Consider the following 72,089-nt stretch of genomic DNA (forward strand, 5'->3'; position numbering starts at 1 on the left):
CTGGGGAATTGAGCCTTGCACTGGGGTCCTTAGGCTTCACAGGCAAGCGCTTAACTGCTAAGCCATCTCTGCAGCCCTTAGAGCTCATGCTTTTGACCAATTGTCAGGAGTCTTGAAGACTGACTTCCTGGTTTTACCAGCTGTTAATATGAGGTAGAGGACCATCCGTAGTGACCCTTCAGTTCTGCTCATATGCAGCTACCCAGCAGTAAGAAAAGAAACAGGTCTCTTCCCAATGTGCCTCCAAACACTGGTGGCTGGATGTACATGCAGAGGCTGAAACCCAGAAGTGGAGGCCATGAGAGAAGCCCTGGAAACAAGCTCTGGTGAGCCCCATGCCCAACATAGTAGCAGAGCCCAAGGGCCTGAGCTTAAAGAAGAGACCTAGAAAGCTAAGTTTCGGGCTGGAGAGATGGCTTAGTGGTTAAGCCTCTTGCCTGTGAAGCCTAAGGACCCAGGTTCAATTCTCCAGGTACCACATAAGCCAGATGCACTAGGTGGTACATGCATCTGGAGTTGGTTTGCAGTTGCTAGAGGTCCTGGCGTGCCCATTCTCTCTCTCTCTCTCTCTCTCTCTCTCTCTCTCTCTACCTCTGTCTCTAATAAATAAAAGAAAAAAGAAAATTATGTTTCTTGCAGAGTACCCTGGGGGGTTACAGCTGCTGAGCAGCGGTTCTGGAAAGCATCCCTGAGACCTCCCTCCGCCTGACAGGCCTAACGTGGTGGGCAAGCCAGGTGGGGCCAGGAGGGCGTGGTGAGCGGGAACGTGGCCTGCATGGCCTGTGCCACCTGTTTGCTATGGCAGACGTCTACCTGGCACTCAGCAATGCATGCGTGCTTTCCTTTCTGTTTGTGGCAGGCATTGATGGTGACAAGTTTGGAGTCATCCAAAACGGACATGGTTTCTTTCTTTTGTTCATCTGTTTTTCAAGACAGTGTCTCACTCTAGTCTAAGCTGTAGTCCCAGGCTGGCCTCGAACTCATATAATCCCCTGACCCTTGCCTCCTGAGGGCTAGGATTAAAGGTGTGTGCCGCCACACCCAGCCTGGACGTGACTTCCTGCTGGCCCTGGAGTGACAGGGCTGCTGTGACTTTCACATTACCACTCTCCATGACCTGATGCCCCAAGTCACAAGTCACTCTCAAGCGAGACAGCTGTGTGCTGTGGCTTTGTGGACAAGTATCTAGAAGAGACTTCAATTTGCTATCCGACCTTCAGAGCCCTGAGTGATAAGGAATTGTAGCTTCCCACATCCCCTGTGCCATCCCACGTTGGGTCTTCAGATGTGTAAGAAGTAGCCAGGCCAAGGGAGAGCCATACTTGGGAGCCAGTGAAAGTGACACCAGATCCCAGGAAAAGCAGACAGGTGACGTCACACTTCAAGTTCAGGCTGCATGCTGCAGCACCAGAATGCTCTGCAAGGCAATGCTTGCTCCAGTAGGCAAGACCCACTTGAGCACCAGTTTGGGGGCTTTCACCAGACTAATACAGTCCTCACATCCTGGGACCTGGGCTCCATCATGTGTGAAGTCAAGGTCTCTTAGCTCACTTTCCTTCATGCATTGTGACATGGCTCATCTGTTGTTCATTATGAGTGTGGTGGTTTGATTCAGGTGTCCCCCATAAACTTAGGTGTTCTGAATGCTAGGTTCCCAGCTGATGGATATTTGGGAATTAATGCCTCCTGGAGGGAGTGTATTGTTGGGGGCGGGCTTATGGGTATTAAAGCCAGTTTCCCCTTGCCAGTGTTTGGCACACCCTCCTGTTGCTGTTGTCCACCTTCTGTTGGCCAGGGGGTGATGTCCACCCTCTGCTCTTGCCATCGTTTTCCCTGCCATCGTGAAGCTTCCCCTCGAGCCTGTAAGCCAAAATAAACCTCTTTTTCCCAGAGGCTACTCTTGGTTGGGTGATTTCTACCAGCAATGCGAACCGGACTGCAACAATGAGAATCACTTACAGGTGGCTTCATCCCAGACTCCGTCATGCATGTGGGGGACCCTGAAGCCATCAAGCTGCTGGTGAATGTGGACAAGGAGGACCATGAATGGGACCTCAAAATGGCCTGGATATCCAAGACCTCACAGTGCCTGACACTACTAACTACACAAGATCATCATAAGAGGAGGAAAAGATCATGACATCAAAATAAAAGTGAGACTGATTGAGATGGGGAGGGGATATGATGGAGGGTATTACCATGGGATATTTTTTATAATCATGGAAGTTGTTAATGAAAATTTGAAAAAAAAATAAAAGTGGGGAATGTCCTTGGGAAAAAAAGGGCATGGTGGGCTGGAGGGATGGCTTAGCATTTAAGGCATTTGCCTGCAAAGCCAAAGGACCCAGGTTCGATTCCCCAGGACCCACGTTAGCCAGATGCACAAGGGGGCACACGCGTCTGGAGTTTATTTGCAGTAGCTGGAAGCCCTGGCGCGTCCATTCTCTCTTTCCCTCTCCCTCTTTCTTTGTCAAATAAATAAATAATTTTTTTTAAAGTCCATGTTTAGGGTTGGAGAGATGGCTCAGTTGTTAAGGTATTTGCTGATAAAGTCTGACCCAAGTTCCATTCTCTAGAACCCAAGTAGATGCAAAAGTTGGCACATGCATCTGGAGTTACTTGTAGCAGCTGGATGCCCTGGTGTACCCATTCTCTCTATCTGCCGGAGGTGGCACAAACCTTTACTCCCAGCACTAGGGAGGCCAAAGTAAAAGGATCACTGTGAGTTTGAGGCCAGCCTGAGACTAAATAGTGAAGTCCAGGTCAGCCTGGGTTGGAGCAAGACCCTACTTCACAAAAAAAGGAGGGAGGAAACTATTCAAAAAGTTTATCTGAGTCTGACATCTGAAAACTGGAGTCTGTGAGGACTCTTCTGGTCCCACGACTGGGAGGCACAGTGCACTGAGTCTGTGAATACTCCTGGTACTGATGCTATGTTGTGTAATTAGAGCTGACTGATGATATTTTATCATGCTCTATACATATTGTATGGAACAAATTATAAAACGGATTATTTGAAAGGAGGGTAGAGTTAGGGTGACTGGATCTCCGAAGGTGAAAATCACAGGTAACTTTGCACTTGCTAGAAATCAAAGATGGTCTGTCTTCTTACCTCTTGCCTAGTTCCCAAAGAACTGTTTTCCACAAACAGTCAGCACCTCTGCAGGGAGGGAGGCCTTACATAGGATTTATACATTATGGTTGGTCAAGTTCAGCTCCTGGAACTTGGTTCCAGAGCTAATCTCTTCTTGAGTCACCCCCCAGCCCTAACCAACCAGCTGGCTCTCTGGTTCACCTGAGGCGGAAGACAGCCCACCTCCCTAAGGTTATAAACACCTTTACATGGGGAGGGCAGGCGCTCTCTCTCTCTTTCTCTCATCACTTGGGAACTTCCAGCTGTGGGTGAGCTTTTCCCAGGCTGGGCCTGGGCTGGCTTGGGAGGGGCCCCTAGCTCTCAATAAATATAATAATTTAATAATTATCCTTCTCAGTTTTCTTTTTTATTCAATTCTTTGATGAAAAGTAGAAACAAACCTAGGATTTGGGGTACATGGATTTTCCTGGACCCTTAGCACCCCATTACATATTGTTTACATTTACTATGACATTCATGAAAAGACCAATGTTGTATCATTTGTAAATATTTCTAGTTCATCCATGATGCGTATCTGCTTCTTAAACTTGCAACAAATCACTCAAAAATAAAAACCCACACCATGGGGGACTTTACGACAAGACCAGCGTTGACTTTCACGTGGCTTCTTTTGCAGAAAGACTTGTCACGTTTCAGTCATGTTCTCGCGTGCACAATGTGGAGACCCTTGGGGCCTGACTGCCTCCTGCACAGCGTAGCTGGGGACAGGGTGGATCAAAGGAGGGAGATTTTACTCCAGACACACCACACACAAGGCGTTTGCAGAAACTCCCAAAACTGTGCTCTACATTTTGGATGCTCATAAGATGTTACCCCAGGATCAACCAAAAATACTGTTACCTACTTGATGTTCGGTGAATGTGTTTTACCGTCATGGTTTTCTCAAAATTAATAGCTTGACTTTTGATGGAATCATGCTGAGAGCACACTTCTGATGGGCTGTCATCCGCAAGAAGGTCAGTGGAGAGTGGCTCACCCATTTGTGATACATTAGGTGCTCGGGTCTTGTCTATGTCTAACCTGGTTAGACCTCCAAAGAATATGAAGTACATCTGTGCTTATGACTTTGTGACCCACCTAGCATAGTACATCATCTGTGTCTGAATTTACTTTAAGTCTATGTCCCTATATAAGATTTTTAGGGCATCCTTAAAACTGTGTCAACAATTGAAAAATCTTTAACTTTAGGCATGGTGTTCTAGGTTTAGCCTGAAATTAGCTTTCTGTTCCTTCTAAAAGGAAGTTAATTTTAGGCAAAATTTGGCCTTTTTAGATCTCTTACATCCTTTCTACATATGCACATCTTCATCCATATACTTTAACATTCTGATCTAAGTTCCATTCCAAAAGGATTTTTTTGTCTTCATTCATTCTTTATTTTTTTTCTCAATTTTTATTAACATTTTCCATGATTATAAAAAATATCCCATGGTAATACCCTCCCCCCCACTTTCCCCTCCAAAAGCATTTTTTTATGTCCAAAATTGAAAAATACCTTCCCAGTTCCTTCAGTCATCTCATCTCAACCCATAATTAACCATCTTTCTTCTAAAACTATTAAGAACAAATACACCAAATTGATAAATATTTTTACCTACTGACAAAGAAGCAAGTAGTCTGGCTTCAACGAGTTATCCATTTTACTATTGGAAATTTGTAGAGAAAAAGCCTTCTTTAGTATTTAGGTCACCAAAAAAAATCTCTGACAACCAGACTTGCTTTATAATACCAGTATATATGCCTTCAGGTTTTATATAACCCATTGATTTGAGATAGCTCCTATTAATAACCTCCATGAATACCCTTTCTGTGAACACAGGCAAAACATGACAGCCATTTGGGGGATCATCTTTATCAGTACCTCTAAGATATTTGGAAATGCTTTTATTAGGAGTAACCAAGGCAAATTTTTGTTTCTATCTTGAGGCAGGTTGGCCTAGAACTCAGGCCAGTTGCCTCCTGTTTTTAAGTAACAGGACATTACAATCTTTTAAAATATCTGGCAAATTATGAGTTACCACCTCAGAGAGAATTTTGATGTTTTTAATAATCCTCTACATAAACTGAAGTTGACCTAGAACATAAATTCAGTAATTATATTTATGAGATCATGTAACAAAAATATGGTTGTGTTCACATAAAATTTTAGTTCACCATAGGCTTTAGTTAAATCTGACTTTTATTTATTTATGTATTTATTTGTGAAGCAAAGTTTTATTGGGCAAAAATAAAGAAAAGGAAGAAAGCTGGTACATCAGGTCTACATCCCAGAGTTTGGGATCTCAAATTCAGCTCTTATGTGTTCAGAGAGTCAGCTTTTATTGGAAATAACCACATGATGTTTATAGTAAAAACAGGATTGGGCATTAAACCACAAAATTACATACTGTTAAACAAGAGGGGGTATTACAAGAAGTCACAAGGTTACATAGGTCACATCAGTGGGACTGAGGCAAAGAATATTCTATGCTATGTAATCACAAAGATATTTAGAAACAAAGAGATACAGGGAGGTCATGGCACAGAGGGATCACCCCATTCCTTTCATATTCCATTTTCTAACATAAAGCATGGTACTTCTGAAGTTCTCCATGCTGTTAGTTAAATGCCAGAGGAAGGAGCTAGATGTGAGAAGCTGAGTCCACAGGGTGTGTTTGGATGTCTCCACACAGGAGAAGGGTTGTGTGTTTCATTATTTAGCTAGCTGTGATATTGCTCAGTGATGGAGAATGCCTGGGGTCACTGTCAGCGAGGGACACAGGGAGGAGGCCGTCTATTCCTAAGACTTTACTCACGGGTACTCTGTCAGTCACCTTGTAACTGTGATGAAATTATTTGGCAGGAGGCTGGAGAGATGGCTTAGGAGTTGAGACACTTGCCTGCAGAGCCAAAAGACATAGGTTTGATTCTCCAGGACATATGTAAGCCATATGCACAAAGCAGTATATGCATTCAGAGTTCGTTTGCAGTGGCTGGAGGACCTGATGCACCCATTCTCTCTCTCTCTCAAATAAATAAATAAAGATAAAAAATTTTTTAAGGAGGGAAAGGATGTCACCAACATGTGTTATTTACATACAAAATTTGTCCATATCTAATAAATAAAAAACTCAAAATTATTTGGTAGGAAAAACTAAACAAGCTCACCCTTTAATTCCTGACTGGAAAAAAGAGTTTCCCACCAAAAGTCAGCTGAAGGGATGTTGGTTCGTAGCAATGTGTGACTTTTTCCACCCATGTTTTCACACTGTCAGCTGACTCTCAGCTTTCGCTTCTGATTAGTGTGCCCAGTGACTCAGGGTCTCATTGTGTAAACTCTTTGTCACATGATAGTGGGAATAAACAAGAAAAACTTTAGTCCCCCATAAGCCCTCAATATGAACTGAAAAAACTGAATATGAACTGAAAAGAGCTGGAACTTCAGTGAGTCAATGAACAGCATCTGTGACACCAATAGCTGTCTCTATGTCCTGGCCTAAGCTTGTCTCAGCGCAGGGCAGTGGCTGCTGTAGCATTTAGCACGTGCTTGCTCACACATTCCTCATCAATGCCCACTTTCTTTTCTACTTGACCAGCTCCTCTTCCATCCACAGACCCTGAGAGGTAAGGGTGCCTTATTCTCCTAGCGCCTCCTCATATATGTGCACGCATACACTTGAACAGAGTCCCTAACTCGGGCTGACATCTGCGAACCATGTAAACCAATACTGACCTGGAACTTCTGCTTCCCCACATCCTGAGGCCTGGGCGTACAGTCCTGAGCTAACTTGGCCAGTTTTAGGAAACGTTAGCACTGTCTCTGTGCCTGATAGGCAAGCACTCTACCAAACAAACAACCTACCAGCCTGTCCTCGCGCCTCTGAACCAAACACTGCTTAACCGAACACAGTCGTACAGACACACTGTGATGCGCAGCACATTTCAGAAATCGTGATCCTCAGCCAAGCTTTTCTAAGTGCAATATGTGCATCCACTGAGCACATTGTCTGCTTTTACTGCATCAATCAGCCCTCCTGAAACAACCCGTGTCCAGAAGGAACTCAGTTATGACACTCATCTCCCACATGTTCCAGTGTAGCCCCCACCCCCTCTTCAGAACCTTTGATAACCAGACACATGTAGGCTTTTTCTACCCTTCGTGCTTCTGAATGTCTAGTGGCGGATTCACAGGTGCTACCTCCGGTACCTGTGAGAGTGTCTTGATCACTGAAGACTTGGTTTACTCCAGGGGTACACGGGGAAACCAGAACTCTACATAGTGTCTTGTGAGCTCTTGGTGGGGTGACAAGTAGAGGCTGCAAATTAGAGCATCAACTATGGACCATTTGTTGGAATATACAAGACGGGTCATTTATTCCTTAGCCTCAGAGCTTGGTCACGTAAACCAACGTGCCTTCATTTATTCAAGTGTGGAGGTGCATCCAAATACAGAAATTCCCTGTACATGGCTGTGACTAGTTTGGAGCTAATCAGTATAAGTAAAGAAGGTATTGAGATTCTTTTCAATAGAGTAATTTCCTTTTGAATTGCATGTTGAGCAATTGGGACATCTGTCTGGTGGAGACATAGTTACAGACACTCCCTCCTTCAGAAAATCCCAAACGAGCTAACAGGATCACAGCTGGATGTAGGGACTACAGGCACTGGGTCAGGATTTGTTACTTAGAAAATCTTTATTTTTAACTGAATTCCTTATCCTTACACTCAGCAGGTGGCTCAGATCAGGTGCACCTGACAAAAGACAACCATTATTTACACAATTCTTATAGAAAATACTCTTTAGAAAATAATAGCAAGATACATAAACAAATGTTGCCTTTCAGGAACCACCTGAAATTCAGAGAAAAGAAAACACTGTGAGGCAGTGATCAGGTTGAATTCTGTCTGCTTGAGTCTCTTGTTCTCTCAGAGATGTGGCGTAATGGTACCACAATGAAAAGAGGGCAAAGGTCATAGATTGCATTAGTCTAGTCTCACAAGACACTCAAGACTATGTAGTTTGTGAACAAAAGAATTATTTTTTGCACCTTTGCCAATTTCAGGTCTATCTAGCAACGCCGGCTGTCTGGCTTCCACTGAGGGTTCTGTAAGGTCCATGGCAACACGGCAAAGAACCTTTACACTCTGCTCTTTTTTAAAAAGTATTTTAAGGCTGGAGAGATGGCTTAGCGGTTAAGCGCTTGCCTGTGAAGCCTAAGGACCCGGGTTCGAGGCTCAGTTCCCCAGGTCCCACGTTAGCCAGATGCACAAGGGGGTGCACGCGTCTGGAGTTCGTTTGCAGAGGCTGGAAGCCCTGGCGCGCCCATTCTCTCCCTCTCCCTCTATCTGTCTTTCTCTCTGTGTCTGTCGCTCTCAAATAAATAAATTAATAAAAAAAAAAAGTATTTTAAACCGGGCATGGTGGCACACGCCTTTAATCCCAGCACTCGGGAGGCAGAGGTAGGAGGATCGTTGTGAGTTCAAGGCCACCCTGAGACTGCATAGTGAATTTCAGGTCAGCCTGAGCTAGAGTGAGACCTTACTTTGGAAAAAAAATCAAAAAAACAAAAAAACAAAATCCTTTACGGCTAATGTCTCACTGCTGACTAATAACAGACTTATTGACAACATAAATACATAGTAAAACAAAACAATTAGAATGTCACACACGTTATATGCATTGAGATTAGGGGAGCTACTTGAGATCAATTTTTACGGTAAATCGTAGCTTACTGGAGAGATCATCAGTTCATGGGAGTGATTAGTATTGCAAAGGAATAATAAGGAGATAGTTTGGGATATTTGCCTTTAGTGTAACAGTGCCTGGAGGAGCTGTTGCGATTACTACAGTAGTTCACCATCAACTGCAGTTACTCTCCGTTACTGAAGAATCCACTTTGTGCATGCTTGCAATGCTTGGTAAGTAGTTTGTAAATTGGTATACATTATGATAGCTTTTTAAAAATGTTTTTATTTATTTAGTTGAGAGAGAGAGAAAGAGGGAGGAAGAGGGAGAGGCAGGGAGGGAGGGAGGGATGGAGGGAGAGAATGGGCATGCCAGGGCATCTAGCCATTGCAAATAAACTCCAGATGTATGCACCACCTTGTACATCTGGCTTATATGGGTCCTGGGGAATCAAACCTGGGTCCTTTGGCTTTGCAGGCAAATGCCTTAACTGCTAAGCCATCTCTCTAGGCCCATTGTGACATCTTATCATACTTTCTACATATTTTGTGGAGGAAACTACCAAACAGGTCATTATGTGCAGTATGAGCCATGAAAACACCAATATTGTCTTAAATTATTAAAAAAATATTTCTAGTCCTTGATACACACTTGTGTTCCTTAAACTTTTCATGTGTCTTTGAATAGTAAAAACCCATATCAAAGGAGTGACTTTATTGTTTTATTTATTTTTACTTTTTTAGTTTTCCAAGGTAGGGTCTTGCTGTGGTTCAGGCTGACCTGGAATTTACTATGTAGTCTCAGGGTGGCCTCAAACTCATAGCAATCCTCCTTCCTCTGCCTCCTAAGTGCTGGGATTAAAGGTATGCGCCACCATGCCCAACTGTTTTTCTTTTTCTTTTTGACAGTTTCCATAATTACAGACAGTAAACTCTTGCAATTCCCCCTTGCCACTTTCCTTTTGCAATTCCACTCTCCATCATCTTCCCTGCCCCTCATTCTCTCTTTTATTTTGATGTCATTTCTTTTCCTCCTATTATGATGGTTGTGGGGGTTTGATTCAGGTGTCCCCCATAAACTTAGGTATACTGAATGCTAGGTTCCCAGCTGCTAGAAATTTGGGAATTAACACCTTCTGGAGGCAGTGTATTGTTGGGGGTGGGCTTATGGGTGTCATAGCCAGCTCCCCCTTGCCAGTGTTTGGCACACTCTCCTGTTGCTATTGTCTACCTTATGTTGGCCAGGGGTTGATGTCCACCCTCTGCTCATGCCATCATTTCCCCCTACCATTATGGAGCTTCCCCTTGAGTCTGAAAGCTAAAAGAAACCTTTCTTTCCCAAAAATCTGCTCTTGGTTGAGTGATTTCTGCCGGCAATGCTAACTGACTGCAACAATGGTCTTGTGTAGGTAGTGTCAGGCACTGCGAGGTCATGGATATCCAGGCCATTTTGTGTCTGGAGGAGCACGCTGTAAGCAGTCCTACCCTTCCTTTGGCTCTTACATTCTTTCCACCACCTCTTCCACAATGGACTGTGAGCCTTGGAAGGTGAAAGAGATGTTTCAGTGCTGAGCACTCCCCCATGACTTCATCTCAGCACCATGGTGCCTTCTGAGTCATCCCAAGGTCACCACTATCTGAAAACAGAAGCTTCTCTAACCAAAAGTAAGAGTAGTATTGATACATGGGTATGAACATTAAGAGAAGTGCTTACTGGGCAGTTTGGTGAGCACAGTATATACATTTAGCCAGACACCAGCAGGCATTACATCTCTAGGGCTCATGACTTCCCCTGTCACAGGTTTTCAGTATTCGCCATGCATTGCCTCCCATGGAGCAGGCCTCCGTCCAATTACAGAGCGGATGGTTTCCCCCACAACAGACATGCCATGGTTGCACTTGTTGGCTCATTTGGCCTGGCTGGATAAAATTAAGACTTGTACAAAGGACTGACTTTATGACAAGTTCAGTGTTGTGGTCACGTGGCTTCTTTTGTGGAAGGCACAGACCCCGTCACTTTCAGGGAGGTCACTTCCTCTCATGCACAATGTGGGGGCCATCAGGCTGCCTCCAGCACAGCCGTAGCTTGGGACAGTGGAGGCGGCATCAAGCTAGGCAGGCATTTTGCTCCTGTTTCTGTCACATTGGGCTTTGCCCGGAGGCATCCTATAGAAGCAGTCTGGGGAAATTCCCCAGACCATCCTCGACATTTTGGATGCTCAACAAGAGCAGCCATCGGCTCGACCAGGAACGGTGTTACTACCAGATACATCCCCAATGGTTTTGAAGGTCACAGTGCTTGCAAGGACTGTGTGCTCAGTGTCAGGATCTACGTCATCAGTCTGGGGGAGCTCCCAGCACCAAGATGCGCTCATTGGCTTGACTAGGAGTGGTGTGTTACCTACTTGCTACTGTCTCCCTGAAGGTCACGTGGGGCGGAGTCGATGTCTTACTAAGTGTCAAATGAGAGCCCGCATGTATCGGGAGACAAACATGTTCTCTGGAGAAAAGACAGTAGAGAGACATTTAAGTATTTAAATAACAAGCTCACCAATTCCTGCCTGCACCCGGCAAAGCCACACTAGCTCATGCGGGCTCAACCTCAGCTTTCCTCTGGGTCATGTCAAAGAGAACCAACCTTGACTTCAAATATGTTTTCAAATTCTGTGTATGTAACTCTACTGATGGGTTAGGTAGCACATTCAATGTGTTGCAGTCAGGTTCACATTGCTGGTAGAAATCACCCAACCAAAAGCAGCTTCTGGGAAAAAGAGGTTTATTTTGGCTTACAGGCTCGAGGGGAAGCTCCACGATGGCAGGGGAAAATGATGGCATGAGCAGAGGGTGGACATCACCCCCTGGCCAACAGAAGGTGGACCACAGCAACAGGAGGGTGTGCCAAACACTGGCGAGGGGAAACTGGCTTTAATACCCATAAGCCCGCCCCCAACAATACACTCCCTCCAGGAGGCATTAATTCCCAAATCTCCATCAGCTGGGAACCTAGCATTCAGAACACCTAAGTTTATGGGGGACACCTGAATCAAACCCCCACACAATGTACAAAGATATACCTAGAATGCTGGGCGTGGTGGCACACTCCTTTAATCCCAGCACTTGGGAGGCAGAGGTAGGAGGATCACCATGAGTTTGAGGCCACCCTGAGATGACATAGCAAATTCCAGGTCAGCCTGGGCCAGAGTGAAACCCTACCTCAAAAAACCAATGTGAGGCAGGGTCTCACTCTAGACCACTGTGTTCACTGTGTAGTCTCAAGCTGGCCTTGAACTCACAGTCATCTCCTACCTCAGCCTCCTGAACGATGGGATTCAAGACTTGTGCCACAAAGTCCAGTTTAGTCCTGCCTAGTTCTGTATGCTGGACACAATGCAATCCACATCTGCTGTCCGCTGACTCAGTGGGTTTCTGACAGCAGATAGCTGTCCCGAGAGGAGATGAGCGCCTGCTTGTCTTCCCCAGTGACCCAGACTCCCATCGTCCAAGCCTTTGTCACAAGATGGGGGATAAACAAGAAACTCCCCTTGAATTGTCAGGCCCGCATAAGCCCTCCTCTTGCCTCCCCACATGTACACTTGGCAAGGTCACCTGAATAGATGCATGCATACCCCACTTCTATAACACACACATGCATGCACGCACGCACGCATGCACACACACACACACACACACACACACACCACAAAAGAGTGAAGTGTGTCTTCAGAAAATGATCACAGAATACATACTGGAATCCATCCAGGTTTTTGGAGGATTCTGCAATTTAAAGAAAAGAAAATACTTGAGGCCAAGATCTGGGGAAGTTCTGTGCACTTGGTTTTGGTTTTCGCCGTAAAATGGGTTAATGATAATCAGAATGGGAAAAAATAGCCAAGTCCCAGACACAGCATTAATCTGTTATGTAATGCTCTCATAAAACACTCAAGGCTATGTTGCTTATAAGAAAAATAAGTATTTTTCTACACTTGGCAATTCAAAGCCCAAAGCTGGCAACCTTATCTGTTTGGCCTCTGCTGAAGGCTCCCTAAGCTACATAGCAACATGGCAGAGAAACTTTATAACAATCTGTTCTTGTGAGATAAACCCCGTCCAAGGGGCTTTCTCCGTGATGCAGTTATCTACACTGAGCCTCATGGCTCACTACCTCAAAACCACCACACTGGGCATATAAAGCTTCTCTCACACTAAGCTCTGGGGGACACACTCAAATTCTGTCTGAAACATAGCACCCTTCACAAGAAAGGGAGCAGAAAAGTCAGAAAAATACAAGGTTTCCACAGATGATATACCTGCCAACATTTCAATTAAAACTATACTTTTTTTTTTTTTTTTTGGTTTTTCAAGGTAGGGTCTCGCTGTAGCCCAGGCTGACCTGGAATTCACTACTTAGTCTCAGGGTGGCCTTGAACTCACGGCTGACCCTCCTACCTCTGCCTCCCAAGTGCTGGAGTTAAAGGTGTGTGCCACCACGCTCAGCTCTAAAACTATACTTTTAATCTAATGAGGAACAGGAGTTGAAGAAGAAAAGGCCCATAGAATGTGCTGCGCACTCTGACACTGACATTTTAATCTCTTGAGTCAGCGTTCAGTTGCTGGAATTCCATTTCCTTCTCTTTCTAAGTAAATCCTCTAAAATCAATAGTGTACACAACTTTTTATTCAAGTATGATACCCACTAAAATATACAGAAACCATGAAAGTAACCTTTGTGGCTTAGAAGGAATGCCTATTTTACCTGAGTAAAATGTACTTTTCTCAGGGGATCCCCTGGCAGTGGCATCACTGGGACAAACTAGAAAGACAAAAAACTGTCAGCTCAGGGGACTGCTAATGAGTTGTCCAGGGCCCTTTGCTTGAGAGGGACAAAGATCTATGGACTTAGTCTACACGCTATGGCTGCACCGCTGATAGAAAACAGGAAAAACAAAGAAAAAGGGAAGCATAACGAGATATGAAAAACAGAATTTTGGGGCTTCTAGGTAATGGGAACCAAAAGCCATGTTTAACAATACATCTTTGCTTGAGTAAGCACTAAAAGACAATGTACAATTGAATGACAGAGTTTTTTGTTTCTAGCCCAGGCTGACCTGGACTTGAATTCTTGGTGATCCTCCTACCTCTGCCTCCCAAGTGTTGAGATTAAAGGCATGCACCACTACGCTTGGCTGAATGACAGAGTTTTATCACTATTCAGACTTGAGAGGCCTGTAAAAATTAGAGCATTTTTAATTTTTTAAAATATTTTTATTTATTTATTTGACAGAGAAAGAGGGAGAGAAAGAGAGTGGGCGTGCCAGGGCCTCCAGCCACTGCAAACAAATTTCAGATGTGTTTGCCCCCTTGTGCATCTGGCTAACGTGGGTGCTGGGGAATCGAACCTGGGTCTTTTGGCTTTGCAGGCAAATGCCTTAACCACTAAGCAATCCCTCCAGCCCTTTTTTTAAAAGGTTTATTTATTTAATTTTGTTTTTGTTTTTATTTACTTGAGAGCGACAGACAGAGAGACAAAGGGGCAGAGAGAAAAAGAGAGAGAGAGAATGGGTGCAACAGGGCCTCCAGCAACTGCAAAGGAAGTCCAGATGCATGTGCCACCTTGTGCATCTGGTTTATGTGTGTATTGGGTAATCGAGCCTCGAACCAGGGTCCTTAGGCTTCACAGGCAAGTGTTTAACTGATAAGCCATCTCTCCAGCCCTAAAGGTTAATTTTTATTTATTTATTAGAGACAGAGGAAGGGAGGGAGGGGAAGATAGAGACAGAGAGAGAATGAATGGGCATGCCAGGACCTTTTTAACCACTGCAAACAAACTCCAGATGCATGTGCCACCATGTGCATCTGGCATATGTGGGATCTGGAGAATCTAACCTGGGTCCTTAGCCTTCCCAGGCAAGCGCCTTAACCGCTCTCTCTCCAGCCTGGCACTCCCTCTGTCATTCCAGGCTGGCCTTAAAATCATGTCAGTCCTTCTAACTCTGCCTCTCAAGTACTGGGATTAAAGTGTGTGTCACCACACCCAACTGAGAACATTCTCCTTACAATTTTTATTTATTTGAGATAGATGATAGAAAGCAGATAGATAAAGAGATAGAGAGAGAAAGAGAAACAGAGACAGAAGGAGAGAGGGGGGAGAAGAGTATGAGCATGTCAAGCCTTTCACTACTACAAATGAACTCCAGCTACACTTGACTCTGTGCAACTGGCTTTTACATGGGTACTGAGGAACTGAACCAAAATAAAAAACACCTTTAACCACAGAGCCATCTTCCCAACCTGAGAGCACTTCTTAGCCATCTCTCAAACTAAGAGAACCTGCACAGGGCCACATGAGCAAATTCTACATTTATCATGGAATCTACAGGATCTTTTAACGCTTGGATTTTTTTAAATGAGCACTGGGGATCAAATTCAAGTCCTATCAGCTTCTCCTGAATGTGTGGCAAGTGTTCTGTCTGCTGGGCCACTTCCCAGACCCCAGATCTCGTTCTGGGAGTATACTGGATCCAGGGGAATAGACAGAACCTACCTCTGTTGCCCTATTTGGGGGACATAGCCGATTATTTATAGGAGACTAACCTCTGGAACTTTCCTACCAGAAGTGAACAAACTGCTTATAACAGAGTCTGATAGGTGAGAGAGCTACCCCTGGTATGCCCATGCCAGGAGTGGGCTAGCTGTCTCTAGCAGCAGCCTGAAGAAGGAAATGGAAAACAAGGTTAGTTTGGGTCGTTAATAAACCTGCTGCTTCTGCTGTCACCACTGTTCCCATGTTGCTATGGTTCTGGCTGCTTCTCTTGCATACAGGTACTCAGTGGCAGCTTTATTTAACAGCAAAAAAGCAGTGATATGTGAACAAGTCCTACATTGTGTGAGCAAAGGGTAAGGAACTTAACTTTGGATAATACTTAAACATTTGTTAAAGGAAGGTACTTAGGAGTATGACCTGCTGGATTTTGCTGATCCTAAACACACATACACTCTGATCATAAGAGCCATTATATTAAGGCCACATCTTGCTTTTGGCAGGTCCATGGGCCTCACTGTCTTTAATACTATGATCAGCACTTTTTTAAAAAATATTTTTTTGTTCATTTTTTATTTATTTATTTGAAAGTGACAGAGAGAGAGGGAGAGAAAGAGACAGATAGAGAGGGAATGGGTGTGCCAGGGCTTCCAGCCACTGCAAATAAACTCCAAACACGTGCGCCCCCTTGTGCATCTGGCTAATGTGGGTCCTGGGGAACCGAGCCTCGAACCGGGGTCCTTAGGCTTCACAGGCAAGCGCTTAACCGCTAAGCCATCTCTCCAGCCCATGATCAGCACTTTTTATGTAAGTAAATTTGTTCTGAGTCAAGAACCCAGCTGTCCCTTAGGAAGTTAGGCAAAGAGCCTATCTTGAGAACAGTCGGCATCTCTCCACATTGCTTGTCAGTACAATAAGGGAGAGGAAACGTGGTCACATTATTTAAGCAGGTGGATTACATAGTTGTAAGACTAACTTTAGGGCAAGTTACAAGTAAAAAGTTTAACATCTAGCCAGGTGTGGTGGTACATGCCTTTAATCCCAGTACTCAGGAGGCAGAGGTAGGAGGATTGCCGTGAGTTCAAGGCCACCCTGAGACTTGGGCTACAGTGAGACCCTACCTTGATGGAAAACAAAACAAAAAGTTTAACAACTATAAAAACTCAGGGTGGATGATGCAGTTTTCCAGGACTGTGGGTAGCCTAGCTGGAGGGGCGGAATTGGAACTTTCGAGACTTGTTGCTGGTTAGAATGATCAGATTTGGGGATTGTCACTGGCTAGAGTTGTTGGACTTGGAGCTAGAGTGTTTGATGTTTGCCCTGGTTGTATTGGTTGAAAAATTCTTTGCTATGCCCAATGCCATCTTTTTGCAGTGTGTTTATTCTGTGCCATTATGGGTTTTGAGGGGAATTTTTGGTATTATGGTTCAGCTAAAAAGATCTTGGACTATGGGGATGTATGAACATCATCGGAATTGATAAAAAACTATGGGGACTTTTAAAGTTGGACTGAATGCATTGTATTTTATATCATGTATGGACATCAGTTTATGGGGGTCAGGGGTGGAATGTGGTGGTTTGATTGAGGTGTCTACCATAAACTTAGGTATTCTGAATGCTAGTCTCCCCAGCTGACGGCAACTGGGAATTAACACTTCCTAGGGGCAGGGTATTGTTGGGGGTGGGCTTATGGGTATAATGGCCAGCTTTTCCTTGCCAGTGTTTAGCACACTCTCCTGTTCCTGTTGTCCACCTTATATGGGCCAGGGGGTGATGTCCATTCTCTGCTCATGCCATCGTTTTCCTCTGCCATCATGGAGCTTTCCCTTGAGCCTGTAAGCCAAAATAAACCTCTTTTCCCCACCAAAAACCAAAAAAACAAAACAAAAAAAAAAACTCAGGGTGGAGCTGGAGAAACGGGTCAGTAGTTAAAGGCGCTTGCTTACAACGTCTTGATGGGCTGGGTTCCCATTATGGTCCCCAGTACCCGTGTAAGCCAGATGCACAAAGTGGCACATGCATCTATCTGCAGTTCCTTTGCAGTGGCAGGAGGCCCTGGTGGTCCATTCTCTCACTCTCCACATTAATCTCGGCTTGGAAATAAACAAACAAAACAAGCTCATGGTGTTTCCCGGCCCACCATGTAAATGCTTCCATAGCTACCCGCGCTGGCAGCGCAGTGAACAAGGAGGCTGTAACAGAGGGACGGCCGACAGCATGACAGCATGATCTCCACCTGTGCCCAGATGTGCGAGGCAGTGTCCGCTTGGCTCCACCGTGCAGACGCCCACCCTGAGAATGGTCAGGACGTCAACCCAGCCCGCACGTGTCCATCGCGGTTGTCTCAAGCACCCTCCGTAACCCGACAGCATAAACGAAAACCGCTGAGGTGACTTTCTCATGGTTCCCGTGCCACCTCGGGTCCCCTTCCAAGCGAGGGGGCAGTTGCCTGGGGTCTTCTTCCGGTTACGCCGGTCACGTGTCAGCATTTGGGGGCCAGCGGACGAGGCTGGACTCACATCTCAACCCCCGACCTTGCGCGCCTGGCGCTGCGGGGATCCGGGCTCGTCTTCCTGGGGTTCCTGAGTAAGGCCGGGGTGCAGCGCTGAGCACCGGAACCTCACTGCCGGGTCTCATCTTCCACACAGTCCCGCCTCCCGCCGCCGTGACGTCACGACGGCCGCTCCACTGCGCTGACAAGTGTCTTCCCGGAACCTCCCGAGAACCGTTTCCTCCAACCGGCCTGGGTCACGCGCACGTAGCAGGACTCGCAGCCCGAAGAGTTTCTGTCATTTTCCCACAGGCCCTTGCGCCACCCCGCCCCTTCACGCGCTGAGATCTCGCGAGATTTGCTCCGGGCCTCCCCGCGCCTGCGCAGATCTCTTCAAAGCCGACGGCGGCTGTTGGAGGAAGGGCGGCTGAGGGTCCTGGACCGAAGCGGCCTTAGTTCTTCCCGAAGCTCCTCGCGGCCTTTTCCCCCAACACTCCACCGCCAAGATGTCTCGGATCATGATCAAGGGGGGCGTGTGGAGGAACACCGAGGTGGGTCTCGGTTCCCCGCCGTCCGCTCGGGGAGCTTGTGCGCACGCGCGGGGAGGCCGCGGCGGCCTTTCGGGGTGTGCGGGGGGACCCCCGCGGGGCCCGGGCCGGCTCCTCCCCGGGTCCTCCGAGCGCCTGCGGGGCCGGGCTCGCGGTGGAAGCCCCCGGCTCGGTGCTGGGTCAGGAGCCGCGTCTCACCGCGCTGCTGTCTCTGCGCCGGTGCTGGACAGAAGCCGGCAGGACGGGCGCCCGTGGGTGTCCAGTGCACCAGGCCGGGCGCGCGCCGAGCCCCGGAGGAAGCACCGACAGAAAGCGCGCGTGCAGACGGACGGACGGACGGACGCCGGCTTTGCCCGCTGCGCCTTCTCCCAGGAGCTTCCCGTTGCCTGACGCCCTTCCCGCCCACCCAGCCCAGAAACACTTCTCGGGATCCTTGTGCAGTCACCCCAAGAATGTGTGCCACCCCCAGTGGCTTTCTGTTTCCAGTTTTACAGTTCGCTCCGCGCTTTTGCAAGCACCTGTCATTGCGTGAAGTTTCTTAATCTCTCAGCGTCAGTTTCCCTATTTGCACCTCCTTTGAGAATGCAGTGAGTTAATACGCCTCTTACTCTCCCAAAGCGTCAGTTTCCCTGTTTTTCTGGAGGAGGTACTAGTTGGACCTCCGTTGAGGATGCGGGGAGGTGATACGTTTGGCACACGGAGAACGAGTCAGGCACTTGGGCTTCAGTAAACACCAGCTGCTATTTGCCTTACCAGCCAGCACTGCAGGGGCGCAGGCTTTGGAAGCCCTCGCACCCAGGACAGTCGCCAGCATGACAAGCAGGTTGCCTGGTGACGTTCTGGAGCGAATCTAGTAGAGCCGATGCCTGGCGTCAGTACTTGAAGATGCGGTGAAGTGCAGCAGAACCTGAATAAAGTTACAAGTGAAGCACTGAACATGGCCCCGGCTGGTGAGGGAAGCAGGTGTTTCAGCTGGAAGAGAGAAGACTGCTGAAGGAGAGAGAGCTGCATACACAGGATCTGGAAACAGCAGGGTTCCTGTGTAGGGATCAAAACCTTGAAGTCTTTTCTGCCTGTGTGTGTGGGGAGTAAAACAGTAGCAAGTATGTGAAGATGTGTGTGGAGGCCCGAGGTCAGACGAATGCACCACCTTGTGCAGCTGGCTTACGTGGTTTACTGGGGCATTGAACCTGGACCCTTAGGCTTCACAGGCAAGCACCTTAACCGCTAAGCCATCTCTCTAGCCCTGGTGTCTTTTTTTTTTTTTTTTACTTTAGTTTTACTTTATTTATTTGAGAGGGAGGGGGGAGAGAGAATGGGCACGCCAGGGCCTCCAGCCACTGCAAACAAACTCCAGATGCATGCACCCCCTTGTGCATCTGGCTTATGTGGGACCTGGAGAGTGGAACCAGGATCGTTTGGCTTTGCAGGCAAATGTCTTAATGGCTAAGCCATCTCTCCAGCCCTGTTGTCTTTCTTGATTGCTTTCCACCTTCTTTACTGAGGACTGTTGTCTCACTTGAAACCGAGCTTGCATACTGAGCTGGTCTAGGTAGTCAGCTTGTCCTGGGAATGCCCTCTGTCTGCCTCCTGAGCCCTGGGGTCAAAGGCTGGTGGCCACACCCACACTTCATTCATATGAGGGCTGCGGATCCTAACTTGGGTCCTCAGACTGTGTGGTGAGTGGTTTACCCACTGGGCAGACTCTGCAGCCCCTTTTAAAGAACAATGTTTTACTGACAATTTTAAATACCTGTGTACATAAACTTAATGTATTTTGATCATTATCGCCTCCCATTTCTATAGTCTGCCTTTGCCCAGGTGTCTTACACTGAATCCCTTCCTCTTTTCCCACTAGTAGTTCCTCTTGTGTTTCCACGTGTGGTGTTTTTGTTTTTGCTTTGTTTTGTTTTTCTTTTTGCCTTCCTGTAACATTCATGATGTCATGTTGATGGACCCAATGCTGTGCAGGTAATGACTGTCACTGTGAGATCTCTCTCTTTGTAAACTTGTTTTAATCTCAATTGTCATAGAGAAGATGGAGTGGAGAGGCTCTGTCCTCCCTGGCTTGCCTGGCTGCTCTAGGTTTGCTGCATTCCATAATGGTTTGGGTTCTCTGGTGCTACATCATTTAGACTGGCTGAAGCAACTGATGTGTCTAGAGGAGACGTGAATCTTAAGGCCACCTTTTTGGTTAGGGGGTTGGACTGGAAATGTGCCGAATTAGACTTCCAAGTTGTTTTCTGAGTCCTGGGGGTGCCTCTTTAAATCTCTTTCTCTAAGTACACAAGGACTGGAAGCTCAGTATTCAGGAAATGTCTTGGATGACTGTATAAGTGAATGAGCTTTACCTCTGACGAAAATAACAGGTACACAGTGGAATAGGATTTGTTAAATTCTATTGTGAAGCAGTGTTTAGGACTGTATTGTTCTTGTTTCCGTTTAAAACATATTTTTATTTATTTATTTGAAAGACAGAGACAAATAGAGGCAGCTATAGAGAGAGAGAGAGAGAGTGTGATATCTATTTGAGAGAGACATAGAAAGAAAGAGAAAGGGCACGCCAGGGCCTCTAGCCACATGCAAACGCAAGCACCACCATGTGCATTTGGCTTATGTGGGTACTGGGGAATTGAACCTGGGTCCTTAGGTTTCACAGGCAAGCGCCTTAACTGCTAAGCCATCTCTCCATCCTAATATTTGTTTTTCTTATTCTTGAATACTATTTATCATTGACAGTGCATGAGGTCTTCATTTTTTTTTAAACTTTTTTTTGGTTTATTTTTATTTATTTATTTGAGAGTGACAGACAAAGAGGCAGAGAGAGAGAGAATGGGTGCACCAGAGCTTCCAGCCAGTGCAGAGGATTTCCAGATGCGTGCACCCCCTTGTGCATCTGGCTAACGTGGGTCCTGGGGAATCGAGCCTGGAACCGGGGTCCTTAGGCTTCACAGGCAAGCGCTTAACCGCTAAGCCATCTCTCCAGCCCTTCATACTTCTTTTTTAAGTTAAGAAACATTTATATCAGGGAAATAAAGCAGAAAATAGTAGTAAAGCTAAAAAGCTCTCAAGTTGTGAGGGCTCCTAAGCAGGTAGTCTCTGCTTTTAAAAAATATATTATTTATTTATTTACTTATTTGAGGAGAGGAGACACACCAGGGCCTCCAGCCACTGCAAATGAACTCCAGATGCATGTGCCCCCTTTGCATCTGGCTTACGTGGGTCCTGGAGAATTGGACCGGGATCCTTTGGGTTTGCAGGCAAACGCCTTAACTACTAAGCCATCTCTCCAGCCCCCCCACCCTGTTTTGAATGTGTGTGTGTTGTTGTGCATGCGTATCTACAACATTGTAGAAGGCTAATACACATTTTGTCTTTTTTTCATTTGGAGTTTTGTGATTGAATGTAATTTTTTTTGACAATTTTTCTAGGATGAAATTCTGAAAGCAGCAGTAATGGAAATATGGGTAAAACCAGTGGTGTAGGATTGCCTCACTGCTGCCTAGAAAATCAGCAAAGCACTTCCAATGGGATGTGGTATGTACCAGACATTAAGTGGGAAACAGAATGTGGCTTTGAGGAGTGAAATGTCAGCCCTGTGTGTCTTCTCTGCAAAAGCACAGGCCTTGTGACACACCAGCGGTGGAGCAGGGCTGGGCTTTTAGACTCAGCTGCCACTTGTTTCCTGTGTGGCCTTAAGCAACCTATCTTAATTTTTTTGTTATTGTTTTTATTTATTTATTTATTTGACAGAGACGAGGGACGGAGGGAGAGAGGGAGAGAATGGGCACACCAGGGCCTCCAGCCACTGAAAACGAACTCCAGATGTGTGCACCCCATTGTGCATCTGGCTAACGTGGGTGCTGGGGAATCAAACCTGGGTCCTTTGGCTTTGCAGGCAGACACCTTAACCACTAAGCCACCCTCCCCAGCCCTGGTTTTTTTTTTTGGGGGGGGTAGGGTTTCACCTTAGCATAGGCTGACCTAGAATTCACTGTGTAGTCTCAGGGTGGCCTTGAACTCATGGAAATCCTCCTACCTCTTCCTCCCAAGTGCTGGGATTAAAGGCATCTGCTACCATGCCTGGCTTAAATTTTTTTTAAAAAAAATTATTTGTTTATTTGAGACAAAGAGAAATAGGTAGTCAGAGAGAGAGAGAGTATGGACGTACCAGGGCCTCTTGCCACTATAAACAGTCTCCAGATGTATGCGCCACGTTGTTCATCTGGCTTTACATGGGTACTGGAGAGTGGAACCCAGACTGTCAAGCTTTGCTGGTTAAATGCCTTTAACCACCTTCTATCTCTCCAGTCCCAATCCATCTTTCTGTCCCCTTTGTCTTGCTCCAGTTTTTCCCAGTGTACATGATAATACTTGGTACTAAATGAAGGAGGTATGAAGCATCATGTGAATGTGTTTTTTAGAAATATTTTATTTGAGAGAAAGAGGCAGGGTGTCCAGCCACTGCAGATGAACTCCAGACACCTTGTGCTCTGGCTGACGTGGGTACTGGGGAATTAAACCAGGGTACTTAGGCTTCACAGACATGCCCTTTAACTGCAAAGCCATTTCTCCAGCCCAGTTAATGCATTTTTTGAGAGCATTTAATGAAAGAAAATCCTGTAGAGATAGAAGGTTCTCAGCATAAAAATAGATTGTGTTGTACAGTTTATAAATTGTTTTAGTACTTCTCCTAAGAAGTGAATGGTGGATGGTTGATATTCTAGGCAAGCTTGCAGTTGTTGATTTTGCTTCTACTAAAGATGAAATACCGCATATATGCTACACTAAACACAGCATAAGACAGCTTTATACCTGTGGTGTCGCTGGGTAGAGGACACCGTAAGCCGCTTATGTGTGTTTGTGGCATGAATGAACTGGCCCCAGCACCAGCCCATCTGCTGCTAGGTACCATGTTTGGATTGTCACAGTGACCCAGTTTTCTGGGCATCTGGACAGGGGAAGGGTCAGAATGCAGAGGTTAGATTCCACAGAGAAGGTGGTTCTCAGCTGGAGCAGTTCTCATGTCTGCTTCTCTCGGGGCATTAAGCTTCTGCTCCAGTGGTAGTGAGGACTTGGATCCTTTTGGGCAGCCTCTCACCCACCTAAGTAGTGGATGAGAGGGTGGGTTGGGAAAAACAGAGGAGGCCATGGTAGCTTGACTTAAATTCACAAACATAGCAAGGTAAGCATTCGGTGTTGAAAAGTGTTTTGTGGGTTTAAGTCAAATGCTCAGAGAAGTAAGTGAAGGTGCTGTGAGAATGAAAGCACTAGAAGGTACTATGAAACCTGCAACCCTGAACACTACCAGGTGGGGGCTGGAGAGATGGCTTAACAGTTAAGGCACTTGCCTGCAAAGCCGAACAACCTGGGTTCCATTCCCCAGTACCTGTGTCAAGCCAGATGCACAAAGTGACACACGTATCTGGAGTTCATTTGCAACAGATGGAGGTCCTGGCATATCTATTCTCTCTTTCTGGCTCTCGCTCACTCTCTTTGCTTGCAAATATATGAAAATAGTTTAAAAAAAAATACCACATGGTAGTCTTTTCCCAGATAGTTTTAAAACACCTGGCTAAATGAAACAAAATTAAGTGGTATTTGAAAAATGTGGTAGGTTGAATAGATGGCCCCCAATATATTCAGTGTTTTAATAGTTTGTAGTTTGGATCTACAGCCGTCTGGCTGGAGGAGGTATCATCACTGGGCTGAACTGAAGGGGTGGGGGTGGGTTTGAAATTCCAAAGTGCTGGTTCCACCTGGAGTTCCTGCAGTGAGCTGAGTGGCTTTTGGTTTGTAGCTCTCTCGCTCACATGCTCCTCGCTTGCTCTGGTTGGACCTGTGAAAGAAAGCAGGGCTAGCTTCTTCGGCCATTGTGGAACTTTCCTTGGATCTGTAAGCTTCAATAAATCCCTCCCTTCCATAACTGGGCCTGATTTGGAAGTTCATCTCAGCGAACTTGAAGGATTGCTGTGAGCTCAAGGCCACCCTGAGACTACATAGTGAGTTCCAGGTCAGTCTGGGCCATAGTGAGACCCTACCTCAAAAACCAAAATACAGATCATACATGTTTATCACAGGAAAGAGAAGATAAAGAACAAATAAGTCCTTAGTCAGCACTGCCGAGAATTTGTTTGAGCCTTCTGCTTCATTCCGTGCTGCAGTACAGGAGTTGTGACTGACGAGCTGCTGAGGTGCTGTTTCATAGCCATTGAAGCACATACTGAAATTAGAGAATTAAAGTAATATGTACTTCAGTTATTTATTTGAGAGAAAGAGAGAGAGGAAGGAAAAGAGGCAGAGAGGGGGAGAGAGAGAATGGATGTGCCAGGGTCTACAGCCACTACAAACAAACTCCAGATGCATGCACCACCTTGTACATCTTGCACATGTGGGTATTTGGGAACTGAACCTGGGTCCTTAGGCTTTGCAGGCAAGTGCTTTAACCACTAAGCCATTTCAGTAGCCCCGAAATTGGAGAATTTTAATGTCATTTCTTTTAGATGAAACAATAGAAATATTTTGTTACTGCCCATTCTGTGTTTTTTCTTAAATTTTGTATTTTTTATAATTAACAACTCCCATAGTTGTAAACAATATCCCATGGTAATTCCCTCCCTTCCCCCACTTTTCCTTTTTGAAACTTAGCTCTCCATCATATCCCCTCCCCCTCTCAATCAGTTCCTCTTTTATTTTGATGTCATCATCTTTTCCTCCTCTTATGATGGTCTCGTGTAGGTAGTGTCCGCTGCTGTGAGGTCATGGATAGTCAGGCCATTTTGTGTCTGGAAGAGCATGTTGTAAGGAGTCCTACCCTTCCTTCCTTCGGCTCTTAAATTCTTTCCACCTCTCGCAATGGACCTGAGCCTTGGAAGATGAAAGAGATGTTTCAGAACTGAGCATTCCTCTGTCACTTCTTCTCAACACCGTGATGCCTTCTGAGTCATCCCAAGGTCACTGCCATCTGAAAAGAGAAAGTTCTCTAGTGAAAAAGTGAAGAGTAGCATTAATGTAAGGGTATGAACATTTAGGGAAGTGCTTACTGGGCAGTTTGGTGAGCATAGTACATACATTTTTAGCCAGACAGCAGCAGACGTTACTCCCCTAGGGCTCATGACTACTCCTGTTGTAGGTTTTCAGTGTCAGGGATGTATTCCCTTCCATGGAATGGGCCTCCAGTCTAATTAGAGGGCAGTTGGTTTCCACCATGACAGATGTGCCACTATTGCACCCGCTGGCTCATTTGACCTGGCTGGCCAAATATAAGACTTGCAGTGTCCACTGTTGAGTATCTTCACTGGTGATTTCTCTTTCTCCCATTGAACTGCATGCAGTGTTGCTTTTTCCAGCTTTCTGTCAGCTGGTCTACATAGAGGAGGTTATCATCTCAGCTCCAGCAGGATTTCTCAGTGGCCTTGCAGCCCAAGTATGTGGAGTCTTCAGCAATAGGGTCTTACCATCTCTTCCTTGTGGGAAATCAAGGGCCTCAGCAATGGCCTGTAATGTTTTGGTGGCATCAGGGACCTCCCTGGCCAACACTGAGGTTTTTGTTTGTTTGTTTGTTTGTTAACGAGAGAGAGAAAGAGAGAGGGAGTGAGGGAGAGAATTGGTGTGCTAGGGCCTGTAGCCACTGCAATAGAGCTCCAGGTGCACCTTGGGCCCATGCATGACTTTGCGTCACTATGTGTTGGACTTATGTGGGACCTGGAGAGTCTAACAAGAGTCCTTAGGCTTTGCAGGCAAGCACCTTAACTGCTGAGCCATCTTTCCAGCCCAAGTTTATTTTTGAGGGTGCGTGCCAGAGCTAGGAAAATTGGTCATAATTATAATACTGAATGATATAATACTGTGTTTTTTTTTCCCCCCAAGGGAAAATGAAGAGAAAACCACAGATGATCAATGAAAGTTAAACATGGGGAGAGAGATCCAAATCCAGAAGAAAAGCCAGCGGGCCTGGTCCAGTTGATAGGGTGAGGGTGAGTGGCTGTGCTCAGGCCTCCCCTAAACTCTGTAGCTCTTTCCCAGCTCCTGTGACGCTCTAGAGTTGTGCTTCTGCCACCAACATTGTTCTCAGTATCTTTCCAAAGGTGTCCTTTCTTTTCCATCTAGAGTAGTTCTCCCCCCCCCATCCCTTTATCTCCTGTTTCTTCAATTCAGTGATGGCATGTTGATAGGCCCAATATTGTGCAGGAAAGAGTAGCTCCTGAGGCTGTGAATGCAAAGGTCACTTCATGTCAGGAAGACAGAGTTCCAAAGCACTCTTCTGTAATGTCCCCTGGGTCTCAGAGGGCGTGTGAGAAATGTCTCATTCAGTGCTGAGTGTTCCGCTGTCAGACTGGTGGAAGTCCTGAGAACTCCTTACTGGTTGCCACTGTCTGTTAAAGGAAGCCTCTCACCAAAGGCTAGAGTACCACTACTCCTTGGGCATAACATTTTCCATGATTATAAAAAATATCCCATGGTAATAGCCTCCCACCCCCCCACACTTTCCCCTTTGAAATTCCATTCTCCATCATATTACCTCCCCATCCTCTAGTCTTTATTTTTTATTTTTTATTTTTTTTTTTAAGTTTTTATTAACATTTTCCATGATTACAAAATATATCCCATGGTAATTCCCTCCCTCCCCACCCCCGCACTTTCCCATTTGAAATTCCATTCTCCATCATATTTCCTCCCCATCTTCTAGCCTTTTTTTTGACCAGGCTTTCAGTACAAGGAATGAATTCCCTACCAGGAAGCAGGCTTCAAACCCAGTTATAGACCAGCTGGTTATCCCATAATGATTGTGGTATTTGTGCTCCTGTGGGCACATCTTGCTTGACTAGACAGTAGCATAGCTTGCAGGTCCTCTGTGGGTTAAGACCGTTGGTGACTGTTTCAGCGTTTTCAAGCAGTATGGCGGCTGGCCAGCAAGGAGGAGGCTTCCAGCTCAGTAGCAGCTTGATTTCTCAGTGCGCTACAACTGAAGCATGCAATGTCTTCTGCAGGAGGATCTTACCATCAATTCTGATGGGCACCCAAGAGCATTGGCAAAAGCTTGTATCGTTTTGGGGGCCTCATGGTCCTCCCTGATGAACAGCTCCCCGGGATGGTCTTTAAGTAACCTGTGTCTTCTAGGCACAGCATTCTCCCCTCCCCCAAGCCCCACAGGATACTTTTGCTTGAGCTCTCTCTCTTTTTTTTTTTTATTAAATTACATTTTAAAATTAGCTAACAAAGCAGTAGTTTACAAATGCTTATTCATACCATCTTTAGTTGTGATTAATTACTTCACCCTCATATCCTACCCCCGCCATGTGTGATGACATGTTGACAGGTCCATTGTGGTGTGGGTAAAACTACAGCCACTGTGAGGTCATGCATGCTATGGCCACTTTGTGTCCATAAGATTCATGAAACCCAAATCTCAAAGCTCTTGAGCTACTAATTCAGAACCTCATTCTCACCTAGAGATGAGACATGTACAAGGTTTGTGTGTTTTTTTTTAAAATATATCTTTGAGAGAGAAAAAGGGAATGGGGTACCAGTGTCTCTTGCCACTGCAAACAAACTTCAAATACATATGCCACTGTGTGCATCTGGTTTCTTGTGGGTACTGGGAAATCGAACTCAGGCTGTCAGGCTTTATAAGCAAGCACCTTTAACCACTGAGCCATCTCTCCTGTCTTACTGTGTGTATTTTATTTTTCATTTAAAAATTTATTTATTTTTATTTGAGACAGAAAGGGAGAGAGAGAGAGAATGGGTGCACCAGGGCCTTTAGCCACTGCAAACAAACCCAGACACCTGCGCCATTTTGTGTATCTGGCTTATGTGGAGCCTGGAAAATCAAGCCTGGTTCCATAGGCTTCACAGACAAGTGCCTGAACTGCCAAGCAATCTCTCCAGCCTCCCCCGCCCCATTTTTTTTTTCTCATTTTATTTTATTTGTAGTCAGAGAGGGGGTGGGGAGAGAGAATGGGTGCCCAAGAGCCTCTAGCCATTACAAATGAGCGTCTCTGTATGCCAGGCTTTACATAGGCACTGGGGAATTGAACTCAGGCCACAGGGTTTGTTGTGTGCAGTTTTAAACATAAATTGGAAAGTGGTATACTATAAATGGTGTAAGATGAAGGCTTAAATACTATTTCTTCCCCAAGTAACCAGATGATTTTCGTAACTCTTGGGTAATTTATCCTTGTCCTATGATATATGATTAGGAGGTGATTCTGCATTCTTTCTTTAGGTACCTTGCTGCCTTCCAAAAACAGAAAGAACTTTGAGCAGCTGGCATAGAAATTTAGAAGAAAAGAAGAGAAAAGTTGATTATAATGCTGGGGATGGGTAGAGGATCAAAGGAGGGAGGTTTTTACTGCAGAGACACCACACACAAGGCCTTTACAGAAACTCCCAAAACCATACTCTACTTTTTAGATGCTCACAAGACGTTCCCCCAGGATTGACCAACAACACTGTTACCTACTTGATGTTCAGTGAATGTGTTTTACCATCGTGGTTTTCTCAAAATTAATAGCTTGACTTGTGATGGAATCTTGCTGAGAGCACACTTCTGATGGGCTGTCATCCGCAAGAAGGTCAGTGGAGAGTGGCTTACCCATTCCTGCTACACCTGGTGAAGCCACCCTGCTCATAAGGTTCTACCTCAGCTGCCCCTGGTGAATCATTCATTTAAAACCCAACCTGACTTCAAAACCACTTTGAAATTCTGTGGGTGTGACTCTACTGATGAGCTAAGACCACACGTTTTACCTATGTGGTGGGGAGTGTTAATGTATGTCCCCATAGCCTGAGGAGTTTTGAATTGAGCTTGCCATTTAAGTCTCCAGCAGCCTGTTGGAGGGTGTGTCACTGGAGTAGATCTTAAGTCCAGCCCTTAGGTGTGTTCAGAGCAGTTTGAGCTCTGGCTCTTTGTGTCTGCTGGCTGTTTGGTGCAGTCTCTGTGCTATGATCTATGGAAATGGGCCAGCGTCTTCCACTGCTGATGGTGTTTCCCCTGGGTTCTGTCTGCCTGAAATGAGCTCTTATTTCCCACAAGCTGCATCTGGTTGGATGCTTGTCCAGCAATGCAAAGGTAACAGCAACAACATAAAGATGCACTTTGACTCTTCATAGCTCTACATATGGGACACGATATAGTCTTCATTTACTGTTCATAAGTTTATCTCTTCATTGAATTTTCACAGTGCCTTTAGATGTTGCTGGTAGAATCTCATTAGGATGTACTGGAAAAATAGAATTTCTTCTAAGTATATGTGTTCTGGTTTGAACTGTGGATGCATTCAAAATATAATTATGTTTTCTTAGTGGCAGAATATTATAAAATTGATAATCATTTGTTGTTTAAACATTTGGTCTAATCACTTTTTCCAAGTACACCATCTCACTCAGAATGGAGCTTCAAGGAGATCATGAAGTTCATTTACTGTTCATAAATGTATCACACTGAATTTTCACCCTACTGTTAGATGGTTGGTGCTGGTTGAATCTTAACGACCTATAGCAACAAGAGCATTTCTTCTTCCAAATCTACCTCTCCTGGTTTGAACTGTGGGTGCATTCACACTACAGCTGTGTCAGGTTAATGGGTGTATGCGGATGACAGCTCGTAGAGGGAAGAGCTGCGCCTGCGTGGGCTGTGGTGCCGGGTGGCCAGCCTCCGAGTGCCCCCTGGGGCCACACGAACACAGTGCGACTCACGAAGTCACACATTCAGTCCTTTGCCGTGTCACACTGAAACTTCATAAGGACCGTTTCTAACCATTAACAGTCTCAAACAATAAGTACTTGTATTTCCTGGGACATGAAGGCTGGTACTTCTGAAGTTCTCCGTGCTGTTAAATGCCAGAGGCAAGAGCTAGATATGAGCGGTTGCGTCCACAGGGTGTGTTTGGATGTCTCCACAGTGGAGAAGCGTTGTGTGTTTCATTAGCTAGCTGTGATGTTGTGCAGTGATGGAGAATGCCTGGAATCACTGTCAGTGAGGGACATAGGGAGGAGGCTGTCTACTTCTAAGACTAATTTATTCACGGGTATTCTTGTCAGTCACCTTCTTGTAACTGTGATGAAATTACTTGGCAGGGAGCTGGAGAGATGGCTTAACAGTTGAGATGCTTGCCTAGACCCACATAATCCAGATGCACAAGGTGGCATATACCGGGACTGTGAAGGGGCTACCGTAAAGTGCCCTGTTGGCCTGGGTTAGAAGTGTTCCCTGGCGACTCTGGCCAGCTAGAGGGGCAGAATTGGAAAATCTGGAGACTGTCAGTCTCTGGTTGTACTGGACTTAAACTGCAGAAGTTTGGTTTTTCCTTTATTGTCTTTGTCTCTCCTTGCTATGCCTTATGCCAGTTGAAATGTTTACTCTGCCTTTATATGTTGAAAGTATATAACTTGTTTGATTTTATAGGACACACAGCTAAAAGACAATTTTAAATCTCAGGAAACATGGGACTTCGGAATTGTCTTAAGTTGGTCAAGACTGAGGGGACCTTTGAGATTGGACTGAATACTATTTACAATGTGTGATGGTTATGAATCTATTGTGGGCCAGGGCCTGGAGGCAGTGTCACTGGGCAGATCTTAAGGTGTGGTGGTGGATTTGGAATTTCAGCCTAAAGATATGTAAAGTGTGCCAAGCTGGAACTCCTAAAGTGTGCTCTGTGGTGTAGCTTTGGGCTTGTGGCTTTTTCTCTCTCTGCTTGGACCTGTGAAGGCAGGCCAGCTTCTTCTGCCATTATAGAACTTCCCCTGATCTGTAAGCTTCAATAAATCCCTTCCTCCATCACTGTGCCTGGTCTGGAAGTCCATCTCAGTGAACCTGAAGCTGTCTGCTACAGTACCTTATTCTCCTAGCTCCTCATACATGTGCATGCATATATTTGAGACAGAGTCCCTAATGTGGCCTGACATCTGTTAACCATGTAAACCAATACTGACCTTGAACTTTTGTTTCTCCACATCCAGAGGCCTAAGGTTACAGGCCTGAGCTAACAGGGCCAGTTTTATGAAATGTTAGCACTGCCTTTGTGCCCGCTAGGTAAGCACTCTACAAAGTGAACAACATGCCGGCCCGTTCTTGCTCCTCTGAACCAAACACTTCTTAACACTGCTGTCTAGACACACTGTGATGCACAATCCATCTTAGAAATCTTGATCCTCAGTCAAACTTTTGTAATTGGAATTCGTACATCCACTGAGCATGTTGTCTGCTTTTACTGCATCAATCAGCCCTCCTGAAACAACCCGTGTCCAGAAGGAACTCAGTTATGACACTCATCTCCCACGTGTTCCAGTGCAGCCCCCACCCCCTCTTCAGAACCTTTCAAACCAGACACATGTAGGCTTTTTCTACCCTTCGTGCTTCTGAATGTCTAGTGGCGGATTCACAGGTGCTACCTCCGGTACCTGTGAGAGTGTCTCGATCGCTGAAGACTTGGTTTACTCCAGGGGCACACAGGGAAACCAGAACTCTACATAGTGTCTTGTGAGCTCTTGGTGGGGTGACTAGTGGAGACTGCAAATTAGAGCATCAACTAGGAACGGTTTGTTGGAATACACAACACGGGTCATCTGTTCCTTAGCCTCAGAGCTTGGTCATGTAAACCAACGTGCTTTCATTTGTTCAAGTGTGGAAGTGTATTCAAATACAGAAATCCCCTGTACATGGCTATGATTGTTTTGGAGCTAATCACTGTAAGTAAGGTATTGTGATTCTTTTCAATAGAGTAATTTCCCTTTGAATTGTATATTGAGCAATTGGGACATCTGTCTGGTGGAGACATAGTTATAGACACTCCCTCCTTCAGAAAATCCCAAACTAAGCTGGGCGTGGTGTCTCATGCCTTTAATCCCAGTGCTCTGGAGGCAGAGGTAGGAGGATCACCATGAGGCCATCCTGAGAATATAGAGTGAATTCCAGGTCAACCTGGGCTAGAATCATACCCTACCTCGAAAAAACAAAAAAGAAAGAAACAAAGCCCAACCTAGCTAACAGGATCACAGCTGGATGCAGGACCATATATAGGCCCTGGGTCTTAGGATTGGTTACACTTAGCAGGTGGCTCCCATCACAGTGATGTACCTGACAAAAGACAATGATTATTTACACAGTTTGTAAACATTCTAGTCCATAATGCACACTTGTGTTTCTTAAATTTGTCATGTGTCTTAGAAAAATAAAAACCTACGTCAAAAGAGTGGCTTTATGACAAGTCCAGTATTGTGGTCACATGGCTTCTTTTGTGGAAGGCACAGACCCCGTCACTTTCAGGGAGGTCTCGTCCTCCCATGCACAATGTGGGGGCCATCAGGCTGCCTCCAGCACAGCTGTAGCTTGGGACAGTGGAGGCGGCATCAAGCTAGGCAGGCATTTTGCTCCTGTTTCTGTCACATTGGGCTTTGCCCGGAGGCATCCTATAGAAGCAGTCTGGGGAAATTCCCAAGACCATCCTCGACATTTTGGATGCTCAACAGGAGCAGCCATCGGCTCGACCAGGAACGGTGTTACTACCAGATACATCCCCAATGGTTCTGAAGGTCACAGTGCTTGCAAGGACTGTGTGCTCAGTGTCAGGATCTACGTCATCAGTCTGGGGGAGCTCCCAGCACCAAGATGCGCTCATTGGCTTGACTAGGAGTGGTGTGTTACCTACTTGCTACTGTCTCCCTGAAGGTCACGTGGGGTGGAGTCGATGTCTTACTAAGTGTCAAATGAGAGCCCGCATGTATCGGGAGACAAACATGTTCTCTGGAGAAAAGACAGTAGAGAGACATTTAAGTATTTAAATAACAAGCTCACCAATTCCTGCCTGCACCCGGCAAAGCCACACTAGCTCATGTGGGCTCAACCTCAGCTTTCCTCTGGGTCATGTCAAAGAGAACCAACCTTGACTTCAAATATATTTTCAAATTCTGTGTATGTAACTACTTATGAGTTAGGTCAGCTAACACGTTCAACATATATAGGTAGGGCTGGAGATAAGGCTCAGCAGTTAAGGTGTTTACCTGCAATGCCTTAACCTGGGTTCAATTCCCTAGTACCCACATAAAGCCAGATGCACAAAGTGGTTCATGCATCTGGAATTAATTTGCAATGGCTAGAGGCCCTAGTGCACACACTCTCGCTCTCCCTTCCCCTTGCAAATAAGTAATATATATGGGGGGAGGCTACGAATGACTGGACTTCTATGTGAGTTGGAATAAAACTCTGTAGCAGAGGCCAGTAAGCTAGAAAGGGCATATAAAGGAAATAGAAAGGGAGGGGGGAGTCAACTTACTAGGACGGCATTGTATATTAGTGGGGGGTGGGAAGGCCTAAGTGAGGTCAGGGGGAAGAGTAAAGGAAAGGTGGGGGAGGGCTAATCATAATCTAAGAGGGTATGAATAAGTCATATGGAAACAACCTTTTTTGGACAATGCCACATCCAGAAGCCATAGATTGTTACTAGAAAAGTTTCAGTGCCAGGGATGGGACACCTTCCAGTGGGTTGTGGGCCAGAGATGTCCCTGATGCCCCCCAAACATTACAGGCCATTGCCAAGGCTCTTGGTTTCCCACCAGGAATAGATGGTAAGACCCTATTGCTGAGGACTCCACATACTTGGGCTGCAAGTTCACTGAGAAATACTGTTGGAGCTGAGCTGAAAACCTCTTCCATGTAGACCAGCTGACAGAAAGCTGGAAAAAGCTATGCAGCCTGCATTTCAATGGGAGAGAGAGAAATTACCAACGAAGATACTTAACCATGGACACTGCAAGCCTTAAATTTGGCCAGCCAAACCAAATGAGCCAATGGGTGCAATAGTGGCATGTCTCATGGGGGAAACCAACTGCTCTCTAATTGGACTGGTGGCCTGTTCCATGGTTGGGAATACATGCCTGATACTGAAAATCTACAACAGGGGTAGTCATGAGCCCTAAGGGTGTAATGTCTGCTGCTGTCTAGCTAAATGTATATACTGTGTTCACCAAACTACCTGATGTGCACTTAATGTTCATATGCATATGTTAATGCTGCTCTCACTTTTGGTGAGAGATGCTTCTCTTTTCAGATGGTGGTGACCTTGGGATGACTCAGAAGGCACCATGGTGCTAAGAAGTGACAGAGGAATGCTCAGCGCTGCAGTATCTCTATCACCCCTTCCAAGGCTCAGGGTCCATTGCGGAAGAGGTGGCGGAAAGAATGTAAGAGCCAAAGGAAGGGTAGGACTCCTTACAACGTGCCCCTCCAGGCACAAAATGGCCTGAATATCCATGACCTCACAGTGCCTGACACTACCTACACAAGACCATCATAAGAGGAGGAAAGGTAATGACATCAAAATAAAAGAGAGACTGATTGAGAGGGGAGAGGGTTATGATGGAAAGTGGAGTTTCAAAGGGGAAAGTGGGGGAGGCAGGGAATTACCATGGTTTATTGTCTATAATTATGGAAGATGCCAATAAAAAAAATTGAAAAATATATGTAGCTATGACTTTCCATAGATTTATTTTTTTTCCTTGTGGTGGAGATCTCATTCTAGCCCAGGCTGATCTAGTTTTCACTGTGTAGCCTCAAGCTGGCCTTGAACTCGCAGTCACCTACCTCAGCCTCTTGAATGATGGGATTGAAGACTTGTGCCACAAAGCCCAGTTTAGTCCTGCCCAGTTCTGTATACAGGACACAGTGCAATCCACATCTGCTGTCCGCTGACTCAGTGGGTTTCTGACAGCAGATAGCTGTCCCGAGAGGAGATGAGCGCCTGCTTGTCTTCCCCAGTGACCCAGACTCCCATCGTCCAAGCCTTTGTCACAAGATGGGGGATAAACAAGAAACTCCCCTTGAATTGTCAGGCCGGCATAAGCCCGCCCTCTGCATGAACTGAACAGAAAGCTGCCCTGGGACTTGTGCCTGTGTCTGCACACCAGTGTGCTGGGGAGAACTGACCTCAGCTACTGTCTGGGTGTCCTGGCCCAAGCTTGCCTCGGAACAGGATGATGATGTACTTGCACTGAGAACATACTCTTTCTTTTTGTAAAGTAGGGTCTCCCTGTATTCCAGTCTGACCTCGAACTCATGACGGTCGTTTTACCTCTGCCTCCCGAGTGCTGGGATTAAAAGTGTGCACCACCATGCCCAGCTCTAGCAGCATATTCTTGATCTCTCCTTCTCCCTGGGGTTGAGGGGCAGGGACAGAGAGTCACCAGAGCTTACCAGTCAACCAATCTACCAAAACATGGCGTGAGATCCATGATCAATAATACCTTGTCTTAAGGAAATCAGACAGAAGAGGAAAACAGGAGGATACCAATGTCGTCCTCTGGTCTACCCATGTGTGAGCGTGGGCATGTGCACAGACATGTCCGTACAGCACATACACACACACACACACACACACACACACACACACACACAAAATGAGTTCAAGTGTTATTACAAGCTGAGTGCGCTGGTGCGTGCCTTTAGCCCCAGCCATGGGGAGGCTGAGGCAGGAGGATCACTGTAAGTTTGAGGCAAGCCTGGGACTGCAGAGTGATTTCCATGTCAGCCTGGTACAGAATAAATGTTATTACATATATTTGAGACAACCTGAATCTGCCTCTGGGCTAAGTTCTGTCATATTTGGTTCCAAAATTAATTGTCGAGTTTTCTTTGAGGTGGTGAGAACAGTGTTTGCATTTACAGCGGAAGACAGATTGAGTCTGTGGCATAGTTTTTGCTGATCGCTCTGGTTCAGCTCTACCGAAGTACAGGGTCCCCTTGTTGCTGGAACAAAATGCCTGGCAAAACTCGGCTCAGTATAAGGCAGAAAGGGTTTAACTTGGCTTTTCCAGTTGCCGGTCCGTCACGGTGGGAAGAGGCAGCAGCAGGAGCTTGAGGCGGCTGCCCACGGCGAGGGGCAGAAGGTAACGAGTTCTCTCTGCTTCCTACATCCTGGGCCCGGCCTGTGCAATAGTCCTGCCCGTGGAAGGAGGCTCTTCCCGCTCCCTGAATGTTCTCAACGTCTCAGTGATTCTAAGTCAGCCAAGTTGACAATTCAATTCCCCACACTGCAGTAACATTTACCTCTTTATCTCCCTACTCTCCCTCCATCCCTTTCTTTAAAATTTTTTTTTTTTCTATTTATTTGAGAGATAGAAAACGAGAAAGAGGCAGAGAGAGAGAGAATGGACATGCCAGGGCCTACAGCCACTGCAAATGAACTCCAGATGCTTGTGTCACTGTGTCTGGCTTGTGTGAGGCCTGGAGATTCAAACATGAGTCCTTAGGCTTAGCAGGCAAGTGCCTTAACCGCTAAGCCATCTCTCCAGCCCCTTCCTGTCTTGATTGGGTCCTTCATTCTGCCTCCACCTCCAAAGTGCTGGGATTACAAGTGTACCTCAAAATATCCATAATGCCTGCTTCTAGTTTTCACTAGAGGTTACGACATAACGACGTTCTAATTCTTTGATCTTTTTTTTTTCCCCATTTATTAGTTGGAGTCTTTCTGTAAAGAGATCTCCTGATCTACTTACTATCCAGTGGTACTATCTAGAAAAGACTAAATGTTTCATTTCCCCCTTTAGTTATTCATGTTCAAGAGGAAATAATTTTTCTTTTGCCCTTTAAAGGTGAGCTGTTATTTCATTTGCAGCATCATTAAGGACTCGTAGATTTCAGCATACTTGATAGTTTCAGTTCTGCCCATCACAACTCAAATTAACCCATATTTGGTCAGTAGCAACCTCTGCTTTTATACCATCCGAGTTACTTTGCCATAATTAGTTGTCTAGATGTGCCATTCTTATTATACATTACTGCTAGTATTAGGTTTCTTGATTTGTGTTATATTTCTGGGTGTGTGTGTACATGAATGTGATTTTGTTGTTTTGAGACAGGGTCTTAGGTAGCTTAGGACGGTCTCAAGCACTATGCAGTTCAGGATGACCTTGCGCTCCTGATCTTCCTCAGTGTGCGCCACCACACCTGGCTGGTTTTTAATTTTTTAAATTTTATTTTGCTTTTCTAGGTAGGGTTTCGCCCTAGTCCGGGCAAATCATGTAGCTTCAGGGTAGCCTTGAACTCATGGTGATCCTCCTACCTCTGCATTGCAACTGCTTTTTTTGTTTGTTTTTTGTTTTTCCCCTTAGATTTGGAGTCAGCCATTTCCAAAAGCCTCAGGTTCAAATAGTCCTCCAAAACCAGGAACTTGGCATGAGGGTCACTCCTGGACTCCATGTCAGTACTGAGAGGTCGAGGCCAATGTGGGCTGTATGGCAAGAAGCTGTCTGAAGCCAACAAAGTAAGCCAAACTCAGCCCGGGTGCCAGGGCCACTCTTGAACCTGTGTTGTTTGTTTCTGGGTTATTTCAGGGAATATACATACACGACAGTTCCACCTACACAGAGATTTTCTTCTGCAGTGTCACTTCTCTTCAGTCAGCAATGTCTGAAGCATTAGATGAGAAATTTTGGGGTGGAGGAAGGTTGCAGTCCACATCACAGCTGACATGGGGTGACCTGGGGCCACTGGAGCCAGGTCACTGGGTTGGGGAACTCCGGCTCCCTGTCCCCAGCTTCCCCCTTTCCTAATCAGTGACAAGGACTGCTAGGTAAGTCCCTTGGCAGTGGCAGGTGGCCATGGGGTGTCAGCAGGAGGGAGTGCGTCCCATCCTGAGACAGCAGCATTGCGCACAAGCTCATTCCTGAGGCCTGCGTCGTCCTGCTGCTGCTTTGCCTCGGGGACGGCGACGGCTCTCTCAGAAAGTCTGCACCGTCCCCAGCAACCTGCACAAAGCACCGCCCGGGCGGAAGCTGCGCAGGAGCGACAGGATCGAGCAGGAATCTGCCAAGCGTGCGGGGCCCGCCGGGAGCTCAAGCAGCGCGACCCTCGCTGAGGATGTCAAGGCCCCAGGCTCTTTGCCATGCACGAAGCCAAGGCGCTGCCTGCGGCGGGGACCTTGTTCACGGGAACTCGAGTCTGGAGGGAGCACGTGTGGCGGGCACCCGGGTGACCCTGACTTAAGCACCCAGTTTGGCCCAGTGTGTAGGTTGGAGTACTGTCTCATGATCAGAATGCAACGATAATCACACACAAGCTACTAGGTTTGCCAAGAGCATGCAAAAATGTGTTTTATTATTTCTTTTCTATTGCTTCTACTCCTTCCAGGGAAGCTGGCGAACAGTGTGACATGGGGAAAGCGTATTCCAGAGTCTCCTTCCAGTGCTGAAGGTCACACGTGATTCCAAATCTAAAGCAAAAAAACATGCAAAACATGCGCTTGGGAGCCAGAGGCAGATGGATCCCCATGAGTTTGAGGCTACCCTGAAACTACATGACTACATAGTGATTTTTAGACCAGCCTGGGCTAGAGTGAAACCCTACCTTAAACAAACAAACAAACAAACCACAAAACACCACCAGGTATGGTGGCACACACTGAGGAAGACCAGGAGTGCAAGGTCATCCTGAACTGCATTGTCTTTGAGACCATCCTGAGCTACCTGAGACCTTGTCTCAAAACAACAGCAACAAAATCACACGGAGGGGCTGGAGAAATGGCTTAGTGGTTAAAGCACTTGCCTTTGAAGTCTAAGGACCCATGTTCAACATTCCAGATCCCATGTTAGCCAGATGCACAAAAGTAAGGCAAGTGCAAGGTCGCACATGCCCACTAGGTGGTGCAAGCATCTGGAGTTTGAATTCAGTGGCTCACCTGGCATGCCAATTCATTCTCTCTCTTTAAAAAAAAAAAAATTCAAAACAAAATTACACATGGGCACACTCCACACAGTGATCTCATCTGCATAAGGGGAGCTGAATCAGTTACATCATAAGCTTCGGCCATTTTGTATGCCCGGGCAGAAGCCAAGCCTGTTCAAGGTATATGCTCCCCAGCTGGGTGTCTCTGAAGTGAGCTGAATCCAGTGGTGTCTATGTGAGCTTTTCCTAATGAAGGTCAGTTAAGTTCTCCCCCAGGTAAGTGTGAGCCCTGGAAGTTAGCTGATGCAATCAGAGCTTCCGTTATGAGCTGGCTGTGGGTGTGAACGTAACCGTATCTGTGCACCCACGGATCAGTGTCTTCTGTAACCTGTCACGTTTAGTTCTAACCACAGGAGTGGGAGAGGACATCCTACCACGTTGGGGAGGTTTGTAGTGTGGGTGCCAGTTTGCATCCTGGTCTTCCCTGGCAGGTTTCCCTTCCTAAATAACCAACTAACTAACTAACTTACTTACTTTCTTTCTTTCTTTCTTTCTTTTGAGATAGGGTCTCACTATAGCCCAGGCTGACCTGGAATTCCCTTTGTAGTCTTAGGCTGGCTTTGAACTCACAGTGATTCTCCTACCTCAGAGACCTTCTGAGTGCTGGGATTAAAGGCGTGCGCCACCACGCCTGGACTGAAGGACTTTTCCTTTCTCCTGGATTTGTGACTCTTCATCAATTCTAGCTGCGCATGGTGACTCCCTGTAGTTCCAGCCCTTGGAAGGCCGAGGCAAAAAGATTCTGGAAATCCAGGGCCAACCTGAACTAACAGTGAGGAGCATACTAGTCTGGGTTCCAGACTGAGACAACGTCTCCACAAACAACATGCCCCATCCATGCAGGAAGCCCGCTCCCACATACCGAAACCACAGAGTATATTGCAAAACCAAACTGCTTCACCAGGTGGTGTTATGTGCAGGTAAATTCTGGGGCTATGATGGCTAATCTCAGCTGTCAGCTCAATTGGGTCGAGGTGCCTGAGAACTGGCGAGGTGGTCTTCTGAGTGTGTCTGAGGGCGTTTTCAGAGACAGCTGGGACGTGGCTCAGTGATCTGACCCACCTCTGTGGCGTCGAATCCCCCTCTGTGACCTGGCATTCGCTGCCGCTTTCTTCTGTGGAACCCTGATTCAAGGATGCATATGAGAGATGCTCACTTTTATCCAGTTGTTTTTTTTTTATGGGCTTATTGTGCTGGGGCTTGCTGTATTTTTGTCCCCCCACCCCCCTGAGGTAGGGTCTCTAGCCCAGGTCTCTAGCCCAGGCTGACCTGGAACTTACTATGCAGCCTCAGGGTGGCCCTGAACTAATGGCAGTCCTCCCACCTCTGCCTCCCAAGTGCTGGGATTAAAGGCGTGAGCCATCACGCCCGCTCACTCTTTTTTGTTCTGTTTTTGGTTTTGGTTTCAGAGACAGGGGGTCACTTTGTTGTTCAGACTGGCCTGGAGCCCTCTATGTAGAGCAGAGAGGCTTTGAGCTCACTGTGATCCCACTGCCTCTGCCGCCCACGTGCTGGCCGTGCACAGGTAAGCATCACCAGGCCTGGTCTGGGTGGGGGTCGTGGGTGTAGTCATCGTTTTGAAATAAAAGGTTTATTTTCAGCTGACAGTTTTGAGTGGAAGTCCCTCACGGTGGCAGAGCGCAGCAGGAGCGGACAGCCCGTGTCATATCATTATGTCAGCGTGGAGAAAAGAGCACAAGGCAGCGGGTTTCGCATCTGACAAAAAGACAAACCTTTTCATCCTCAGGCTTCTGGCATTTAGCTTAATAAAAGCATCTGAACTCCAACCTCTTTGGTTTGAAGAACTTGTTTCACAGGAGTGAACAAGGGAAAGATAGACTTTAGAATATCACTGACTGTTCGTAGATCAAAATGCTCTGCGGCCTGTTGGATGCTAAAACAAAAGGTCTGCAAAGGGCGTCTGGACGCACCACGGCTGTCTCCTTGTCCCTCACTGAACTGCGTTGTCCACTCTATCTTCCCTAACGAGACTCTGTTTCCGTAAGGCCATAGTGTGTCCTTAAGGCCTCTATGTCTCTAAGAGTTGGTGTCCATCCTAGGCAGGACAAGAACCAGATGATGCTCCAGTGTGGCGGTTCCCTTCCCCCTGGCTCCCCAGTGTCCCTGTGAGACAAGCATGTTGCACTCTCTGACCTTAAGACCCTTTGGTCCTCACTCTCTCACATATGGGCTTATGGGTCAAATCCACAGGACGTCAGCAAGAATGAGTGTAACTTGGCATCTTGGAGACTGTATAAAGTACTATAATATATGCAAGGTCTTAAGTATTATTCATTCCCAAAAGACCAAATTGCAACAAATTTAAGATCTTGCCTGGCTTCTATTTGCAGCTCTAGAATGGGGCAATAATTCATTCTGTGAAAGAGAACAAGTGCTCCAATAAGCTGAGCTGAGGGGCCTGGATTTATAGTCAGAAAGGTGCCGACCCAGAGTAGAAAAAGGAGAAAAACTGGGATGCTCATTTCAAGGGACTTTTCCTTGTAAAGATAAAAGAGAAGGAACTTCTCTTTCTTTTTATTTATTTATTTGCAAGCAGAGAGAGAGAAAGAGAGGGAGAGAATGGGCTTGCCAAGGCCTCCAGCTGCTGCAACTGAGCTCCAGATGCAGGTGCCACTGTGCATTTGGCTTTACGTGGGTACTGGGGAATCGAGCCTAGGTCATTAGACTTTGCAGGCAAGTACCCTAACCACTGAGCAATCTCAGCAGCCCAAGAAGGAGCTTCTTAAAAGTGTCCTAATTGGGCCAGGCGTGGTGGCGCACGCCTTTAATCCCAGCACTTGGGAGGCAGTGGTAGGAGGATCACTGTGAGTTTGCGGTAACCCTGAGAGTACATAGTGAATTCCAGGTCAGCCTGGGCTAGAGCAAGACCCTAACCTTGATCAAAAAAAGAAAAAAGAAAAAAAAAGCGTCCTAATTGGCCGGATCTGTTAGGGCACACCTTTAATCCCAGGATGCTGAGGTAGGAGAGCCACAGTAAATTTGAGGTCAGCCTGGGCTAGAACAAGAATCTTACTTTAAAGAAAAAAAAAGTGGCTGGATTGGTTACTTGTCTTTTATTTGTTTCTTATTTTGTGGGCGATCAGAACAATAATTCTTTTCCATCTTGGTGATGAGGAACTCCATCTTTTAGACTAATCTTTTTTTCTTTTGTTTTTTTGAGGCAGGGTCTCACTCTAGCTCAGGCTGACCTGGAATTCACTATGTAGGCTGGAATTTACTATGGAGTTTCAGAGTAGCCTTGAATTCTCAGCAATCCTCCTATCTCTGCCTCCCGAGTGCTGAGATTAAAGGCGTGCGTCACCATGCCTTGCTTTTGCTATTATTAAGGCAAGCCGCCATCGGAGACATAGGATCTTTCCACAGAGCCACCTCAGGTTCTCCGCTGGGTTCTAGACTGCTCTCGCTGGGCTCCCGAGGACAGGCAGGCCTGGCGGGCATTTTTAGCTGAGGGTCTGCTTTCCCCCACCCCCCATTGGCCATCTCTGAACTAGTTCTTCTCTTACTAATAAGAGCTTTCTATTGTTGACAGGAAAGAGAATAAAAACTGAGGGCTCCTATGTCTAGCTTCAAGTTAGATGCTGGGGAGCTGGTTATGTGGTTAAAGGCACTTGCTTGTGAAGCCTGTCAGCCTGGCTTCAAGTTCCCAATACCCAGGTAAAGCCATATACCCAGGTAAAGTGGCACATGCATCTGGAGTTCATTTGCAATGGCAAGAGGCCCAGGTGTGCCCATTCTTTGCCTCTCTCTCTCTCTCCTTGCAAATAAATGAAAAAAATGCTGGGGGGGGGGGTTCAAGGTAGGGTCTCGCTTTAGCCCAGGCTGACCTGGAATTCACTATGTAGTCTCAGGGTGGCCTCGAACTCACAGTGATCCTCCTACCTCTGCCTCCCGAGTGCTGGGATTAAAGGCGTGCGCCACCACGCCCGGCTAAGGACAGTTCAATAAGAGTCTGAGGAAGTCCTGTTTGCTTTTTTATACAGGTTCACCAATTATTTGCTTCTGCTCCACATTTGGCTAACGTTTACCCTCAAGAAAGTTTCCTCTCACTCAGGAGGGCACATGAAGGTCTGTAAGGGGCCACTTTGCAATTAATGAATGTTAGGGTTGGAGAGATGGCTCAGCGGTTAAGTGCTTGCCTTAAAGCCTAATGACCCTGGGTTCAATTCCCTAGTACCCATGTTAAGCCAGATGCACAGGGGGGCACATTGCATCTGGAATTTATGTGCAATGACTAGAGGTCTTGGGGCACACATTGTCTCTCACTCTCTCTCTCTTTTTCTCCCAGGTGTACTGGCATGTGCCTTTAGTTCTAGCACTTGGGATGCAAAGGTAAGAGGATTGCTGTGAGTTCAAGGCCACCTTGAGCCTATGTAGTGAATTTGTCAGCCTGGGCTGAAGCAAGATCCTACCTCAAAAAAAAAATATTAAAAAAAATTAAAGAGCAGCTGACATTCAGAGGCAGTGAGCTGAGACTGCAAGGTGCCAACCTCAGACCTTGGATACCTGGGCTACTGACCTCACTCTTGCTGTGACCCTTGTAGTGAGTGAGGTTATCACCTCATTCCAAGCTGAAAAGCCAGAAAGGAAAATATCCTTGTGACAAATATGAGTTGATTTTCAGGGCTCTGAATGATGGGCTGAAAAAAAAAAAAAAAAAAGATAAGAGAAGGGTGTGTGTCGGGGGAGACAAAAAGAAGGAAGAAGCTAAAAGAGAAGAGGACCACTATGAGTTTGAGGTCAGCCTGAGACTACATAGTGAATTCCAGGCCGGCCTGAGCTACAGTGAGACCCTACCTCAACAGTGGACACTGCAAGCCTTAGATTTGGCCAGCCAGGCCAAATGAACCAACGGGTGCAATAGTGGCACATCTGTTATGGGGGAAACCAACCACCCTCTAATTGGACTGGAGGCCCGCTCCATGGGAGGGAATACATCCCTGATACTGAAAACCTACAACAGGGGTAGTCATGAGCCCTAGGGTTGTAATGTCTGCTGCTGTCTGGCTTAATGTATATTCTATGCTCACCAAACTGCTCAGTAAGCACTTCTCCTAATGCTCATATTCACATATTAATGCTACTCTCACTTTTGGTTAGAGAAGCTTCACTCTTCAGATGGTGGTGACCTTGGGACCATGGTGCTGAGAAGTGACAGAGGAGTGTGCAGCACTGAAATATCTCTATCACACCTTCCAAGGCTCAGGGTCCATTGCGGAAGAGGTGGCAGAAAGAATGAAAGAGTCAAGGTAAGGGTAGGACTCCTTACAACGTGCTCCTCCAGACACAAAATGGCCTGGGATATCCATGACCTCACAGTGCCTGACATTACCTACACAAGACCCTCATAATAGGAGGAAAAGATGGTGACATCAAAATAAGAAACTGATTGAAATGGGGAAGGGGTGTGATGGAGAGTGGAGTTTCAAAGGCACAAGTGTGGGGAGGGAGGGAATTACCATAGCATATTGTTTACAATTATGAAAGTTGTCAATAAAAAATAAAATACAAGTAACAAAACTACCCCAAACTTGTAAGTTCTGAATTCCCACTTTCTCTCTTTGCAATAAAGATTTCGCTGATCATAAAATTTACAGCCTGATAATCCTTGGTGATAGAAGTTAGCTACAAGCCGACTTTGGTAGAAAAATAATTGCTTGAATTCGACCTTCAACAAGATCACACTTGCTTCGTCAGCAGGGTCTAATCCTTTCACTGCTACAACTGTGTGGCCCCTGTCCTTTGTCAGGGGTGTGACTCGGAGGTCATTTGTACCTGCAGCATTGACACTATCAGAGGCCAGACTCTGTGCTCTCTCCCTCTTTCTCTCTCATTAGCTAATAGTGTCAAACAAAAACATAGAAGTGAATTTGTATCTGGTAAAAATCATGGTGTACAACAAAAGAGCCTATAGGAACGGTTCATCATTTCTCCACCATGATTATTCACACATAAACCTGTATACAGGGAGCAAATGTATGTCCAGAGTTAGAGATCCTTAGAACTTTGAGAAACAGACACTCTGTGGAACAGTCCACACACAATGGATGATGAAAAATCTCTGTAGAAGTCACATACTCTAAGGCATGTTTATGTTTACAGTGTAGGAGACAGAGTATTCCCAAATTAAAAAGAAAAAGGAGGGGTTTCCTACTCCAGTTCAAATAAAGTAACTGAGTTATATTTCCACGCATAGAATGTAAAAAACTAAACAAATAAAGCTGGGCCAGAGAAATGGCTTAGTGGTTAAGGCACTTGCCTGCAAAGCCTAAGGATCCAGGTTCGATTCTCCAGGTCCCACGTAAGCCAGATGCACAAGATGGTGCATGCATCTGGAGTTTGTTTGCAGTGGCTGGAGGTCCTGGTATGCTCTCTCTCTTAAATAAATAAATAAATAAATAAATAAATAAATAAATAAATAAATAAATAAATAAAGCTATGCTTTTAAAGGAATATCCAGTACTCTGCGTTGCACACGCTCATTCCCCCATTATCGTCCAGAAGCACATTAGTGTTCAGCTGTGTGTGCCTGTCTTTCCCACACAACGCTCTGAGCTCCGTGAGTACAGGGTCGATCAGGGACTAGAGATACTGTGCACGCCTTTAGTCCCAGCACTCAGGAGGCAGAGGTGGGAGGATCACTGTGAGTCCGAGGCCAGCCGGAGACTACACAGTGAATTCCAGGTCAGTCAGTGCTACAGTAAGACCCTACCTCAAAAAACCAAAATAAATAAAGTAAAATACTTAATCTGAGCAAAAAGACCTGTTGATCAAACTTGTTTGGAGCTTGATCCCATCACATAATAACTAACAGATAACATTCTTTTATTCTTTAAAAATATTATTATTTAAATTTAATATGCTATATCAGTCTTGAAAAAATATCTTCTTAGTTATTAGGAACCCACCTGTTGGCCCATTTCCACTTGTTCATCATAGGCAAAATACATCATTGAAATAAAAAACAAAGCCAGGCGTGGTGGCGCACGCCTTTTATCCCAGCATGTGGGAGGCAGAGGTAGGAGGATCACCGTGAGTTCAAGGCCACCCTGAGACTCCATAGTGAATTCCAGGTCAGCCTGGGATAGAGAGAGACCCTACCTCGAAAAACCAAAAAAAAACCCCAAAACAAAAAAAACAAAACAAAACAAAACAAAACAACATAGCTGCCTAGGGGTGAAAAGGCATAAGTGAGGTCAGGGGAAGAGATTGAGTAAAGGAAAGGTGGAGGGAGGGCTAATCAAAATCTAAGAGGATATAAATAAGTGATATGGAAGCCTACTGTTTTGGACAATGGAACACTCAGGAGCTATAGATTGTTACTAGAAAAATTTCAGTGCAGGGATGAGATACCTTCCAGTGAGTTGTGGGCCAGGGAGGTCCCTGATGCCCCCAAAACATTACAGGGCATTGCCGAGGCCCTTGGTTTCCCACCAGGAATAGATGGTAAGACCCTATTGCTGAGGACTCCACATTCTTGGGCTACCAGGTCACTAAGAATCCCTGATGGAGCTGATGAAAACCTCTTCCATGTAGACCAGCTGACAGAAAGCTGGAAAAAGCCACACTGCATGCAGTTCAATGGGAGAGACAGAGAGAGAAATCACCAGTGAAGATAATCAACAGTGGACACTGCAAGTCTTAGATTTGGCCTGCTAGGTCAAATGAGCCAATGGGTGCAATAGTGGCACGTCTGTCATGGTGGAAACCAACTGCCCTCTAATTGGACTAGAGGCCTGCTCCATGGGAGGGAATATATCCTAGATACTGGAAACCTACAACAGGGGTAGTCATGAGCCCTAGGGGTGTAACGTCTGCTGCTGTCTGGCTAAATGTATATACTATGCTCACCAAACTGCCCAGTAAACACTTCTCTTAATGTTCATACCCATATATTAAAGCTACTCTCACTTTTGGTTAGAGAAGCTTCTCTCTTCAGATGGCAGTGACCTTGGGATGACTCAGAAGGCACCATGGTGCTGAGAAGTGACAGAGGAGTGCTCAGCACTGAAATATCTCTATCACATCTTCCAAGGTTCAGGGTTCATTGCGGAAGAGGTGGCAGAAAGAATGTAAAAGCCAAAGGAAGGGTAGGACTCCTTATAATGTGCTCCTCCAGACACAAAATGGCCTGGATATCCATGACCTCACAGTGCCTGACACTACCTACACAAGATCATCTTAATAGGAGGAAAAGATCATGACATCAAAATAAAAGAGAAACTGATTGAAAGGGGGAGGGGATATGATGGAGAGTGGAGTTTCAAAGGGGAAAGCAGGGGAAGGAGGGAATTACCATGAGATATTGTTTACAATCATGGAAGTTGTCAATAAAAAAAAAAAATAGCAGCCTTTTACCTAGTCAAAAAGGGAAGTGAGGGCTGGAGAGATGGCTTAGTGGTTAAGCGTTTGCCTGTGAAGCCTAAGGACCCCGGTTCAAGGCTCGGTTCCCCAGGTCCCACGTTAGCCAGATGCACAAGGGGGCGCACACGTCTGGAGTTCGTTTGCAAGGCTGGAAGCCCTGGCGCGCCCATTCTCTCTCTCTCCCTCTATCTTTCTTTCTCTCTGTGTCTGTCGCTCTCAAATAAATAAATAAATAATTAAAAAAAAAAAAAGGAAGTGAAAGCCAGGTGTGGTGGCTCCTGGCTTTAATCCCAACACTTGGGAGGCAGAGGTAGGCGAATCACCACGAGTTCAAGGCAACCCTGAGGCTAAATAGTGAGTTTTAGTCAGCCTGGGCTAGAGTGAGACCCTACCTCAAAAAAATAAAAAATAAAAAAAAAAAGGAAGTGAGCATCAGGAATAATGTCTTCTTAATGGAGTCTGAGGAGTCAGAAATTACTTCCTTTTTCTTTTTGGTTTTTTGATATATATGCATATCTTTTTTGGTACTTCCTTTTATTATGTTAACACATTACCCTTCACACGTTTTGCCCAGAGCAGGCATCTCATCAACTTCCTTCTCCTTTCCATCCACTGGCACAGTGTGTACCCAGTCTTCTGGCGCCTCTCCTTGGCTCCACGGTCCCTGAAACACGGCCAACAATCTTCTCATATATAAACTCCACTGACACCTCAGTTAGGATTTGCCCACGCTGGGAAATACATGGCCACTCAAAGCCAGGCCTTCCGTGGTAGCTTGCCACTCGCTTCGTCCTTCCCGTCCCCTCTAGAGACTGACATTTGGATAAAGAACATTCAATATCTACAAGCTGGAGCGAGGCAACTGGTGTGTCGAGGCACAAGTGAAAACGCCCTAGTGCAGGGCTGGAGAGATGGCCCAACAGTTAAGGTGCTTGCCTGTGAAGCCTAAGAACCCAGGTTTGATTCCCCAGTAAGCCAGATGCACAAGGTGGTGCATGCATCTGGAGTTTGTTTGCAGTAGTTGGAGGCCTTGATGTGCCTACTCTCTCTCAATCTGCCTCTCTCAAATAAATAACTAACTAAATAAATTTTTTTTTTAAAGAATTATAAACTGGAGTAGTAGCACATGCCTATAGACCTCAAGTTTCAGGCCATCCTTGGCTGTATTAAAACCCTATCAGGAAGAGAGAGAGAATTAAAATTTTGCATCCACCAAAATGGCAGGTGCAGGGCTGGAGGGATGGCTTAGCGGTTAAGGGCTTGCCTGTGAAGCCTAAGGACCCTGGTTCGAGGTTTGATTCCCCAGGACCCACGTTAGCCAGATGCACAAGGGGGCGCCCACGTCTGAGTTTGTTTGCGGTGGCTGGAGGCCCTGGTGGCCCATTATCTATCTATCTGCCTCTTTCTCTCTCTGTCTGTTGCTCTCAAATAAATAAATAAAAATAAGTGAAAACGTATTAAAAAAAAGCAGGTGCAGATACAGCAGAAGAGTAATTTAAACAAGGGTTCATTAGAAAACAAAGTGAGTAATAAAAAAAAAAAACAGGGCTGGAGAGATGGCTTAGCGGTTAAGCACTTGCCTGTGAAGCCTAAGGACCCTGGTTCAAGGCTTGATTCTTCAGGACCCACGTTAGCCAGATGCACAAGGGGGCACACGCGTCTGGAGTTCGTTTGCAGTGGCTGGAGGCCCTGGCGCGCCCATTCTCTCTCTTTCTATCTGCCTCTTTCTCTCTGTCTCTCAAATAAATAACTAAAAATAAAAAATAAAAATAAAAATAAAAAACCAGAAAAGTGAGGGACCAGAGAGATGGCTCAGCAGTTAAGGCACTTGTCTGCAAAGTCTAACAGCTGGGATTCACTTCTCAGGACCCATGTAAAATCTGATGCACAGTGGTGCATGGATCTGGAGTTCATTGGAGGCCCTGGCTTGTCCATTCTCATTCATATCCTCTGTCTCTTCCCCTGCTCCATCTCCCTCCCTCCCTCCTTGCAAACAAATAAATATGTTACAAACAAACGAAAAAAAAAAAAAGTGAAAATAAAACAGAAGTGCTCCAAATCTGGGAGGAGTCTGAGGTGTAAGTAGGATCTAGGCTTTGTCTGCCCCTGGGGATGTAAGTTAGGTATCGAGTTGGGGTGGATGCATCGGCTACTCGCGTGTATGTAGGGAGCTCATGATTCGCTAGACAAAGGACTGATTACCCTGTACATGTAGACCAGCCGACATCCTGAGTCAGCACAAGTCAGAGCTTTGTGTTCTTTTGGAAGCCAGGGGCATTTTAGGATTTCAGTTCCTGGCCTCTGACCTCTTTAAAACCTTTTGTGTTCATTGACTCTGTCAGAACAAATAGATTATCTGTTTATTCCCTCCAGGCCCATTAGTAGCTGCCTACAAAAAACGGGAGCTACCTTACTTCTAATATCTCTCAATATTTGGCATAGCCGGGCGTGGTGGCGCACGCCTTTGATGCCAGCACTCGGGAGGCAGAGGTAGGAGGATCGCCGTGAGTTCGAGGCCACCCTGAGAATACAGAGTGAACTCCAGGTCAGCCTGGACTAGAATGAAACCCTACCTTGAAAAACCAAAAAAAAAAAAAAAAAAAAGATAATAATAAAATAAATAAATAAAAAGAAAGAAAGAAAAAGAAAAAAATGGTGTAAACTATGCATTCACGCAACTATGTTTTTACAATGTGAGGGTAGAAATGCCTCTGAGAGCAAGGCCCCGCCAAGCCCTGCTGCAGTGTGAAGGCTTCCTACTCAATTAGGGATTACTGTATACTTGATGCTATTTTCTCATAGATCATGAGGGGTTGGTCAAATCCTTCAGAATATGGCTCTGTTGATTGCCCCAGCTCAGAGTGGGAGCGAGAGATGACACACAAAGATAATGAGAGATCTTTAGCTTAAGGAACTCACAGTTTGGTTGATAAGAGGGGGCTGGGCTGGAGAAATGGCTGGGCAGGTAAAGTGCTTGCCTGCAAACATGACCCAGGTCCAATTGCCCAGGACCCACGTAAAAGATGCCCGAAGTGGAACATGCGTCTGGACTTCGTTTGCAGCGGCTACAGGCCCTGGCATACCCATTCTCCCTCTCTTTCTCTCTCCTCTGCTTGCAAGTAAGTAATATTTAGAAAAAAAGAAGGGGCTTTTTTGTTTTGTTTTGTTTTTCGAGGTAGGGTCTCACTCCAGCTCAGACTGACCTGGAATTCACTATGGAGTCTCAGGGTGGCCTCGAACCTTATGGCAATCCTCCCACCTCTGCCTCCAGAGCGCTGGAATTAAAGGTGTGTGCCACCATGCCCTGCTCAAGAAGGGGCTTTTTTTTTTTTTTCTTCCCGAGGTAGGGTCTCACTCTAGTCCAGGCTGACCTGGAATTCACTATGGAGTGTCAGGGTGGCCTTGAACTCATGGCAATCCACCTACCTCTGCCTCCCGAGTGCTGGGATTAAAGGCGTGTGCCACCATGCCCGGCTAAGAAGGGGCTTTTTAATTAATTAGTTAATTAATCTTTATTTGTGAGAGGGAAAGAGACACAGAGAGAGAATGAGCATGACAGGGCTTTCAGCCACTGCAAATAAACTCCAGATGCATGTGCTGCATGCGCTACTTTGGGCATCTGGCTTACATGGGTCCTGGGGGAATTGAACTGAGGTCCTTTGGCTTTGCAGGCAAGCGCCTTAACCACTAAGCCATCTCTCCAGCCCTCAAGAAGGGGCTTTTTATCCCTCCTCACTTTCCCTGTGCCTCCTTTGGCTTTGTTCCTTGGGACTATTGACTTCTTTTCTACCCCAGGGTCTTTTGCAGACGTTGTCTTATCTTTTCCCAAGCAGGCTGTACTGCTACCCTGGCTGGCCAGCAGATCGGGGCCCACCTGACTCTACCTACCTAGTACTGGAATCATAAACAGTTACCATGACATTCAGCATTTTTAGTGGGTTCTGAGGGTCAAACTCAGGTCCTCATGCTTGCAAGACAAGCACTTTATTGAGTGAGCTATTTCTCCAGCCCTGCTTCTATTTTTAACTGTATTTGTTTATTCATTTATTTGAGAGAGACAGAGAGAAAGAAAGGGGCAGAATGGGCGCGCCAGGGCCTCCAGCCCCTGCACACAAACTCCAGGCACATGCGCCACCTTGTGCATCTGGAAGTCCATGTGCTAGTGACCCCCATCCCCACTCTCTCCTTCACCAGAGAAAGAGAGCCCCTAGCAAACAGCCAGCGGACTGGCCTCTGGAGCACACTGCCCTCTTACAGATGACCGTGGACACACATCTGAGTCCTTTATAAGTTGATGTCAACACGCTTAAGAAAAAACTGGGTCAGTACCCATCAGGGAAATGCAAATTAAAACTACGTCCAGATTCCATCTCACTCCTGTCAGATTGGCTACCATCATGAAAGCAAATGACCACAGATGCTGGTGAGGATGTGGAAAAAGAGGAACCCTTCTACACTGTTGGTGGGAATGCAATCTGGACCAGCCATTGTGGAAATCAGTGTGGAGGTTCCTAAAACAGCTGAAGATTGATCTACCATATGACCCAGCTATAGCACTCCTAGGCATATATCCTAAGGACTCATCTCATTTCCTTAGAGATACTTGCTCAGCCATGTTTATTGCCACTCTATTTACAATAGCTGGGAAATGGGACCAGCCTAGATGTCCCTCAACTGATGAGTGGATAATGAAGATGAGGCACATTTATGCAATGGAGTTCTACTCAGCAGCAAATAAAAATGAAATTATACATTTGTAGGAAAATGGATGGATCTAGAAAGGATTATACGTAGTGAGGTAACCCAGGCCCAGAAAGCCAAACGTCACTTGTTCTGTCTCATATGTGGATCCTAACTATAAATGATTGGACTTCTATGTGACTTGGAATAAAAATCAGTAACAGGGGCCAGTAAGCTAGAAAAGGAATATAAAGAGAATAGAAAGGGAGGGAGGGGGACTTAATATAGGGTGGTATTGTAAGCAGAACAGATTAATGGGGGTGAAAAGGCCTAAGTGAGGTCAGGGGAAGAGATCGAGTAAAGGAAAGGTGGGGGAGGGCAAATCAAAATCTAAGAGGGTATGAATAAGCCATATGGAAACCCACTTTTTTGGATAATCGAACACCTAGAAGCCATAGATTGTTACTAGAAAATTTTCAGTGCCAGGGATGGGATACCTTCCAGTGAGTTGTTGGCCAGGGAGGTCCCTGATGCTCCCAAAACATTATAGGCCATTGCTGAGGCCCTTGGTTTCCCACCAGGAATGGATGGTAAGACCCTATTGCTGAGGACTCCACATGCTTGGGCTGAAAAGCCACTGAGAAATCTTGCTGGAGCTGAGCTGAAAACCTCTTCTGTGTAGACCTTCTGACAGAAAGCTGGCAAAAGCTATGCTGCATGCAGTTCAATGGGAGAGTGAAATCACCAATGGAGGCAGATAGAGAGAGAGAGAGAATGGGCGCACTAGGGCCTCCAGCCACTGCAAACAAACTCCAGATGTGTGTGCCCCTGTACATCTGGCTTACTTGCGTCCTGGGGAGTCGAGGCTTGAACTGAGGTCCTAGAGAAAAACTTTATAATTTTTCAGAAAGAATATCTCTTTCATTAAACCAAATTTCAATATCATAGTGTTTGAGGTATTATAATACTTCTTTTACCAAAATTTATAACTAGCTTGAAAAACCGAGGTTGGGTCAAGGAAAAAGTGGAAAATGAAAGGAAAGACTCAGCAGCTGGGCCAGGCTTTATTCCACAGGGAGGAGAGGGGGCCTGAAGCAGCTTCCTTATGGACTAGGGAGTTCTTAAAGGACAGTGGGGCCATTGGAATTCTTTGGTTGTAGGCCATACAGCCTTGCCTCTGGGCTTGGGCCACTTTAGGGACATGATAATTTTGAGACAGGTGATTTGGGCCATTTCAGGGAAATGACAATTCATTTGTAATTGAGATTGGTAGCCTGGGTCACTTCTGGGAAACAGAGACTTACAATGGTAAAATGGCAACCAGAGTTCCAAAAATGGAGACAGTCCCTGTCAGGCGTGGTGGCGCATGTCTTTAATCCCAGCACTCGGGAGGCAGAGGTAGGAGGATCACCGTGAGTTCGAGTCCACCCTGAGACTACATAATGAATTGTAGGTCAGCCTGGGCTAGAGCAAGACCCTACCTCAAACAACAACAACAACAAAAAAATGGAGACAGTCTGGTTCTAACTGGTCATATGACTCACTGTTAAAGCACTTGCCTAGCAGGCAGGAGATGGTAAGAGGAAGAAAGAGAGAATGAAGGAAGGAAGGCCTACCACTTTCCAGCCATCCTGGACATTATTTTTATCTGCTTTGCTACATGTAAATTTCTTTGAAAGAAAATAGAATAGGGCTGGAGAAATGGCTTAGCTGTTAAGGCACTTGCCTGTGAAGCCTAAGGATCCAGGTTCGATTCTCCAAGTCCCACGTAAGCCAGATGCACAAGGTGGTGCATGGGTCTGGAGTTTATTTGCAGTGGCTAGAGGTCCTGGTGCACCCATTCTCTCTATATATATCTGCCTCTATCTCTCTCAAAGAAATAAATAAAAATAAAATATTTTTAAAAAAGAAGGCTAGAGGGCTGGAGAGATGGCTTAGTGGTTAAGCGCTTGCCTGTGAAGCCTAAGGACCCCAGTTCGAGGCTCAACTCCCCAGGACCCACGTTAGCCAGATGCATGAGGGGGCGCATGCATCTGGAGTTCGTCTGCAGTGGCTGGAGGCCCTGGAACACCCATTCTCTCTCTCACTCTCTACAGGCCTCTTTCTCTGTCTGTCACTCTCAAATAAGTAAATAAAAAATAATAAGCAAATTTAAAAAAAAAATAAAGAGGGCTAGAGAGATGGCTTAATAGTTAAGGCACTTGCTTGCAAAGCCTAAGGACTCAGGTTCAATTCTCCAGGTCCCATGTAAACCAGATGCACAAGGTGGCACATGTGTCTGGGGTTTGTTTGCAATGACTGGAGGCCCTGGAACTCCCATTCTCTCTCTCTCTCTCTCTCTTTCTCCACCTGCCTCTTTCTTTCTCTCTCTCAAATAAATAAAAATAATTTAAAAAAGAATGTTAAAGTATTAGAGTGGGTTATTGGCAGTGGTTAAGGCTGGAGGCCAGAAGCCAGTCCTGACATTCTGACTAAAATATTTGCAGTACAAAACAAATGACTTGCTAAATCTTTCTCTGACCAGAGCAGAATGCATCTTTATCCCCTCTGCTGATGACTGGTGTGAGTCACCAAGATGTCTTCATTGTCACTGGTTTCAAAGTTAAACAGAATAGGAAACATTCAATCTTTTTTTTTTTTTTTTTTGAGGTAGGGTCTCACTCTAGCTCAGGCTGACCTGGAATCCACTACGTACTCTCAGGGTGGCCTCGAACTCATGGCAATCCTACCTCTGCCTCCCAAGTGCTGGGATTAAAGGCATGTGCCACTGTGCCTGGCTCTTTTTTTTAAGGGAATAAAAATATAACTTTATTCTGTTCATTTTAATGTCAAATTCTTTCACACTTCCAAAGTTTTTCCAATACCAATGACACGGTATCTTATGACATCCTAACTAATATACAAGTTGCCTAGTTTGTAGATAGTATAGTAAAACTTTCTCTTAAACTGGATTTAATATTTATTTATTTATTTACTTTAAAATTTTTTTGTTTATTTATTTATTTATTTATTTGAGAGCAACAGAGAGAAAGAGGCAGAGAGAGAGAGAGAGAGGGAAGGAGGGAGGGAGGGAGGGAGAGAATGGGTACGCTAGGGCCTCCAGCCACTGCAAACGAACTCCAGACGCATGCGCCCCCTTGTGCATCTGGCTAACGTGGGTCCTGGGGAATCGAGCCTTGAACCGGGGTCCTTAGGCTTCACAGGCAAGCGCTGAACCGCTAAGCCATCTCTCCAGCCCATTAAACTGAATTTAATCTTTAAATTGCACTTTATTCATAGATTAATTTAAGAAGGCGGCAGATAAACACCTTAAAAAACAAAAAGCAAGCTGGGCGTGGTGGCGTATGCCTTCAAACCCTGCACTTGAGAGGCAGAGGTAGGAGGATCGCAGTGAGTTTGAGGCCACCCTGAGACTACACAGTGAATTGCAGGTCAGCTTGGACTAGAGTGAAACCCTACCTCGAAAAACCAACCAACCAACCAAACAAAAAAACAGAAACCTTAAATCTCTTCTCCAGCCAGTAGATTATGTAGGGAGAGCTAGTGGGGCAAAGATGGTCACCATTCCGGAGCTCAGTCTTGCCCCTCTGGTCAGGTTGCCAGCCACACTTTCTGTTCCTCCTCCTCCTTCTTCTCCTTCCTCCTCCTCTTCTTCCTCCTCCTCCTTCTTTTTGTTTGTTTTGTTTTGCTTTTCGAGGTAGGGTCTTGCTTTAGCCCAGGCTGACCTGGAATTCACTATATAGTCTCAGCTGGCTTCAAACTCACATCAGACCTTCTTACCTCTGCCTCCCGAGTGCTGGGATTACAGACAATGAGCATGCCAGGGCCTTTAGCCACTGCAAGCATGCACCACTTTGTGCATCTGGCTTTTCATGGATACTGGGGAAATGAACTTGGGTCATCAGGCTTTGCAGGCAAATGTCTTAACAGCTGAGCCATCTCTCTAGCCCCAAGCCATCCATGCTTCTGAGACCTGTGATGCCTGTTCCTCTCCATCACCCCATTGAACTCTTTCTTTACTCTGTGGATGCCTGGGTTCAGGCACTTTGTGAAACACTGAGTCTAGTTGGTGTCTGCTGCCACCAACCTTGTACTCCCCAGGGACGGGGGGGTGGGAGAAGGAATGGGGTACCTCGGAGCAGAGAAGCCACTGATGGGGTGTATGAGCGAAGCTTGCAGTGACATACATGCACAGGTTCCTTTCTACACTACGGAAAACCAATGTGTCTTTATAACACAGAATATAAAAGTGCCTTAGGGCTTAGTGGTTAAGGCATTTGCCTGCGAAGCCTAGGGACCTAGGTTCAATTCCCCAGTACCCTAGGTGCATCTGGAGTTTGTTTACAGTGGCTGGAGGCCCTGGCATATCCATTCTTTCCCTCTCTCCCCTCTTTCTTTCTCTCTCTCTGCCTCTTTCTGTCAATCTGTCTCAAATAAATAAATAAAAATAAAATTTTTAGCTGGACGTGGTGGTGCACGCCTTAAATCCCAGCACTGGGGAGGCAGAGGTAGGAGGATCGATGGGAGTAAGACCCTACCTCGAAAAAACTAAAATAAAGTAAAATAAAAAATTAAAAACGTACCTCAGGCTGGGCATGGTGGCGCATGCCTTTAATTCTAGCACTCAGGAGGCAGAGGTAGAACCATTACTGTGAGTTCGAGGCCAGCCTGAGACGACATAGTGAATTCCAGGTCAGCCTGGACTACAGCAAAACCTTACCTAGAAAAAAGCAAAAAGAGCCTCATCCATTCCTTGTGTCTTCTATCCTTTGACCATCAGACCCTCAGTCTGACTAATTCACCAGAGCACTGGTGAGGAATGTTGACCCCCCACCCCCGGGAGTATGAGCTGACCATTATTTGCTTCTGGTGTAGTAAGAGCCCTTCTGGAACAAAGGGAGAGCGGGCGACAGGTCTGGGGGCACTTAGCAGCCGTACATTTTGAAATGTAACAATGTGCAGTGTGCTTAGCCACCTTAAAGTCCGAGATGTGCCCTGCATGTTTACATGGAACCACCACACGGTTAAAACGTGCCCTATAGTTGGAGTGTGCACATAGCCCCCCATTAGCGCGGGATAACCAATCAGAATGTAGGTAACACCCGATACGGGAGATGCAGAGGCTAAGGCATATACAAGGCATCATCCAGCTGCACTGGGTGCCCAGGCTATGAAGATGAATCTGCTGGGCCCATGCCAGCGTGTACTAATAAATGCCACTTCCTGTAAATCTCGAGAGCCATGCCTCTTTGTCGGGAACCCTGTAACACTTGTGAACTAGAAAACCTCCACCAATGTTCTTCGAATGCCACTTTACAGATAAGCGGAGAGAATGCAGTAATAAAATGCCTAGGATGTACTGAGCATAGCTCCATGCGTCTGGGACTCTCCAATCCCGTACAGGCTTTATGCCCTTTGGACCCCCAAGAATTACTTGCGGAAGTCACCTCTTTCTCTTTTGACACATCAGGGAATTGAGGCTGTAAAGATGACCCAACTTGAGCCTGGCACACGCCTTTAATCCCAGCTCTCGGGAGGCAGAGGTAGGAGGATCTCCACAAGTTCGAGGCCACCCTAAGACTTCATGGTGAATTCCAGGTCAGCCTGGGCTGGAGTGAAAGAAACCCTACCTCGAAAAACCAAAACCAAAAAAAAGAAGGATGACACAACTTCTTCAAGGAGGAAGATGTAAGTAGTGAGGTTGCCTAGACTGCAATCCAGTCTCCCGGAGTCATGGCAAAGGCTGGATGGAGGCCCGTTCTCCACCTTGCACTTCCCTATCAGTTCCTTCCCTCCCTCTCTTTCTTTCCCTCTCGTTATTTCTTAGCATTTCTTTTTCCTATTAAAGACCATATCTACCAGGTGTGGTGGCGCACGCCTTTAATCCCAGCACTCGGGAGGCAGAGGTAGGAGGATCTCCACGAGTTCAAGGCCACCCTGAGTCTATAGTATTCTATAGTCTATAGTATAGTGAATTCAGGTCAGCCTGGACCAGACAGAGATCCTACCTCAAAAACAAAAAGACTGTATCCACTTACCACCTCCATGCCCCTTTCATCTATTTTATGCCAATCTTAATGCTAAGTATGACTCCCCAGTAAGAGTCAGCCACAGGGTAGAGAGATGGCTCTGTGGGTAAGGCATTTGCCTGCAAAGCCAAAGGACCCAGGTTCGATTCCCCAGGACCCATGTAGGCCAGGTGCACAAGGGGGCACATGCATGTGGAGTTCATTTGCAGTGGCTGGAGGAGGCCCTGAGCGCCCATTCTCTATCTGCCTCTTTCTCTCTCAAATAAATAAGCAAAATGATTCAGCCACAGGATGATGAAATTCTGGAACTGAGCACTATCTCGAAGGGTCTGTGCAATCTCCTGCTCTGCCCTGTCTGTTTAGATCTCGAGATAGCAGTGTTGCCTAGGGTGGCATTACCCTGTGACTTCAGGGCCCGAACTGCTCCGGCTAGTCACCTCCTGGCAGAAGACCCATCCAGATTGCAAATGTCACCAAGAAATTTTCAGGCTCGACTTCCTTGCTTACCTGACATAAGCCAGTCCTCAGCCTGGGACCACCCTTCCCCTCTGTGGGCGGCCCTGCACTGACTGCTGCAGCTCCAAGCTGGGCAGAGGGAGGTCTCCGTCAGGTGTTGAGCTATCCCTCCTGACTCGGGCCATCCTGCACTATCTCAGTCCTTTTCTATCTTCCCCTCAGGAGACTCTGTGTCCCGCCAAGTGCCTGACTAGCACTCTCTGCACCCATCTCTTCCCTATAAAAGCTGACTTTATGTGGCCATGTTGAAAGGAAAAGACCGAGTCCCATTCCTGGGTTCTGAAAACCACTAGAACTTTCAAAAACTGGACTCTCTTGAGATTATCCTGCATGTCATATAATTAATTATCCATCAAGGTTCAATTTAATGATTAAGTTGATGCATCATATTGGGTAATTGATGTAGGATTTTTGGGTCCACGGAGGGATCATGCAGGAGATCCCAGGCCTGTGAGCCTAAACTTTTAGGTCCTTAATCTGATTTAGCAAAGAATTGAAAACAAAAAACAACTGGGCTCTGAGAAGGGTAAATTGTGAATTACAAGGTTTATTTTAGGAAGAATTAGGACACAGGGAATGGCCAGCTGAAAGACTCAAGCAAGAAGAGAATTCCCCAATTCCCAGTAAGGCTGGGAAGAGAGACAGAGAGAGACAGACAGACAGACAGACATACTGGTGTTCAGGCAAAGCCACAGGACAGAGAAGGCCAAGAGAAAGAAGAGATTACACAGATGCCAGGCCCATTTATATGGGTCAGACATCCAATTAGGATGAGCCTTGCCGTCAGACTCAGGTGAGAAAGGGAGAGACCGCATTGCTTGGTGGACTCAAGGGGCTGATTTAGGAAGATCCAGCCCACCCAAGTGTGCTGAGCTGAGGAAGAAGCAGGGAGGTGGGCTGGAGAGATGGCTTAGGGGTTGGTTTGACTCCCCAGAACCCACACATAAACCAGATGCCCAAGGTGGAGGCTGGGCTGCCGTAGAGCGCCCAGGCCTTTCCTGAGGTTCATGTGCTGCGGGCCACCTCGGCCGTGCTTCTGAGGGACTCATTGAAAAGACATGGGTGATTTATGCTAAGAACCTCAATGGGAGTCACAACCATGTGGACAGTCACACAGAGTTGAGAGGACTGACTGTCACAGCTCTCGTAAAAGATAATCTTTTTAAAAAATATTTATTTATTTATTTATTTATTTAAAGAAAGTGAGAAAGAGGCAGAGAGAGAGAGAGAGAGAGAGAGAGAGAGAGAGAGAGAGAGAGAGAGAGAATGGGCACATCAGGGCCTCCAGCCACTGCAAACGAACTCCAGACACATGTGCCATCTTGTGCATCTGGCTTATGTGGGTCCTGGGGAGTCAAACCGGGGTCCTTTGGCTTTGCAGGCAAATGCCTTAACCGCTAAGCCACTAAAAGATAATCTTAATGGGGATCGGGTCTCTTGAAGGCCGAGGCTTCCCGCTAACTGACTTGACACCAGGAAATCCCGAGATCGAAGAGATCTATGATGATCCCTTCCAGGATTGTTGGGGAATTTTGCAGAGATAAGAAAGTGGCTACCAAAAAGGTGACTTGGCCACGTTGACGCCTAGGAGCCGGTTTGAAACCTCACTTGCCTCCCCTTTCACAAGCAATGAGTTTCTGGTTCTTGGATGCGAGCTGGTGTATCTCAGGACGTCTGACAGAATTCCATCCTCCGCCTCCACATTTGGGCAGTGTTCTTGACTTCAGAATGAATAAGAAACCTGGCTGTACCTCAGGCTTTTCTGACATCCAAATTAAAAAAAAAAAAAAATCTGGGCTTTTCAGGAGCACACCTTTATTTCAGCATGCAAGATGATCACGAGTTCTCATCAAAGTGATTTCTGTGCCATCCTGGTCAGCAGGAGGCCTTGTCGATGAATAAAGCTTTTACTGTGATTTATCCTCCCAAAATGCAAGGAGAGAGACAGAATGGGCACACCTGGGCTTCCAGCCACTGCAAATGAATTCTAGATGCATGAGCCAATTTGTGTGTTTGGCTTTTATGGGTACTGGGGAATCCAACCTGGGTCATTAGGTTTTGCAGGCAAGTGCCTTAACTACTGAACCATCTCTCCAGCCCAGTTTATGCCCCCCCCCCTTTTTAATGCCGAGTATTACTGTAAGGATACAATTTGTCTATAAATTTATGCTAATGGATAGTGTTGCAGTAAGATTCATATTGCTAACAGGAAACACCTGACCAAGAGAAGCTTGTGGGAAAGAAGGTTTATTTTGGCTTACAGGCTTGAGGGGAAGCTCCACGATGGCAGGGAAAATGATGGCATGAGCAGAGGGTGGACATCCCCTCCTGGCCAACATCAGACAGACAACAGCAACGGGAGAGTGTGCCAAACACTGGCAAGGGGAACTGGCTATAACACCCATAGACCTGCCCCCAACAATACACTCCCTGCAGCAGGCATTAATTCCCAAATCTCTATCAGCTAGGAACCTAGCGCTGAGAACACCCAAGTTTCTGGGGGACACTTGAATCAAGCCACCCCAGACATGTAGGGTGTGTCTAATATGGGGCTAAATAGTAACAGCAGTTGAATGTTTATGTGCAAGTCTTCATGTAGATATTAGAATTTTTTTCGGAATTACTAAACTATCAGGATTCCTAATTTTTTAAAAAAATTTTATTTATTTATTTATTTATTTATTTATTTATTTATTTGAGAGCGACAGAGAGAAAGACAGATAGAGGGAGAGAGAGAATGGGCACGCCAGGGCTTCCAGCCTCTGCAAACGAACTCCAGACGCTTGCGCCCCCTTGTGCATCTGGCTAACGTGGGTCCTGGGGAATCGAGCCTTGAACTGGGGTCCTTAGGCTTCACAGGCAAGCGCTTAACCGCTAAGCCATCTCTCCAGCCCAGGATTCCTAATTTTAACTATAAAGTTCCTATCTTTCTCTCTCCAGGCCTTTATCCATTTGCAGAGCAGAGAAGGCTCAAACTCCCTAAGCCAAGAAGTTATTAAACTAGTTTTCAGACCAGTAGCTTCCTCCATCTACCCAAACACCATCTGAAACTTCTCTGAAACTCAGTAGACTTCATTTATTTATTTATTTTTGTTTTTTTGAGGTAGGGTCTCACTCCAATCCAGGCTGACCTGGAATTCACTCTGTGGACTTCATTTATTTATTTGCAAACAGAGAAAGAGAGAATGGGAATCCAAGGCTTCTTACAACTGCAAATGAACTCTAGATGCATGTACCACTTTATGCATCTGGTGTTATGCCGACACTGGGGAATCAAAACTAGGCTGTCGAGCTTTGTAAACAGGTGCCTTTAACTGCTGAGCCATCTCTCCAGACAGTAATTAGAGCATTTTTTGTTCATTTCTACTCATTGTTTATATGCAGGTAAATTATTTCTATGTATCAATTTTGAATGCAACCAGATTATTGCATTCTCCTGCTGTTGATAGGTTTTTAGATATTTTACAGCTGCCAGGTAAGCAGTTATATTTCTCGAGGTAGGGTCTCACTCTAGCTGAGGCTGACCTGGAATTAACTCTGTCATCTCAGGGTGGCCTGGAACTCACAGCAATCCTCCTACCTCTGCCTCCCGAGTGCTGGGATTAAAGGCATGTGCCACCACGCCCGGCTCAAGGTAAGCAGTTATATCACTTTTAAGTAATGATATTTTCACCTCTTCTTTTTGAATTTCTATTTGTTTTGTTTTGTTTTCGAGGTAGAGTCTCACTCTAGCCCAGGCTGACCTAGAACTCGCTATGTAATTCCAGGCTGGCCTTGAACTCACAGTGATCCTCCTATCTCTACCTCCCCAGTGCTGGGATTAAGGGCATGTGCCATCATGCCTGGCTCTGTTTTGGAATTTTTGCAATAAAATTTTGCTATGTAACTCAGACTGGCCTAGATCCCACTTTGTAGCTCAGACTGCTCTTGACCTCAAGGTCACCCTCCTCCTCATCTCCTGAATGCTAAGATTTTAAACTGTATACTACCATGCCCAGCCTTGTTTCTTTTCTTTCTTTCTTTCTTTTTTTTTTTTTTGAGGTAGGGTCTCACTCTAGCTCAGGCTGACCTGGAATTCACTCTGTAGTCTGAGGGTGGCCTTGAACTCATCACAATCCTCCTACCTCTGCCTCCTGAGTGCTGGGATTAAAGGTGTGTGCCACCACGCCCGGCTTGCTTGCTTGCTTGCTTGCTTGCTTGCTTTCTTTCTTTCTTTCTTTCTTTCTTTCTTTCTTTCTTTCTTTCTTTCTTTCTTTCTTTCTTTCTTTCTTTTTTGAGACACAGTCTTGCTCTATCACCCAGGTTGGCCTAGAACTCCCCATATAAGCCTACACTGGTTTCAAAATCACAGTCCTTATATCTCAGCCTCCAGCATGCTGAGATTGTAGGTATGCACCACCATGACTACCTTTTTATTTTCTACTTTGGTTTTTTTTTTTAATATTAAGTAGGAACTTTGTATGGACACATCATATATCGGTACCATTACTTCCCTCCTCCCTACCCCCATTTCCACTGGGGTCCCTCAGTGGGATGGCTGGGGTTCACCATGGGGTTGTGGGTCACGAGCTGTGAGAGCAACGGTCAGTCATTGGGGGAGCAATGCCTCTGGATATTCCCTCCCACCCTGTGGCTTTTACAATCTTTCCATCCCTCCTTCTGCAAAGTCCCCTGGGCCGAGGTGGGTGGGCTTTAGGTCTATTTTAGTGATGAGCTCGCAGCAGCTTCCGGATTTCTGCCTTGGTGGGTTTCGAGTCTCCCCAGCGTCGGTCCCCGTCACCCTGGCGCTGGTCGTTAGGCTCACGTGGAAGCAGCGCTCTTGCTCATCTCGCCGATTCCTCTGTGGTTTCACCTGGGCCCTGGCTGCTCTGTGAGGGGTGGGTCACCTCCTGCCAGGGAGACAGCTGTCTTTTCTTGTCTTGATAAGATTTTGATTGTCACTGCATTCTGGTCCAAGCCACAGGCCCCAAACATACTCAGATCCCAAACATACCAGCGCCTCACCTGTCTCCTTTTCTAAATTTTAAGCTTTTAAGCTTCCAATTGATGTATTATGTTGCTTCAGTTGAATACAATGTATGTTATTTTTATTTATTTATTTATGGATTTTTTTTTTTTGTAGCAGTAGTTCACTCTAGCTCAGGCTGGCCTCGAACTCAGGCGATCCAACTATCTCAGCCTCCCAACTGCTAGGATTAAAGGCATCCCCCACCACAACCGGCCCAAGGTATTTATGACCTAGTCTTCAGTTATGTGGTTTAGTTATGATCTCTTTAGTCACTGTGAGGGTTAGGCCTGTGGTGAATGTTTTTCAGATTGCAAATCAAGTAATACACCCTCTGGGTGGGAAAGTGAGGGTGTTTCCAGGCAGGATTCACTGAGGGAGGAAGTCCTTCCTTCAGACTGGACAGCTCTTCTGATGGCAGACTAGAGACACGTGCCGGACTCTACCCTGCCCTGGCTAGCCTCTTCGGACATTTGAACTGAGCTTGGTCAGTCTTCCAGCGTGGACTGTGGACCAGGACTCCTCCAGGCCTTCCGTGCCAAATCGGGACTGCTGAGGCATCCAGCCTTGTGGGCTGAATAGACAGCTATTGTTGGGCTGCCTGGCTCACATCCTGTCAACTAATCCATTAAATCTCCTTTGTGACACAAACTCAGCCTATTGGTTCTGTTCCCCTAGAGAGCCCTGACTAATCCAGTAGCTGTCTCCACCATTAAATTGTGCCCATCAGGGCTGGAGAGACGGCACAGCAGTTAAGGCTCTCGCCTGCAAAGTCTAGTGACCTGGATTCGATTCCCCAGTAACTTTGTAAAGCCAGACACCTAAAGTGACCCATGCATCTGGAGTTCCTTTGCAGGGGCTAGAGGCCCTGGACTACCCACTCATTCTGCTGGCAGATATAAATAAATAAATAAAACAAAAATAATGGGGCTGGAGGGATGGCTTAGCCGTGAAGGCATTTGCCTGCAAAGCCAAAGGATCCCAGTTTGATTCTCCAGGACCGATGTAAGCCAGAGATGCACAGGGGGCACACGCATCTGCAGTTTGTTCGCCGTGGCACCATGCCTGGCCCAAGATGGATGTTTATTTATTTGAGAGAGAGATTGAGAGAGATATACAGAAATATGCAGGGAGAGAGAGAGAGAGAGAGAATAGGCACACCAGGGCCTCCAGTCACTGCAAACAAACTCCAGATGTGTGCGCCCCCTTGTGCATCTGGCTAACGTGGGTCCTGGGGAATCAAACCTGGGTCCTTTGGTTTTGCAGGCAAACGCCTTAACCGCTAAGCCATCTCTCCAGCCCCAAGATGGATGTTTTTAATGCAAGAGGAGTTTTAGGGAGCATTCTCTAGATTGGTCCCTGTGGGAAGTAATGAAGTTAAAATTAGACAGAGGAAACTGGATTGTAATCCAATCCCAACTCCTTCCCCCACAGGTAGTGCTGCGGCTGGCCTGGTCCTGAGAAGCAAGGCTGATGTAGATGCTGGGGAAATCCATGCAGGGAAGGAAGTGGCACAAACTCATGCCCACCACGGCAGGTGGTTGGAAGCCCTACATGACACCCTGTTAGATTTTAGGAAAGGAAAGGAGAAAGGGTTTGAGAGATGCCCGAATGAATCATTCTTCCTGGAGACAAAAAGCTATTAACTCACAGGCAGGCAGCACGGGGCATAGCAAGATATCCCAGGGTGTCGGGTCCTGCACCACCAGGCAGCGGGCTTATTTGATGAGCCGCCTGAACTACTGAGGAAGCTGGCATAGGCTGCGTGAGGGGATGCCCAGGTCCTGGGTGGGGAGCAGGGCTGGTTAGCGTGTGACCAAAGTAAGAGAGGCTGGGTGTGTTCAGGCCCTGCTCCCCAGGACACAGGATCCCAGCAGGAGCTCTTGTAAGGGTAGAGAATGACTACAAGGGGGTGGGGGGTGGGGGCGGGGTGCTTGGGCAGCTCCGGTGTGTAGACACTTATTATCTCCATCTTCTACTATCATGGTATGATCCCCTCACTGTGTTTGGTTTGGTTTGATTCAGTTTTTAAAGAAATATTTTTATTCATTTATTTGAGAGAGAGAGAGAGACAGAGAGAGAAAATGGGTGCGCCAGGGCCTCCAGCCACTGCAAACAAACTCAAGATACGTGTGCTCCCTTGTCCATCTGGCTAACGTGGGTCCTGGGGAATTGAACCTGGGTCCTTCGGTTTTGCAAGCAAATGCCTGAACCGCTAAGCCATGCCTCCAGCCCTTGATTTAGTTTTGACAGCACTTTCCTATTTAGTCCAGACTGGCCTGGAACCCAAGGTGATCCTCTTGCCTCAGCATCCCCAAGAGCTAGGATCACAGGTCATTGGCCCTAATCCTCTGGAGGAGGCAGGACTATTATAATCAAGCAAAATTATATTTGACCCCAGGCAATTTACCTGGCTTTCCCTCTTAGCAGCCACAGCTCAGGGAGGACAAAGCAGCCAAAAGCTCGGGTCTCCAGGGTCCTTCCGCTTAGGAGAGCCATTCCAGCCATCAATACTGCTAGCTAAAGCAGACTGTGGTGACACACACCCCACTTCTAGAAAATTCTGGCAGAATCTGCCACAGTCTGTGATGAATGCACCACTATGTGCATCTGGCTTATGAGTATTCTGGGGAATCAAACCCAGGTCTTTATTTTTAAAATGTTTTATTTTATTATTTTTTTAAGAGAGAAAGTATGGATACACCATGGCCTCCTGTCGCTGCAAACAAACTCCAGACATGTGTGACACTTTGTACATCTGGGTGTAGATGGGTACTGGAGAACCAAACCCAGGTCAGGAGCCTTTGTAAGCAAAGTGGCTTTAACATCTGAGCCATCTCCTCAGCTCCAGAATGACTTAAAAAAAAAATCCAATAAATACCCATTTAGTGCACTTATTTATGACATACTCCTAAAGGTAATGACAATAATGTCAGAAATTAAAATGGTCAAGCAACAAAAGTTGTCCATTTAATGCAGACAGTCCAGAGAGAAGGACAGTTAAGGAAGTTTTGTTTTTCTAAATGTAATTCTGATCTCAAAACTTCTAAGATGGAGGAGCATACACATACAAAAGAAAAAAACCTGGGGCTTTAGACCATGCAAGCAAGGGCCGTAACCGCTAAGCCATCTCTCCAGCCCCGTACACCACTCCCATTGCCAAATGACAAGTTAGGTTTCCTGAGAAGCAAACTCCGCAGTGCAGATAAACAGGCAAGATGTTCACTGGGGAGGAGGGGCATAAAAAGAAAGACTGAGGGCTGGAGAGATGGCTTAGCGGTTAAGCGCTTGCCTGTGAAGCCTAAGGACCCCAGTTCGAGGCTCGATTCCCCAGGACCCACGTTAGCCAGATGCACAAGGGGGTGCACACATCTTGAGTTCGTTTGCAGTGGCTGGAGGCCCTGGCATGTCCATTCTCTCTCTCTGTCTGCCTCTTTCTTTCTCTGTTGTTCTCAAATAAAATAAATTAAAAAAAAAGAAAGACTGATCAGAGATAAGTTTATCAATGAGCCGGGCGTGGTGGCGCACCCCTTTAATTCCAGCACTCGGGAGGCAGAGGTAGGAGGATCTCCGAGAGTTCAAGGCCACTCTGAGACTACATAGTGAATTCCAGGTCAGCCTGAGCCAGAGTGAGACCTTATCTTGAAAAACCAAAAAAAAAAAAAAAAAAAAAAATTTATCAATGAAACCCTCCCAACAGACTGTGGCAGAGTCTGTTGGAATTCTCTAGCACTGGTATGACCCTAAATAATTAGCCTCAAATTAGACAATGAAATCAGACGGGCTGTTGCCCTTGGTTAGTCGATGGCTGTGCCTGGTCGGCGGCCATTATCCTTTCCTCAGTGACACGGTGCTTGAGGGCAATGGAGCCTTTCTTGGCTCTTGGGAGTAACTCAGTAGCTAAGGGTGCTGGACACTCACACATGTAAAAACTTACACCTCATTAGTGGCTATCAGGTTCCTCTTTTAGGAATTTCAGTGCGGCTGGAGATATGGCTTAGCGGTTAAGGCATTTGCCTGCAAAGCCAGAGGATCCTGGTTCAACTCTCCAGGACCCATGTAAGCCAGATGCACAAGGGGGCACATGCATCTGGAGTTCGTTTACAGTGGCTGGAGGCCTTAGCATGCCCATTCCCTCCCTCTGCTTCTTTCTTCCTTTTGAATAAATAACTAAATAAATATTGGGAAAAAAAAAGAGAATTTTAGTGGACGAAACCTATAGACCAAAGGATAAAGTTTAGAAAGATTTTATTACAGAGCTTATAGAGCTTAAGAGAAAGACAGACTACAGAGTTCCTGCTCAGAGAAGAGGCAGAGCAAGTTTCCTAGAAAAGAGAAAGCTCACCTAGAGGCCCAGATGGACGTCTTTAATGGGAGTTCACTGAATGCGAGCTGAACTGGCTAGTCCAGCCTGGATGCCAGGTTTCTAGGCCAGGGGATCAGGTTTTCTGGGAAAGGAGATGTGCTTTCCTGGAATCTTCATCCTCCAGGAAAGAGAACTATCCCAGGAAAGGGGAATTCCTTTAGGGAAGAAGAGATCTAGGGAGAGACTCCTTTAGGCAGAAAGAGCGCCTCCCTTCCAGACTCAAGGACATTTCTCAAGTGGTGCTGTTTTTTAAGTTTACCTTTGGGAGATCTGTTAGTCCTAACTTGCCTCAACTGGAGGATAACACCCGAAGCAGGGTCTGGCTGGGAGCCACCAGCCTTTCCAATAACTGAGAAATGAGCATTTCCAGTGTACAAGGAGCTACAGTAGGCCACAGTGTCCACTACAGACAATATTAAAATAGTATTTTAAGGATGAGGGCTGGGGAGATGGCTCAGCGGTTAAGGTGCTTGCCTGCAAAGCCTAGCAACCTGAGTTTAATTCCCCAGGACCCATGTAAAGCCAGATACATAAGGTGGAGCATACGTCTGGAGTTTGTTTGCAGTGGCTGGAGGCCCTGGCATGCCCATTCTCATTCTCTTTCTTCCTCTCTCTCCCAGGCATGGTGGCTCAGGCCTTTAATCCCAGCACTCGGGAGGCAGAGGTAGGAGGATCGCCGTGAGTTTGAGGCTACCCTGAGACTACGTAGTGAATTCCAGATCAGCGTAAGCTAGAGCGAGAACCTATCACAAAAATGTAGTATTTTAATAGTAAAAAGAAATAAGTTAGCCTCTCAGAAGAAAAAGGGATAACATTTGAGTCCATTAGGTCAGCGACTTTGTAAAGTGTCCTAAGGAAGTTTCCTAACCTGAAGAATGACCCAGACCTCCTACAAGACAAATAAGAATCTAGGAGTGGTTTGCTCAGTGAAACTGCTGATAAGGGGTCAATTAGCCTGTCCCCAGGGTCTATCTGACAAAGGCCAAAAGCAGGTGTGTCAGGGTGTGGATCCAGGATGAGTTGTGCAGCCTGAACAAATAAATCAGGGCCAGCCTGCCTGCCTGCTTCTGCTTTGAGTCCTGTTGTCCCGAGATTCTACACACCAGGGTACACATGTGAACTCCAATTCCAAAGCCTTAGAAAAAGAATAACACAAACCCAATGAAAGCTTTGCTGTCCCCCCCCACCACGATCCTCTTCCCTTGACGCCTTGACCTGCTGAGTGCTGGAATTGAAGGTGTGCACCACCTGGCTTAGCCCAAGATTTTTATTATAATTCCTAAAAACATATTTTGTTTCTGCTCTCCAAATGGCTCTTTCATATATATATATATATATAATTTTTTTGCTTATTTTTGTTTTGTTTTATTGAGGTAGGTTCTTACTCTAGCTCAGGCTAGCCTGGAATTCACTAGGTAGTCTCAGGGTGGCCTCAAACTCATGGCAATCCTCCTACCACTGGCTTCCAAGTGCTAGGATTAAAGGTGTGTGCCACCACGCCCGGCTTTATACACACATATATTTTTTTAATATTTTATTTATTTATTTATTTGAGAGTGACAGAGAGAGAAAGAGGCAGATAGAGAGAGGGAGAGAATAGGTGCGCCAGGGCCTCCAGCCACTGCAAACGAACTCCAGACACGTGCGCCCCCTTGTGCATCTGGCTAATGTGGGTCCTGGGGAATCGAGCCTCGAACTGGGGTCCTTAGGCTTCACAGGCAAGCACTTAACTGCTAAGCCATCTCTCCAGCCCCACACATATTTTTATATCTATCTAGTCTTTTATTCCTGTGTGTGTGTGTTGATGTGTGTAGAAACATGTGTGTGGAGCTTGACATTTTCATAGGATATATTACTTTTATTTACTTATTTTTTCGAGGTAGGGTCTCTCTCTAGCCCAGGCTGACCTGGAATTCACTATGTAGTCTCAGGGTGGCCTCGAACTCATGGCTATCCTCCTACCTCTGCCTCCCAAGGGCTGGGATTAAAGGCGCCACCACACCCAGTTTGCTTTTGTTTTTTGAGGTAGGATCTCACACTAGCCCTCAAACTTGCAGCCAGGCATGGTGGCGCACATCTTTAATCCCAGCACTGGGGAGGCAGAAGTAGGAGGATCACTGTAAATTTGAGGCCACCCTGAGACAACTTAGTAAATTCCAGTTCAGCCTGGGCTATAGTGACACCCTACCTTGAAAAACCAAAAAAAAATTTTAAAATATTTAATTTACTTTTTTATTGGAGAGAGAGAGAGAGAGAGAGAGAAGGAAAGAAGAAAAAGAAGAAGAAGAAGAAGAAGAAGAAGAAGAAGAAGAAGAAGAAGAAGAAGAAGAAGGAGAAGAAGAAGAAGGAGAAGAAGGAGAAGCAGCAGCAAATAGGGGCTGGATAGATGGCTTAGTGGTTAAGGTGTTTACCTGCAAAGCCAAAGGATCCTGGTTCAATACTTCAGGCCCACGTTAGCCAGATGCACAAGGGGGCACATGCACCTGGAATTCCTTTGCAGCAGCTGGAGGTCCTGGTGCACCCATTCTCTTTCTCTCTCTCAAATAAACAAATAAATAAAATATATTTTAAAAAAAGAGGCAGAAAGAAAGAGAGAATGGGTATACCAGGGCCTCCAGTCACTGCAAATGAACTTCAAATGCATGTGCCATCCTGTGCATCTGGCTTACATGGGTCCTGTGGGATTGAACCTGTCCCCTCAAATATTTTGTATTTATTTATTTTAGAGAGAAAATGGGTATCCCAGAGCCTTTTTCCATTGCAGATAAATTCCAGATATCTGCACTACTTGGTGCATCTGGCTTTACATGAGTACTTGGGAATTGAACCTGGGCTGCTGGGCTTTGCAAACAAGTACCTTTAACCACTGAGTCATCTCCCCACCCCATATTGCTTTATTAAATCAGAACTTTAATATATGAACATACTACAAATTGGCCATATTTATATCAGGTTATATTCTTTTAAAGAAATATTTCAGGGCTACAGTCGGTGTGGTGGCACATGCCACCAGCACTCGGGAGGCATTGGTAGGAGGATCGCAGTGAGTTCGAGGCCACCCTGAGACTCCATAGTGAATTCCAGGTAAGTCTGGGCCAGAGTGAGACTCTACCTTGAAAAACAAAAACCAAAAATCAAAAAACAAACAAACAAAAATTAAGGCTTCAGAGTTGGCTTAGCTGTTAAGGTATTTACCTGCAAAGCCAAAGGACCCAGGTTTGATTCCCCAGGACCCACGTAAGCCAGATGCACAAGGTGTCTGGAATTTGTTTAACATGGCTGAAGGCCCTGTGAGCCCATTCTCTCTATATATATCTGCCTCTTTCTTTCTCTCTCTTTCTGAAATAAATAAAAAATATTTATTTATCTATTTGAGAGAGGTTGGGGGGGGGCTAGAGAAAGACAAAATGGGCACACCAGGGCCTTTAGCCATTGCAAACTCCAGATGCATTCACCACCTTGTGCATCTGGCTTTATGTGGGTACTGTGGAATTGAACCTGGGACCTTAGGCTTTATTGACATACACCTTAACCACTAAGCCATCTCTCCAGCTCCAGGTTATATTCTTATGTACCCACACCCCCTGCCACTTTCTTTCCATTAAGGATCCTCCTCAGTGGGGTTATCAGCAATCACTGTGGGTCATGGGTGCACTGGCCAGTCTCTGGGAGGGTGGGGAACAGTGCTTCAGAGTACACCTTCCACTCTGTGATTCCTACACTCGTCCACGATGTTCCCTGAGCCTTGGAGGGCAGGTTATAAGCCTCTTCTACTGTTGCACTCTCAGCAGCCTTGCGTTTTGATCATATGTGCCCCATTACCCTTCCTTATCCCCCCGATGCCATTTGTACGCCTTTTCCTTCCTGTCACTTACAGGTGGCTATGCCACAGACGAGAACGCCTCCCTTCCTCCCAGCAACCTTAAGTGTCACTGGCTCCCCAGGGAGGAAGGTGGCTGCAAGCTCCTTCCCCACCCACACTAGAGTGTGGACC

At 46.1% G+C, this 72,089-nt stretch overlaps 1 long non-coding RNA gene and 1 pseudogene across 3 annotated transcripts; both read left to right on the plus strand.

The window, feature by feature from the left end:
• The first annotated feature begins 798 nt into the window (after positions 1-798).
• On the plus strand, positions 799-1,570 carry LOC123462831 (annotated as a pseudogene).
• Positions 1,571-18,237: 16,667 nt separating this feature from the next.
• Positions 18,238-32,591, plus strand: LOC123462793. Of its 3 annotated transcripts, none has more exons than XR_006638517.1 (4): positions 18,238-18,398; positions 21,827-21,932; positions 26,265-26,371; positions 28,624-32,591. It is a non-coding gene; the product is annotated as an uncharacterized LOC123462793 (long non-coding RNA). The 3 variants fall into 3 exon arrangements; XR_006638518.1 differs by having other exon boundaries at positions 26,265-26,365; XR_006638516.1 differs by lacking the exon at positions 28,624-32,591 and having other exon boundaries at positions 26,265-26,924.
• Positions 32,592-72,089: the final 39,498 nt, after the last annotated feature.

The sequence above is a fragment of the Jaculus jaculus genome, chromosome 8 (assembly GCF_020740685.1).
Source record: "Jaculus jaculus isolate mJacJac1 chromosome 8, mJacJac1.mat.Y.cur, whole genome shotgun sequence".
NCBI lineage: Eukaryota > Metazoa > Chordata > Mammalia > Rodentia > Dipodidae > Jaculus > Jaculus jaculus.